This window comes from Pan paniscus, chromosome Y, assembly GCF_029289425.2.
Source record: "Pan paniscus chromosome Y, NHGRI_mPanPan1-v2.0_pri, whole genome shotgun sequence".
NCBI classification, from domain to species: domain Eukaryota; kingdom Metazoa; phylum Chordata; class Mammalia; order Primates; family Hominidae; genus Pan; species Pan paniscus.
In genome coordinates, this window is record NC_073273.2 from 10486674 (window position 1) to 10558762 (window position 72089).

The 72089-nt window shown below is 38.4% G+C and overlaps 1 non-coding gene and 1 pseudogene across 1 annotated transcript; one reads left to right on the top strand and one right to left on the bottom strand.

The window, feature by feature from the left end:
• Positions 1 to 24411: 24411 nt before the first annotated feature.
• LOC129395674 (centriole and centriolar satellite protein OFD1-like) lies at positions 24412 to 37373 on the bottom strand (annotated as a pseudogene).
• Positions 37374 to 63049: 25676 nt separating this feature from the next.
• On the top strand, positions 63050 to 63209 carry LOC129395786 (U1 spliceosomal RNA). The gene has a single exon (XR_008623000.1). It is a non-coding gene; the product is annotated as a U1 spliceosomal RNA (small nuclear RNA).
• Positions 63210 to 72089: the final 8880 nt, after the last annotated feature.

Sequence of the window (72089 nt, forward strand, 5' to 3'; positions counted from 1 at the left end):
TTCTTCCCCTGCAATGTCTCGATAACAATTATAAGACTCTATGTCCCATCTCTAAGCAGAAAATCTCCACTTTCAACAGTCAAAAAGAAGCTGCCCTTGACAAATTACAACCTCATTGCTGATGTTTTTATAAAAGAAGGAAAGGAATGGAATCTTTTTTTTTTTATTTTTTCAGGCAACTGTTCTGCATCCAGCTACATTAATATCTAAATAAGAAGAGAATGTTAAGTTTCAAAGACAATCCGTCTTATTTATGAGGATGTCAATGTTTTGCTAGGACCATAGTAAGGGAAAACAGGGATAATATAAAGACTCAAACTCTATTAAAGACTGTTGCTTCACTGTAACTACCGCATAAACTTTCTTAGGCTTCCCCCACGTACCTGGAAGTTTTTGGGTTGAATGGACTTAGGAGACAAAGACGGAATTTTACATATATATATATATATATATATATATATATATATGTATATATATATATATACAGATATATATACATATACACACACGTAATTAGGAATTACACATATACACACATATACACACATATATACACACACATATGTGTATGTATGTATGTGTATGTAATATATACACATATGTGTGTATGTGTATATATACACACATATATAAACAGAGAATACATATATACTTGTATATACACACATATCTGTGTGTGTATGTTTGTACATATATGCACATGTGTAATATATATGCATACATATGTGTGTGTATGTGCATATGTGTATATACACACAACTATACATATATACACACATATACATATATGTATATGTATACACACAAACATGTATATGTATATATATACACACATATACATATGAATGTGTGTGTGTATATATATATATATATATATATGAATGTAATACAAACACATATAATACCCAGAGTTTATGTATGTATACCTATACACGCTGGTATATGTACATAGATGTATGTATATATACGCATATCATATATGTGTATGTGTATATAGATGTATGTATATATACACATATCATATATGTGTATGTGTATATAGATATATGTATATATACACATCATATATGTGTATGTGTATATATATGTGTATGTACATACACACACAGACAATTTAAAATATTAAGTAGCATGAACACAAGTGTAAAGTTTCAGCAAATTTTAGTATATAAAAACAGACCATTTTGCCCGCAAATTTCTACGTGATCTGAGAGCTATTAATGCACAGATTAAACCAATAGGTGCATTACAGCAAGGTCTGCCATTCCTGGCAGCCATTCCAAGTGACTCACCTCCCATAGTAGTAGATCTTAAAGATTATTTCCTTACCACACCCTTACATGAGAAGGATAAGCGAAGTTTTGCCCCAAAGCATGCTCATCGGTCCTATGCTATTTCAGCATTTTGTAGGACAGTCCTTAAAGGAGCCTCGTAATATATTTCCTACTGCCTACATCATTCATTACATGGATGAAATCCTTTTGGCTGCTCCAATGGAAGAGTGATTATACCGAATATTGAGAGAAGCAAAACAGGGGGACATCTCAAAATAGTTCAACAAAAGGTAGAAACAACCTCCTCATACCAATACTTAGGCACTATTGTTACTGAAACAAATGTTCGACCTCAGAAAGTAGTCCTCTGTAGGGACAGATCACAAACCTTCAATGATTTCCAACAACTATTAGGAGACATAAATTGGCTGTGCCCAATCCTAGGTATTGCTACTCATCAACTCAAACACTCAGATCATCCATGGAGATTCTTCACTAGGAGTAATGGGCTTAGGAGACAAACCCGTTGCTCCAGCAACTTACTAAGGAGGCTGAAGCTGAGTTATACCTTGTAGAGCAGATTCTTCAGCAAACACATGCCTCCCAGCCACAGCCACAAAAGCCTTTGGTTCTCTTTGTTCTTTCTACCTCCCGTTCTCCAAAAGGACTTTTAGGACAGACCATAGAAAAATATATGCAATTGTGATAGAATGGCTTTTTTTGAAATTCAATCAGAGAGTAAAATCTCTGCAAGTTTATCTTTCTTTAACTACTCAATTTATAACAAGGGGTAGGGGTAGATCAAAAATGCTTAAGAGATATGATCCAGACAAAATTACTGTTCTCCTTTTAGAGCCAGTCTAAAAGTATGAGGAAAAATATTGGATTCCCAACAACAGTTGCATCATGGGAATTGTTGACTGTGTGTCAAATTGCTCTTTCAGATTATGTAGGAATAATACATAAACTTTATCCATCAGACAAAATTTTGCAATTTTAAGAACTCAACCTTTCATCTTCCCTGTGATTCCTCATCACAAGCCCATTTCAGGCAGCCAGACCGATTTTACTGATGGCTCTTCCAAAGGTCGCAAAGCTACTTAGAGTACTAAGCATGCTCCTACAATAAAAAAAAAAAAAAAAAAAAAAAAACCCAGAGTTTCAGCTCAATGCTCAGAACTAATGGAACTTAATCAGGTTTTAGAGCTCACTGGTTCACCTCTTATTAACACGCTCTATGATTCAGCCTATGTTGTAAATGTAGCCAGTCATATTGGGACTGCCACTATTAAAAGCACCCTAGAACCAGAGATGTTTAACTTGTTTCTAAGGCTTCAACAAGCTATTTGCTCCCATGCTGCTTTTTATATCTCTCATATCTGCTCTCCCACACAACTCCCTACACCACTATTTCTAGGTAATAATAGAGCCAATAAATTGATTTGTTCTGCATTTCAACAAGCTCAACTTTCTCCTGTATTACTGCATCAAAACTCTGCCTCTACTCGTATGTTTCATTTGCCTAACAGCCAGGCTGCAGCCTGTACAAGCCCGTCCTACTTGCCAGCATGTCACTGGAGTCACACCCATAGAAGGCTGTAACCCATGAGACTTAGCTTCAAATGAAATCTGACAGATGGATGTTACTCACAAAGCTGTCATTGGCAAGCTCGCCTTTGTTCATGTGACTATAGACACTTATTCTCACATGCGGCATGCTACATGCAAACCAGGTCAAACAGCTGGTTATTTACAATGACATTGTCTGTCATCATGTGCTCATATGGGGGTTCCTAGGCAATTAAAAACTGACAATGGACACGCTTATGTTAGTCATGCTTTTTAAAATTTATTACAGCTATGGTCAATCACTCATAAAACAGGAATTCCTTACAACCCCCAAGGACAAGGAATTAAAGAGCAGGCAAATTGAACAGTACAACGCGTGCTGAAAAAAAAAAAAAAACAGAAAGGGGAAACAGGAGACCAGTTACCACCTCAAACAAAATACATTTACTTTTACTTTAATTTTTTTTTCACTTCGTTTAAATTTTTTGTCTCCTGGTACAGATAGTAAGACTATGGCAGAATGACACTGGTAAATGTTATAGGGAAAAAGGAAAGTATACCCAAAGATATAATGAAAATCCCCCTAAGGACGATGGAATGGCTCAGTAGATTTACTGATGTAAGGACAAGGGTATGCTTGTGTTTTTACAGGAGATGGATAAACTGTGTGGGTGCCCTCAATGTGTTTGCGACCATGTAAAGGGAGAGTGGAAAGAGCCATGGATCCCAACTATGGATCCGGCTCCTCCATTACAAGGCATGAGTCAGTTGAAACTGCTGGAGCACCAGGGTCAGGCAAACAACCCTGACCTCACGTTTATGGCCATGCTACCTGTAACATCCTGGGCAGTAGGTTTTCCTTGTGCAGAGACAAAAACATATTGGGCATATATTCCCAATCCCCCAGTATCATGGAGTGTAATATGGAGTGACACTACCCCCGACATCTATCATGATCATGGAGGATGGGCACCAGGACCCCAAACACCCCCTGACAAACAGTAATTGGACTCTCAGAACAATGATTATCAATTATGCTGTGCCATTGGAGGGACTTCCTTTATGCATCACCCAGGGTACATCACTCAACTGCAGTGGCCTTGCAAATTAATCCCAAGGATGGTTAAGTTACCATGGAAAAATTATGTACCTATTAGGCCTTAGCTTTATTAACATTACTGGTGTAGATAATAACCACTCCCAGTCCCATCCCCAAAATTCTATTAATTATACAGAATGGGCTCCCTTTCATAATTCCTACCCCCCTCATTGGACCCAGTGTCTTGGCACCCTAGCTAGAGAACAGTTCATGCTAATGGGAGACATTATTTTCTGGGTCCCTGTGGTCACTTAGATGGGAGAGATGAGACTCCGATCTCATGTCATAAACTTCGCTGACACTGGTTAGCATCTCTTCACTACATTGCACTGGGATTCAATCCCAATCTGCAGCAAGTTTCGCTTGGCGTGGAACAGGCTTTAGCCCAACTTTGCCTCAATGACATTATCAAGGAAAGAAATGTACAATTCAAGAGTCGATAGGGAAGGCAGCACTCCACTATATGAATGGCAGCATTTGTGTTCGAACACTATCTAATTATAGTAGTTGTGCTGAATGCAGTTGCAATGTTACCTTTGTAGAAAATATTACCACTCAATTTACATTTTGTGTTTTTAAACTTATGTTTCTCTAGCAGCAAAATGGACCAACTCCAGTTAAACGATGCCCAATTGACTTGTGATTCTTGTCAACTGTATTATTCCCTTAACCATAGCACAGTACAAACATATAGCATATCCACCCTAGTAATTTTAGGTTACAATCCCAGATTATGGATTCCTGTAAATCTGCCTGAGCCTTGGGTGGCCACCTCTGGTTTCCATTTTGTAAATCTTTTTCTTACTCAGCTTACTTATTGTGCTTGTAGAGCCTTAGGCATGAAAATAATTGTGAAAGTCTCCTTAGGAACACTAATAATTTCTGTTGTGGCATCCTTAGTAGCAATATAGAGCTCCATTCAAACAACTCAATATGTAGAAAATTGGATGTGTACAGCCGACCGGGCATGGATGCTTAAAAATAAACTTAACACTGAGATACACACAAAAGCAGCAATGTTAAAGACTACAGTTCTGTGGATAGGAAAAGAAGAACAAACTTGTAGTTGCAGCAGCAATTGCATTGTCATTTTAAGCATACTCATATTTGTGTAACTAATTCGGAATAAAACCAAAGTGAATATCCATAGAACCTTGTAAAGGTCCATTTACATGGGGCTTTCACATACAATGTTACTTTTGATATTAATGATTAACAAAGTAAAATTCTTTTTTTTTCTTTTTTTTTATTATACATTAAGTTTTAGGGTACATGTGCAATTCTTAACTTGAATAAGCATACTCAAGTATTTCAGTCATCTCTGAAAACTTGCACAGAATTCCAGCAAGGTGTAGAGAGCCTTAACCCTTGGACCTCCTCCAAACATCACCTCAATGTCTTTTTTGTGATTACCGGAGTAATGTTATTATGTCTCTGTTTTATGCTCATTGTCAGTAAAAGCAGCTGGACCACCAAACAGCAATTGAGAGCTGCACAGCCTGCAATCACCTGTACTCAGTTAATGCAAAAACAAAATGGAGATGTTGGAGGCCAAAAGAATAAGGGTTGTGACCAACTCAATAATGACTGGAGGGTCTATGAGCAGAGAGCAAACTGTTCTCATGAAAGAAGCATTTTGATAACCTGACACACCACGTCTGGTGCCAGAAGGAATACTGAGGGCAGTCATTCCCCAAGCGTAGTATTTCTTGTGGTTATATCTAGGAACATCTGAAGTCTGTAGTACAAAGAAAGTAATTATGTGAGCCTGTGATAAATCAAGCAGCTGACCAACAATTACCTTTCCTCCCTATTGATTCTGGCTAATAAATATGAAGGCCTGTAGAAGCTCAGGGCCTTTGCTGAGTAGAAGAAATGAGCCCCCTGACCCCTCTTTTAAAACAAATATTTTTTGTCTTTGTCTTCATTTCTGCATTCAACCCCCTTTGTTTCATCCCATAGTAACTGACTGCCACACTGTCTCTATTAAAAATACAAAAGAAAAAAAAAAGTTGGGCTTGTTGGCAGGCACATGCAATCCAAGCTACTCAGGAAACTGAGGCAGAAGAATCCCTTCAACCTAGTAGACAAAGTTTGCAGTGGGCCAAAATCACGGCTTTGCACCCCAGACTGGGTGACAGCGTGTGACTCCATCTCAAAAAAGGCAAAAAAACAAAAAGAAGAAAAAAAATATGTTCAGGTTAAGAGAATCAAAAAAACAAGGTGTAGGCTGAGAAAAATTTAGGGAACACATCTGAGAAGTGACTTTCAGTTAAAATGTACAAAGAAATAAGATGACCAAATTAATGATAGAGACCTCAGTAGGTACAGCACCAAAAAAGATACGAAGATGGAAAATCTGGCACACAAAATACTGCTTGCTGAGCCCTTGTTACTTCCTCTGAAGGCTGAGGCTCCAAGCCATTTCCTGAGGAGCAACAGTGGCTGCCACAGTGACAGTGGCTCCAAAGATCATCCCCACCTACCCCAGCTCTACCCTTCCTCCAGGTTCCAAGGATTCCCCAGACATAGAGCATGCTCACTGGGAAAGAGCCAGAAGCTGGATATTTTATTTCTCAACTTTTCTTAAAACTCTGGATGCCAACAAGTATCCTTTGGTTGGAAATTTTATTTTTATCCTAACAGTCTTGAGGCACTGACAAGTATTAGGAAAGATGGCTTTCAACCTACAGTTGTCTCCATAAAGAAATAAAAGAATTGGCATGGCCAGACATGGTGGTTCATACCTGTAATCCCAGCACTTTGGGAGGTAGAGCCAGGTGGATGTCCTTAAGTCAGGTGTTTGAGATCATCCTGATCAACATGGTGAAACAAGCTGTCTACCAAAAATACAAAAGTTAGCCAGCAGTGGTGGCTGAGTCCTGTAATCCCAGATCCTCAGGAAGCTAAGAGAGGAGAATTGCATGAATCCAGGAAGTTGAGGTTACTGGAGCCGAGATCACGTCATTGCACTCCAGCTATGGGAACAGAGGAAGACTCCATCTCAAAAAAAAAAAGAAAAAAAAAAAATGATTCCATTACCCTTTTAGGCAGTTATTTTAGAATGCTTGGTACAATGCATTACTATTATGGTATTCTCAAGACAGAAAACACAGTAACAGTAATAAGTAAAAACCAAATAGCAAGTCATTAAAAATTCATGGGATTAATTTCATCTGTCATTCTTTCTGGCTTTTACTATTTAAAATGTGTAATGTTGAAGTAATCAGACGTTTTACCTGTGATATCCAAACGCAAAAAGAAACAACAGTTAGTAAAACACTATTAAATGAATCTCAGTCTTCAAATTTAATTCTGATGCAGTGGAATGTTTTGTGAAAGATGAAAAACTAACAGACCAAACACATGTGATTTCAAATTTTGGCCTACTTTTGTAGGGGCAGATTTAAGAACCAAAACCTTCATAGTTCTAATTTTTGTATTTTTGTCAATGATTCAGCATGGCAAGATATGTAGTGAAACTGAGATCAGAGCTTTTTGTCAATTCCAGCAGAGACTAGTTTGTACTCTACACGTTCTTGTTGCTCCCTTGAAATCCATAAAGAAATCACTTGAGTGAAAGGGACTTTTACACAGTGAAAAATCACGACAATACACCACATTCTCTTATTAGCTACAGTTCACTCTTTTCTTGTAGTCACCATAAGATTAGAAAAAATAGCAAGATAAATGACTATGTGGACTAGAAAAAATTTATTAGTTTTTACCAGGTAAAGCATAGAGTACTTTTTTTTAAAATTGGTTTTCTGTGGCACAACGCATGTATGCTTTTTGGCAGCAATCATAGATTAATGAACAAATGATAACAACAAAACAGTGCTCAACAATACCTTCCATTCAGGGAAGGCAAATTAAAATAAAAGTGAGAACACTAAACAGCTATACTATATCTAAATTTCTTTTTAAATGTAATCAAAACTGCAACAGGAAATCTCATTCATTGCCGATGGAAGGCAAAATGGTACAGCAACTTTAAAATATGGTTGTCTTCTTCTGCCACAGTGTGGCAGTTTTTTCCAAAGGCAATCATGGTCTCATCATATAGGCTAACAATTGCACACTTAGGTATTTAGACAACTGATTTGGAAAGTCACATCTAACTCAAAACCACATGCATTTATGTATAACTGCTCTCTTGACAATGGCAAAATACTTGAAGGAATCAGGATGCCTTTCAACATTAACCAAGCCAGGTAAATTCATAAAATGAAATACTATTCATCAAAAGAAAAGGAGTGATTTATGAAGTCACGCAAAGCCATGGATGAATCAGGCATACATGAAGCTAAGTGATAAAAGCCAGTCTGAGGAGATGACATATTGTATGATTTCATTTCTATTACATAACAGAGAAGAAATGTTTACAGAGATGGTAAACAGACAAGGTAATTTACAGTTGTTTTTAGTGGGCAGGTAGTGAGTTGAAAAGGAGAATGCAGTGATGGAAAGGAGCACAAATGGGCCAGATGAGAAGGGACTCACTCTGCTTGATGAGATCACGCTGGGGGTGTGGAAGAGTCAGGAGTGTGTATACCAGCATGAATAAATAAATAGGCTTCTATTCATGATAGGAGAAGAGTGTCTTCTTTCATGACACATGCAACTATTTTAGGATGATTTCTGAGGAAGCTTTTGTCATAATTGGAAAAACATATGTAAACAAATGTACCATTTCAAACATTTTTGAGTGTATAATTTAGAAGCATTAACTATTTAGCTATGCTCAAATTGTGCAACCATTGCCACCATTTCACCATCTCACCAGCAATGTACAAGGGTTCTAATTTCTCCATGTACTCTCAAACTTTTCCTTAAAAAATAAAATAAAAAATTCCAAAGGAGATAAAGTGGTAATCTTATTCTCATTTAGATATTCATGTATTAAGTGGCTAGTGATTTTGAACATCTTTTCATGTGCTTCTTGGCTGTGGATCTGTAAATGATTTCTTGGCTATATTACTGAATGAACACAAAACATAAGAAAATATAGATCAACTGAACTTCATCAAAACTAAACACTTTTGTGCATTAAAGGACACTGTCAGCATAGTGGAAAGAGAACCAACAGCATGGGACAAAATATTTGCAAGTCATATATATGGTATATGTTCAAATCAACCACTTGGATGTCTCCCAAGGGCACTCTCCATTTTCTTACTCTAAAACTTTTTAAATAAACTTCCATGTTTGTTGGGAAACTTTTCTCAGTCTCCTTTGCTACTTTATTCCCCTCAGTCAAATCCTTTCTTCTGAGGAGGGAAGAGTTTAAGTTACTGCAGACCATGACAGATTTGACACCAGTAACTCAGATAACTTCCACTGGTAACAGGTCGAGGAGCTGCTGGACAGGGTGGCGGGAGTTCATGTCTAGTATGTGGCTGGCCTGACCCCGGGTAGTTCTGGGCTACAAGCATTCTGTGGAAAGAGAGCTCACATTGCTGAGAGAATGCTGAGGAAGAAATTTTCTCTTTTTAGTGAGGCCAATTTCCTTCTCATAATATAAAATTAACTGTTTGTTAATGAATTCCTTAGTGATCTTTAGTACATGCGTATTTGTGGGCAACAACCGCATCTTAGTTCCAAATTATTTTCATCATTCCAAAAGTAAATACCCTACTTATTAAGAAGCTCCTACCCAATCTGTCCTCTTTCTGACACCAGCAACAAGTGATCTGCACTTTTTTCTCTATGGATTTACTTATTCTAAATATTTACATAAATAAAATCATACACTATCTGACTTTTGTCTTCACCTTCTTGAGCCAAAATTGCTTTGAAGTTTCCTCACATTGTAGCATTAGAGTTGTCATCCTCTTCACAGCCGAATATTACGCCATTCTATGGGCATACTACATTTTGCTTCTTACTTTTTGCTGGTGGACATTTATTTGGTGTGTTTCCAGATTTTAGTTATTGTGAATGCTGCTATGAACATATGTATACAAGTTTTTCTTTGAATACCTCTTTGACATTTTTTGTGTATACAGCTTGGAGCGGATGTTGTGGGTCCTATGGTAATTTTATATTTAGCTTTTGCAGAACACCAAACTATTTTCCACAGCAGCTGCAGCATTTTACTTTCACATTTTCCCACTTCCCTTCCTTTGGGCCTTCCAGAGACTACCTCAAAACACCTGCCATTCTCAAACACAAGCTACTGTGGATTTGGTTAGCTCTGGGTTGACATTTAGAAAAGCTGTGGCCTCAGAAGCCAACTTCCTTTGGCTCCTAATCTATGAGGCTGCACAATGAGCATTAAGACGGCCCTGAGCTTAGACCCAGAAAAGTTCTGGGTGCAAGGCTCAGTCCTCCCTTCTGTAAAAAAGAGTGATGACCTAATACACTGGCCAGCTGCCCAGTGCCTTCTGTAACCCTAAACTTAATCACAACATTAACCTTAACTCAGCCTCTACCCCGATCCTAAGCAGGAATCCCTAACACTAACAGCAACTCTAAGCCACAAACTTGACCCCAACATCAACTCTATGCCTAGCCACTCACCAAAACCTAAACCCTAAAACAAATCCCAACTCTAAATTCAAAATCTAACAGCTAAATCTGAATTTGACCCTGACCCTGAAAATAACCCTAATCCAAGTGTAATGCAAACATTACAGAAACCTGAACTTAAGCTCTAAGCCTAAAACCTTAACCCTAAAACCCTAACCCTAAGACAAAAACACTAACACTAAACAAAACAACCATCTCTAACCCTCAAAAGCTAACGTTAAGCCTAACACTAACAACAACCCCTAAATCTAACCCTAAATGCTAACTTCTAAACCTGCTTTTTGAGCATGATCATAACATTCACAATAAGTCTAATACTAACCCCTGACCTGAATGCTAAAACTCTTATTACTACCCTAACCCTACACCTACATGACACCGAAACCTAGCCATTACATAAAACCCAAACCCTAATCCTAACATTAATCTTTAGGTCAACCCTAACCCTATACCTAATCCTAACCCCTGACCCTAAGCCTGACTACTAACATTAAGTCTAACCCTAACGTGTTACTGCAATCTGTACCCTAATGTTCACCCTAACACTAATTCTAACCAATAATTGTAACCTCAACTGTAATCATAATAATAAACATAACCTTAACCCCTTAATCTAAATTTAAATACTCACCATAACTATAACCCTAAAGCTTAATCTACTCTTACCCTAACCCTAAAAATAACATTAAACAATAATTCTAATCTTAATCCTAATTCTAACACTGTGCCCTATCCGTAACACCAACAGACCCACAACCACTAAACTCCAATGCTAATTCTAACCCCTAACACTAATTCTATATCCTAAAGCTAACTCTAACCCTGAATTTTAACCTGTGACGCTGTAATGTAAACGCTGTACGCTAAACACTAAACGCATACCCTGTAATGCTAAACATAAAAGTTACTCTATCTGATAACCTAAATGTAATCCTTACCCTAAATACTAACCCTAACACTTAACCCAAAATCTAACCTTGAAAACATAACCCAAAGCAAACCCCTTATTTTCAAATGAAATCCTAATGTTAGCAATAAAACACTGAAAAACTATACCTAACCACAAACTCAACACATAACCCTAACAGTAACACTAATCCTAACTGTAAAAGCATGAAACCAGAACTTTAACATTAAAACCATCCTAACTCTAAACCCATTAATAAAAATAAGCCTAAACCATAACTCTAAACCTAAAGCTTAAAACCTAACTATAAGCTTAATCCTAAACCATAAAGTCTAACTGTAACCTGTAACTGTATCCATAAACCAAAACCCTAACCCTAAATGCTAAACTAAACCTTAGTCTCTAACTGTAACACTAACGCAAATGCTAATCCCCAACACTAATCCTAAACCTTACCACTAACTGAAAACTCTATTCCTAATCCCTACCCCAAATCCTAACCCAAACTTCAACACTAACACCAACCCCAAATGTACGCCCTAACAGTAAGCCTAACACTAAGCCTAACCTTACCACAAATCCTAACCCTTTTACCCTCAACTTAACCCTACCCCTACATGAACACCAACCCCAAACATAAACATAAATCTTACCTTACACTAAACAGAGAATCCTAAGCCCAAATCCTAACCCTAATTATAACACTAACCCTAAACAATGCCCTAAACACCCTAATTCTAACACTAACACCTCATCAAAAGCCCTACTCTAAGCCTAACACTAACCCTCAGCCTAATCTTTAGCCAAACCCTTTAACCATCATCCTAACCCTAACTCAACCACAACCAGGCACCCAATGTTAAACCACAAACTAACACTAAACCCTAATCCTAAATTTTAACACTAAACCAAACATTTTAATTATAACCCTAACACTAAGCATAACACTTGCCCTACTTTTAACCCTCATCCTGAATCCTAAACCTAACCCTCACCCAAACCCTAATCCAAACCCTTACACTACCACCTAAAGCTAACTCTAATTCTAACTATAAATCCCCAAATCCCAAAAACACTGAAGGTAGCTTTAATTGCATCCCACAACTCTAAAACTCACACTAACACTAACCCTAATACCCTTATCCTGAGAGTGAAACTAACATAATTCTAACATAATCTTAACCTTAGCACTAAACCTAAAAATAACTCTTATCCTAAACACTCAACCTAATCATAACCTGAACTCTAAATCAGAAAACCTAACCCTTAACACTAACCCTAGCCCTAAAGCAAAATCTGTAACCCTAATTAAACCTAAACCCTAAACCTAAACCTAATCTTAGCCCTTAACTCTACAAAAACCTTAATACTAACACTAACAATAAATGTTAACCCCTAACCTTAACACTAAACAAACCCTAACACTAAACCCTAACCCTAACCCTAACCCTAAACTCTAAACTGAACCCTAAGTGTTACCCTAATCATGACCACTAACCTCAATCTCAACACAAACTCAGCCTTAACAGTCATGCTAAACTTAAATCAAAAACCCTAACCATATGCCCAACACTATCACTAACATCTAACCATAAATGCTGATCACTATCATTAACAATAACCCTAAACCCTAACCCAGAACCCTGAACTCTAACCCTACATGTAACCCTAAGCCCTATCCTAATGCTAAACGCTAACCCAAATACTGAAATACTCTAACACTTACCCTCACCCTAAACCTTAATACTAACCCTAACCCTGGCCAGGACCCTAATTCCTAACCTCTAACTGGAAGCCTATCTTTTTACCCTAAACCTAAGCATAACCCAAGCCCAAACCTAACCTCTAACGCTGATTCTGACCCCTAGCCCTAAACTCAACCCTAACCCATAAACCTAATCTTAACTCTAACTCGAACCCTAATCCTACCACAACACTAAATCTTATTTCAAGCCCAGCCCTAACCCTCAATCTAATCCTGAACTTTTTCTGCAATTGTAAACCTTATCCCAATCCTCCGTTTCTATTCTATCCTTAAGGTTACACCATTATGCTTAAAAAACTTTGAATACATCCTGTATGACTCTAACCTCTAGCCCCTTAGACGCAAAAGAGTACAAGGAGTCATATCTCTTTCTAAGCCCAAATTAGTATTGAATTAATCAAATGGTATCACTGGGACAAAAAACTAAACGTAACCATATCTGCTAACTATAGACATTATAATATTTAACCAAATATGTGAAGACATTATAAACCACGATGTTTAAGATCTTTTCTCAGAAAATCAAGGTTTTTTTTTACCATTCTAATGTCATCCCTTTTCAACATATTATGTAAATCAAATGTTGAAATACACCACGTTTGTCTCAACTTTTATAAAAACTACTTAAAGCCAGTCAACCCATTTAATAATTAAAAATCCAATAAACTGTATTTCAATTTTTTCCCATGATAAAACATCTTTATGCAAAACCCATAATAATCATCATCTAAATTGTTGGGAACGAAAGCTTTAAGATGAGGAACACAGCATTGATGCTCAACTGTATTAAACCCTGTACTAGAAGTTCCAGAAGAACAATTACATATATATATATATACACACACACACACACACACACATATATACGCAAACACACACAAAGCTATTCATATGTGGAAGAGAAAAGTAAAACTATTCACAGATCTCATACACAGAAAACCGTAAGGAACCATCTAGAAATTATGAAATCTAGGAAACAAATTAAGAAAAATAACAGGACAGAATATCAACACAAGAAAAACTTTTTGTTTTTTCTTTTTGATGGCGTTTTGCTCTTGTTGCCCAGGCTGTAATGCAATGGCACGATCTCGGGTCACCACAACCTCCGTCTCCTGGGTTTGAGTGATTCTCCTGCCTCAACCTCTTGTGTTCAAGTGATTCCCCTGCCTCAGCCCCCTGAGTAGCTGGGATTCAGACATGTCCCACCATGCCGGGCTAATTTTGTATTTCTAGTGGAGACTGGATTTCTCCATGTCAGTCAGGCTGGTCTTGAACTCCTGACCTCAGATGATATGTCCACTTTGGCTTCCTAAATTGCTGAGATTACAGGCGTGAGCCACTGCACCTGGCCACAAAATCTATTTCTATTCACTAGCAATCAACCCTATAAAAATGAAATTAAGATGACAACTTTATTTCTCAAAAAAAACAAAAACAAACAAACAAAAAAAAAAACAAGAAGCTGGAATATTTCCCACTGCCCTGAAAGACACAGATATCAGGCAGCCGAGGTCTGGGACAGCCTTGGAGTTGAGGCTGTGCTACTATATTGGGACCCGGCTGGAATCACTGCGGGGCTAACCAGAAACTGTTCAAGTTCCTGAGACATCAATGTCAAATTCCTTTAAAATATAATGGATGAAGAAAAGAAAACCTCTAGCGGTTTTGAAAACCCTAATGCCATGATGTCAAATAAATATCTTTTGAGTAATAAATTTTTATAAAAGATCCTGCACAAACATCAGCAATAATGAAACCCTTGTTGAGTGGCCCAGGTCATTTTGCTGAGAAGAAAACCATTGAGGTCAATTTGAGAGACATCCCTTCATGAGCACTGTCAAGAGCATGCACATATTTTACCTACACATTTTACTACACCTACAGCTCCACAGGGATTTTTAAATTCTGATTTCACATAAAACTGCATTAGAATTTCTGACAGCTGTAAACTTTCTAGATTGTATGTAAATACAATTGATTGTATATCAATACAATAGACTGATATAATAAAATAAATTATAATCACCTGGTAACTCTTTTCAGTGTTTAAGACTTGTAGTTGAGTTTGTATTTTTTCACAGACAGCACATTCCCTGTATGCAATGTAACTATAAAATTAATTGCTAAGAAGGTTGTCTTAAGTTTTTCATAACAGAGTTGAAATTTGTTTGCAATGTCAACAAATTAAGGACATTTTCATAACTGAGAAATAAACAAATATGGCAATTCATAGGTGGTTTTGCTTTATCCTATGGAAAGGACTTTTAAAATGAACAATGATGACCTAGAAAATGCTGGAAACTAGAAATAATAAACATGTTTTTCAGTTAAACAATTGGGCTAAGTGTTTTTATGTATTTAGTTGTTTGTTAATAAAATTCCTCAGTTTGTAGCTGCCCATGGCATTGCTGGAGTTATTCAAATAATTGCATTATAGATATGTTCATAACTCAGCCAAAACATTGATTTATTTTTACTGGCCCTAACACAATAAATGTTTTATTGATGCCTGTAATCTCAGCACTTTGAGACGTCAAGGCAGGCACATCTCTTGAGCCCAGAGGTTTCAGAAGAGCCCAGGCAACATGGCAAACCATTCTCTCCAAGAAAATAAAAAAGAAGGAAAAAGAAAAATAATTACCAGGTATTGCAGCTGAAGCTAAGGCAGACAGATTCAAAGGAGCCCAGGAGTGAGAAGCTGCAGGCTGCAATGAGCCATGATGGCACCATTGCAGTCCACACTCGACAAAAAGTGAGACCCTGTCTGAAAGACCAAGTAAGAAAGAAAGAAAGAAAGAAAGAAAGAAAGAAAGAAAGAAAGAAAGAAAGAAAGAAAGAAAGAAAGAAAGAGAGAGAGAGAAAGAGAGAGAGAGAGAAAGAAAGAGAGAGAGAGAGAGACATATGAGTTGAAATTCCTTAAGTCCTTTGATAAACTTCAGTATTGTTTAAATGTGCCTTGTCATCTCATTTTTTTTATTCCTACAATTCAAGGAGTTTATTTAAAGACAATTTGGGAAGGTTAACAGCTACAAATTTTTAAGAAGTAATTGAACTTTACCCAGGTGGTTGATAAGTCAACTATACAACTTAGACTTCTTGTGCATTATGTCTTCTGGCCTATTCAAAGTACTATACTTTCATTAATTATAAAGCAAATTATCCTTTTCAACTTTCAAAACAGAAACCAAAAACAAACAAACAAACAACAATAACAACAACAAAACAGGCTGAATGTTGTGGCTTACACCTGTAATTTCAGTACTTTGGGAGGCCAAGGGGGGTGGATTGCTCAAGCCCAAGTGTTTGAAGCTGCAGTGAGCTATGATTGCACAAGTACATTCCCACCTGGGCCAAAGAATAAGGCCCTGTCTCAAAGAGCAACAACAAAAAGCCAATGATCATAAAGTTTTCCAGACAAACTTTTATCAAGGTGCAAGAATTTGACATGAAAAATTACAAAATACTGCTGAAATAAATTCCAGAAACCCTACATAAACGTAAAGACACTCAATGCTTTTGGATTAGAAGAGGATTTTTCATGTGACAATACTGCACAAAGCACACTGTAAATTCTTTGTGATTTCTATGAAAATACCAAAGTACTTTTGGCAGAAATGGGCAAGGCAATTCTAACATTCATATACTTTTCAGGGGATCCTGAATAGCCAAAATATTCTTGAAAACAAAAACCAACTTAGAGACTCACATTTCTCAATTTCAAATATTACTGCTAAGCAGCAGTCATCAAAACAGCATAATACTGGTATAAGGACACACACAGAGGTCAATGGAACTGAAGGTTAAATCCAACGGTACCTCTATAGACAATTGATTTTTGACATGTAACCAAGATCAGTAAATTCAACAAATGCTGTTATGCAACTGAATACCGCATTCAGACAAAGAAATTGTACTTTTCTCACAACAGAAAATAAAATTAACAGAAAATGTTTCAAAGCCTACATATTAGAGGTAAAAAAGGAAACTTTAGAAGAAAATATGGGGATAGATCTTCATAATGTTGGATTTAGCAGTGGTTTCTTAGATCTGATACCAAAAGCACAGTCAACTAAAGAAAGAATTTTCTCAAAATTAAACATTTTTGTGCATCAAAAGACACTATCAAGAAAGTGAAAAGACATGATACAGAAAGGAAGGCTTGCATTTTATGTGTGTAACAACAGTCTGTTATCGACAATGTATGAAGACTTTGCATACCTCAGTAACAAAAAAAAAGACAAACAATCCAGGTACAAAACAGAGAAGTAGTTGACTACACACTTCACCAAAAAGACATGCATATGGAATACAAGCACATAAAAAGATGACCAGTAAAATATATAAGTTTTACTCCATCAGGTGTTTCCTAAATAAGCTTTTCTCAAAGTCATGTGATTCCGTGTGGGAAAATTAGTCCTGTCCAGCTTGACCTGAGGAGCAGCTAAGGTAACAATATTGCTGGAGAGCAAGTTTGCTTGGATGAGAAAATAAATATCTGGCAGGAAATAATATTCTGAAATGAAAAATTTCTTGCTGGACTAGAGTTTCCAATAGAGCTGACAGTTTGTCCCTCAGCCTCCATGGGCCCAAAATTTATCATCCAGAAGGAAGTAATAAGGGAAGTCATTAAGTTAATGAGGTACATGGATACACAAATGCCCCAAGTCTCATATCAAAGCTCTGACATAATTACATACCCTCGCAGCATTTCAATATTCAAATATTAACAATTCATCTGCTTAAATAGCTAAGCTTACTTTATTTACTTTACACGGTACAGTTAAGGAGGTTTACAAATATTTATATGAATTGTCATGTCGTGTTCTAGGACTTTTTTGTCACTTAAATGTATTGATGGACTACGTTACATGTAAGTACTTAAACCTAACATAACTTGGAATTAATAACACAGAGTTACGGAAGATAGCAAGGTAACAGTCTGCCCAATAAATTCTTATGTAATTTCAATAATTAATAGTGTCATTTGTCTTCAGCACTGAGATGTTTTATTTACTAATTTCCCCAAACATGAACTTTCATTGCATTAACTATTATTTCCTTGATTTATAAATTGGGAGTGATCTCATCAATTACCTAACAAATAATGAATTTCTTTTTATCTTTAGAAACAGCACATTAATATCTTTTCTACAGTTAAATAGCACAAGCTCTGACTTTATTAGCTGGACAAAGCCTTGGGAAATTAGATAAGTGTGGGCACTAGGTGAATAGATGGAGAGATAGCACATAAAATTCCTGAGACACTCCAGACACTGTGTTCCCACAATTAAAATCAGATGAGACTGCAGGCAGTTGAGCGGACTGAGTGGGCACGGGAAACAGGCAGGAGAACTTGGGGTCTGCAGCCATGGTGAGTTCTATGGTTCTTGTTCTAAGGTCAGTGGGAAACCATTGGCAAAATTAAATCAGGAGAGTGACAGGATGAAACTTGTGTTTGTAAGTGAATATTTTGCCATTACCATTACCAGTACCAATCCTGTATTTCCTGATGTTGTAGTTATGTGGTGGTATCCTTGGAGAATGTCTCCACTTTTTGTAAAACCCACTGGGATATTTTGCATAAAGCTTCAAATCTGGCACAGCAGAAACCACTGGAGATTCTGGGAGAGAGGATTAATCTATACTAATAGCTATTGGAAGTTTCCTAGAAGTATGAAATTATTGAGAAATAAACTACTTTTTAATAAAAACAACCATGTCAATACCTTGTCACTAAAGCAGAGACAACAACATCAAACATCATTATAGAGGCCAAATCCAACCCAAATCCAGCTCAGTGGAAGCTCTGAAAGAAAGTGCCCCAGTAAGAGTAGGAATGTTATGTCAGTATTGCAGGTGTTACATCTTTATGATGAGTGTTACATCAGTAATTATGGGTGTTACATCAGTATTATGGTTGTTTCATTTGTATTACAAATGTTGTGTTAGTATTATGGGTGTTAGTATTACCGACGTTACATCAGTATTACAGTTGTTACATCAGTATTACAGTTGCTATATTTGTATTGCAGGATGATATATTGGTATTATGAGTGGTATATTGGTATTATGAGTGTTACAGTTGTATTAGAGGTGTCAGGACAGCATTACACATGTTACATAAGTGTTATGGATGTTTCATTTGTATTGTGGGTTGTATATTGGTATTATGAGAGTGACGCTTGTATTATGGGTCTTAGATCAGTATTATGGTTGTTATATTTGTGTTTCAGATGGTATACTGGTATTATGAGTGTTTTATTGCTGTTAATGAGTGTTACAGTGGTAATATGGGTGTTAGATGAGTATTTCAGGTGTTACATTAGGATTACGAATGACACATCTGTATTATGGTTGATATATTTGTTTACAGATGTTATATTTCTATTACAGATGTTATATGACGAATGATACATTTGTGGCATGAGGCCACAGTGTGGACCTGGCATTGTGGCCACTACATCTTGTGTGTGGGGAAGGACGTTGGGGTGCACTAAAGCCATGGGATATTTTTATGTTTAATTTTCCACAAGAAGCCCTTCTCCTGGGTCCCTGATCCTCAGCAGTCAGAGGGAAGTTTTTACTTACCACTCCCTGCAGCTGTCCCACAGCAAGGCGTTGTTGCTCTGGTCTGTGCTGAGAAGAACGCTGCTCTCCCCCTCAAGCAGCATGCGCTGAAAACACCTGCACTCCCAGGGTCAGAAAAGACAGACTCTTGCGTCCCCTGCTAGCAGCCGGAAGAACTGCAGGACACTCATGGTCAAGGTGAAGCAGCCATGTGCGACGCCCCGCCTGGCTGGCCTGCGGCACCAAATAAAAGCAGAGGTCAGACTGTTCAAAGTCGTCATTTTAGAAATTCAAATGGAAATGTTGCCTATTATCTTGGTTTCTTTTTTTATTATTATTTTAGTTTCAGGTGTATATGTGAACGTTTGTTATATAGGTAAACTCCTGTCATGGACGTTCGTTGTATAGATTATTTCATCACCCAGCTATTAAGTCTAGAACTCAATAGTTATTTTTCCTGCTGGTCTCTCTTTTCCCACCCTCCACCCTCAAGTAGGTCCCATGTCTATTATTCCCTTCTTTGTGTTCAGGAGTTGTCATCATTTAGCTCCCACTTCTAGTGAAAATATGTGGTATTTGGTTTACTTTGCTAAAGATAATATCCTCCAGCTCCATCCATGTTCCCTCAAAGGCATAACTGTATTCTTTCTTATGGCGGCATAGTATTTTTTGTGGGTATGTGCCACATTTTCTTTAATCCAAACCATCACTGATGGGCATTTAGATTAATTCCATGTCTTCTGTTGGGAATAGTCCGCATGAACATTTGCATTCATATGTCTTTACGGTATAATGATTTATATTCCTTTGAGTACATATCTAGTAAAGGGAATGCTGGGTTGAACAGTAGTTCTGCTTTCCAGTCTTTGAGGAATTGCCCTACTGCTTTCCACAACAGTTGAACTAATTTACATTCCTACCAACAGTGCATAATTTTTCCTTGGTTTCTGTAACCTCGCCTGCATCTGTCATAAATTTCTTTATGATAATAGCCATTCTGACAGGTATGAGATGGTATGTCATTGTTTTTTTTTTTTTGATTTGCATTTCTTTAATAATCAATAATACTGAGCTTTTAAAAATAAGTTTATTGGCAGCCTGTATGTCCTTTGAAAGTGTCTGTTCGCACTTCTCCAAAGAAGACATTTATGCAGCCAACATACGAAAAATGCTCGTCATCACTGGCCATTAGAGAAATGCAAACTACCATGCCATGGTGGTTTGCTGCACCCATCAACCCATCACCTGCATTAGGTATTTCTCCTAATGTTTTCTCCGCACTATCCCACCACCCGCCACCACGTGATGTTTTTCTCCCTGTGTCCATGTGTTCTCATTGTTCAACTCCCACTTGAAAATGAGAACATGTGGTGTTTGGTTTTCTTTTTTTCTGATAGATTGCTGAGAATGATGTTTGCCAGCTTCTTTCATGTCCCTGCAAAAGACACAAACTCATCCACTTTTATGGCTGCACACTATCCCGTGGTGTATATGTGTCACCTTTTCTTTATTCAGTCTATTATTGATGCACATTTGGGTTGGTTCCAAGTATTTGCTACTGTGAATAGTGCTGCGGTAAATATACGTGTGCATGTATGTCTTTATAGTAGAATGATTTATAGTCCTTTGGTTATATGCGCAGTAAGGGGATTGCTGGGTCAAACGGTATTTCTTGTTCTAGATCCTCGTCTTCCACAAGGGTTAAATTATTAACAATCCCACCAACACTGTAAAAGCATTTCTATTTCTCCACATCTTCTGCAGCATCTGCAGTTTTCTGGTATTTTAATGATCGCCATTCTAACTGGTTTGAGAGGGTATCTCACTGTGGTTTGGATTTGTATTTCTCTAATAACGAGTGATAAATTAATAAGCATTTTTTCATATGTTTGTTGGCGGCATCAAAGTCTTCTTTTGAGGAGGGTCTGTTCGTATCCTTTGCCCACTGTTTGATGAGGTTGTTTGTTTATTTCTTGTAAACTTGTTTAAGTTCCCTGTAGATTCCTGATATTAGCCTTGTCTCAGATAGATAGATTGCAAGATTTTTCACCCATTCTGTAGGTTGTCTGTTCACATTGTCGATAGTTTATTTTGCTGTGCAGAAGCTCTTTAGTTTAATTAGATCCCATTTGTCAATTTTGGCTTTTATTGCCATCGCTCTTGGTGTTTAAACATGAAGACTTTGCACATGCCTATGTCCTGAATGGTATTGCCTAGGTTTTCTTCTAGGTATTTTATGGTTTTAATCCTTATGTTTAACTCTTTAATCCATCTTGAGTTCATTTCTGCATAAGGTATAAGGAAGTGGTCCAGTTTCAGTTTTCTGAATAGCTAGCCAGTTTTTTCAACGTCATTCATTAAAGGGAAAATATTTCCCCCACTGCTTGCTTGTTTCAGGTTTGTCAAAGATCAGATGGTAGTAGATGTGTTGTATTATTTCTGAGGCCACTGTGCTGTTCCATTGGTCTATATATCTCTTTTGGTACAAGTACCGTGCTGTTTTGGTTACCATAGCCTTGTAACATCGTTTGAAGTCAGGTAGTGTGATGCCTCCAGCTTTGTTCTTCTTGCTTAAGATTGTCTTGGCTGTGCAGGCTCTTTTTTGGTTCCATATGAATTTTAAGGTTTTTTTCCAATTCTGTGAAGAAAGTGATTGGTAGCTTGATGGGGATAGCATTGAATCTATAAATTACTTTGGGTAGTATGGCCATTTTTACAATATTGATCTTCCTATCCATGAGCATGGAAGGTTTTTTCATTTCTTTATGCCCTCTATTATTTCCTTGAGCATTGGTTTGAAGTTCTCCTTGAATAGTTTCTTCACATCCCCTGTAAGTTGTATTCCTAGGTATTTTATTCACTTAGTAGCAACTGTGAATGGGAGTTTACCCATAATTTCACTGTCTCTCTGTTATTGTGCGTAGGAATGCTTGTGATTTTTGCACATTGATTTTGAATCCTGAGGCTTATCTGAAGTTGCTTACCAGCTCAAGGTGATTTTGTGCTGAGATGGCGGGTTTTTTAAGTATATAATAATGACCTCTGCAAACACAGACAATTTGACTTCCTCTCTTCCAATTTGAATACCCTTTATTTCTTCCTCTTGCTTGATTGCCTTGGCCAGAAGTTTCAATACAATTTTGAATAAGAGTGAAAACAGAGTGTATCCTTGCATCGTATAGGTTTCCAATGGGAATGCTTCCAATTTTTGCCCATTCGCTATGATATTGGCGGTGGCTTTGCCATAAGTAGGTCTTATTATTTTGAGATACGTTCCATCCTTACCTAGTTGACTGAGAGATTTTACATAAAGGGGTGTTGAATTTTGATGAAGGCCTTTTCTGCATCTATGAAGATAATCATGTGGTTTTTGTCATTTGTTCTGTTTATGTGATGTGTTACATTTATTGATATGCATATGTTGAACTAGCCTTGTATCCCAGGGATAAAGCTGACATAATCGTGGTGGATAAGCTTTATGATGTGCTGCTGGATTCAGTTTGCCAGTATTTTATTGAGGATTTTCACAGTAATGTTCATGAGGGATATTGGCCTGAAATTTTCTTTTTTGTTGAGCCTCTGCCAGGTTTTAGCATCAGAATAATGCTGGCCTCATAAAATTATTTAAGGAGGATTTCCTTTTTTTATCGTTTGTAATAATATCAGAAGGAATGGTACCAGTTCCTCTTTGTATCTCTGGTAGAATTCGGCTATGAATCTGTCTGGTACTGGATTTTCTTGGCTGGTAGGCTATCAGTTACTGCCTCAGTTTCAGAACTTGTTAATGGTCTATTCATGAATGTAACATCTTCCTGGTGTAGACATGGGAGGGTGTATATGTCAAAGCATTTATCCATTTCTTTTAGATTATCTAGTTTATTTGCAGAGAGCTGTTTATAGTATTATCTGATGGTAGTTTCTATTTCTGTGGGATCAGTGGTGATATTCCCTATATCACTTTTTGTTGCATCGATTTTATTTTTCTCTCTTTTCTTCTTTATTATTTTGGCTAGTGGTCTATCTATTTTGTTGATATTCTCAGAAAACCAGCATGTGGATTTATTGATTTTTGAAAGTTTTTTTTGAACTATCTCCTTTAGTTCTTCTCTGAAGTTAGTTATTTCTTGTCTTCTGCTAGCTTTTGAATTGGTTTGCTGGTACTTCACTATTTCTTTTCATTTTGATGTTAGCGTGTCTATTTTAGATCTTTCCTGCTTTATCTTGTGGGCATTTAGTGCTCTCAATTTTTCTCTACACACTGCTTTAAATGTGTCCCAGAGATGGTGATACATTGTGTCTTCATTATCATTGGTATCAAAGAACATCTTTATTTCTGCCTTATTTTGTTATTTACTCATCAGTGATTTAGGAACAGGTTGTTCAATTTCTATGTTGTTGTGTGGTTTTCAGTGAGTTTCTTAATCCGGGTTCTAATTTGATGGCCCTATGGTCTGGAAGGCTCTTTGTTATAATTTGCATTCTTTGGCATTTGTTGAGGAGTGTTTTACTTCCAATTATGTCGTCAATTTTTGAATACATGTTATGTGACACCGAGAAGAATGTATATTCTGTTGATTGGGGGTGGATAGTTCTGCAGATGTCTATTAGGTTTACTTAGTCCACAGCTGATTTCAAGTCCTGCAAATCCTTGTTAATTTTCTGTCTCATTGATTGCTGCCTGTTCTTTTCTGTGGAAGCTTCATCCCCAGGGGGCACCTTCAGATTCCAGCCAGTGCTCTCCTGTATGAGGTGTCTCCCAGTCAGGATACACAGAGGCCATGGATCCACTTGAGAAGGCAGTCTGACCATTAGCAGAGCTCAAACGCTGTGATAGGACGTCTGCTGCTCTCTTCACAGCCATCAGGCAGTTATGTTGAAGTCTGTGATGCTGCATCCATGGCTGCCCCTTCCCCCAGATGTTCTGTCCCAGGGAGACAGGGGTTTTATTTATAAGCCCCTGACTGGGGATTCTGTCATTTTTTCAGAAATGTCTTGCACAGAGAGGAGAAATCTGGCAGCCTAGCCACATCAGCCTTGCTGAGCTGCAGTTGGCTCCAACCAATTCAAACTTCCCTGTGGTTTTATTTACACTACAAAGGTAAAATGGCCTACTCAAGGCTCAGCAATGGCGGATGACCCTCCCCCTAGACAAGCTCGAGTATTTCAGGTCGATCTCAGACTGCTGCTGTGCTGGCAGAGAGAATTTCAAGCCAGTGAACCTTAGTTTGTTTGCCTCTGTAAGGGGTGTCACTCCCCAAGCCAGACCACTTGGCTCCTTGGCCTCATCACCTCTCTCCAGGGGAGTGAACAGTTCTGTCTCCTTAACATTCCAGGCACAATTAAGGTATGAATACAAACAAACAAACAAACAAAAAATTCTTTCAGCTAGTTCAGTGTTTGCTCTAACAGCGGCCCAGTTTTGTGCTTGAAACCCATGGCCTTCATGGGGTAGGCACCAAAGGGAATATCCTAGTCTGTAGGTTGTGAAGACCATGGGAGAAGCGCATATCTGGATTAGGGCCCTTGGTTTCTCAGGCTTCCCCGGTGAGGTGATGCCCCACCCTGCTTCATCTCACACTCCATGGACTGCACCCACTGCCCAACCATTCCCAGTGAGATGAACAGTGTACCTCAGGTGGAAATGCAGGAATCACTCACCTTCTGCATTGATCTCTCTGGGAGCTGCAATCTGGAGCTGTTTTTATTCAGCAATCTTGCCAGCAATTCCCCCTCATTTTTTTTTTTTTAATGGTGAAGGAGCCATTAACTGGAAATGTAAAACTATGCAAATTCTAGAAGAAAGCACAGACATAAATGTATGTGATCTTGGATTTGGTCATAAATTTTAACAAATGACAACAAAGCCGATCAGCAATGGTAAAAAAAATTAATAATTTAAGGTTTCTCATATTAAAAGCTTATACTCTGAGTAAAATCTTGTTCAGGAAATAGAAAGATAAGCAACAGACTGAAAATAAATATCTGCAAAATACAGATCGGGGTAAAAACTTGCACTGAAAACACCCAAATCTTGAAACTCAACAATAAAACAGACTACCCAATTGACAATGTGTAAAAAGCTGAGCTCTCCAATGAAAATACAAAGATGGCAAGCAAACAAAAAGATGCTCAAACTCATATATCTTTAAGTGACTGAAAATTACAACGAGTTAGCATGGCCCATCTATATTTGTTGGAATGGCTAAACCATTTTTAAAACATGACAACTGATTTGCTGCAGGAAAAACAACAATTCATTCATTGCTTGTGGAATGCATGATGGCACAGAAAGAAAAAGAACTCTTTCAAACTCTCATATTAACCTGAAAGCCTGTTTCTGTCCTCTACCATACACACAAGGTGCTATCCGATCTACCTTTTGGTGACAGACTCGAGATCCAATATAATCTGTGCATCTGTAAGAAGCAGCTGGGATCCAGACAGAAGGCAGATGGTCCCCACAGTCAAAGTCATCTAAGAACTTTTTAATAAAGAGGGACTTATTCAGTGTATCTACAAAAGATGGTGGAGTTCCCTGGGATAGTAACAGGACCATACTCTTTGTACTCCTTGGGAATGGAGAATTAGGGGAGAGATAAATTCTCAGCACTGGAGAGACAGAGATGGTTCAGAGCACTTGAAAGATGTCATCACAGGCACTATGACCTCTCTGGGACTTGAGATGAAGCAGCCAGTCTAGGGCCACTGTATGTGGAGGCTGGTGTCCCCACTAGCCAAACCCAATCAGCAGGCAGAGAGCAAAAAAAATGCCTTGATACCACCTAGAGGCAGGTTAGCAGAGTTTAATCCAGAAATCATAATTTTATAAATCTTTCCAATTTAAGTCTCCTTTACAAGTATAAAACATAGTTTTATACTGACTTAGTATGAATCACTAATACATGCAAGCCATGCACAGTGGCTCATGTCTGTAATCCTGGCTATTTGTGAGGCCCAGACTAGTGGAACATTTTGGTCAAAAGATTGAGACCAGCCTGGCCAACATGGTGAAACCCTGTCCCTATTAAGCATATAAAAATTAGCTGTGTTTGGCGGGGGGGGGTAAATTCCTGTAGTCTTACCTACTTGAGAGGCAGAGGCAGGAGAATTGCTTGAACACAGGAGGTGGACATATGGTTTAAGAGATGCATGTTTTTATTTTTATTCTCTTCCAGTTTTTCTTCCTTAAGTAGTAAATAGTCACTTATCTCTTGAACACTTTCATTCACAATATATTTGTTTTGTTATTGCCAAAGACTGTGCTTTGACAGACATTAACTCAATCTGAAAGTTAACAAGGAAAATTTGCATTTGAATGATGACTTTACAGTGCTGCAAAAGTAAAAGCTGGCAGGCTCCTATTAGCATAGGGTCACAATTTAACTGAGGTCACTGAACCGATGTCTGAATCTCTGCAATAAGACGCAAACTACAGTAACCAAAATTGTCTTCTGCCCTGCAGTTGGGGCAGAGGAAGTTTTATGGACAACATCCCATGAAGCAAGTCCTTCTAAGTAAGATTATAACCCCATTTTGCATAGGCATTGAAGAACTTAAAACAGTCACTCATCATAGCAATATAGATTTGTTTTAAATATGAAAACGTAAGGTAAAAATGGCCAGGCATGGTGGCTCCCTCCTGTAACTCCAGCACTTTGGGAGGCCAACATGAGAGGATAGCTTGAGCTCAGAATTTCCAGACTACCTTGGGCAACAAGGAAAAACCCGGTCTCTACTAAAAGTACAGCCGGACACTGGCTCAAGCCTGTAATCCCAGCACACTGGGAGATCTTCATGGGCAGATCACTTGAGGTAAAAAATTTGAAACCACTCTAGCCAACATGGTGAAACCCAATCTCTACTAAAACTATAAATATTAGCCAGGCATGGTAGCAGGTGTCTGTAATCCCCGCTATCCAGGAGGTTGAAACAGGAAAAATCACTTGAAAACAAAGGGAGTGGTAGCAGTTAGCCCAGTTTGCATCATTACACTCAAGCCTGGGCAACAGAATGAGACTCCATCTTAAAAAATTAAAAAGTAAAAAAGTAAAAAACAAAAACAAAAACAAAACATATAATTTTCTTGGTGTGGGGGGGTATGGCTATAATCCGAGCTTCTCGGGAGGTGGAGACACAAGAATTGCTTTACCCTGGGAGGTGATGATTGTAGTGAGCCGATATAACACTAGTGCACTCCACACTGAATGACATAATGAGGCTCAGTCTCAAAAAAAAAAAAAAAGTAACATTTTGTGTAGAGCTTTTCTTTTCTTAGTATACTGTATGTCATATTTGAATAAGAAGGCATACAAAGTTCTCACAAAAGTTCAACTTGCAAAAATGTTTTAAGTGCCTAAAATTCCAGCTTCATCTTCAGACAGCAAGCATAAAAATAAACAGAAAATTAAACAAGCAATGGCAGGTGATAAATGCATTGCATTTAGTTTTAATATGTGAGATAACACTATAATGTCAAAAATTTTAGCTGCTGCTGATGAAAGGAAAGAACAGGTTAATGTAGAAACAGAACAATAATAATATTGGCCACCTGCTATGAACTAGGCTCATACGTTAACTCACTGAATTCCCTCAACAACCCTATAATGTGGAAAACATCCTAGAGTTTACAGCTGAGGAATCTGCAATCAAAGGACCTGCCCAAAGGCACACAAGAAATTAGGCCACAGATAGGATTCAAGGAGGACTCTAAGACCCAAAGCACTGTCTACACTTTCATATATGATGTTGGTTGAAATTAAGAACTGTTGAGTTAACTTTAGTCATCCCCCTCTTTGCCGTAGAAATGGCAGTTTAAACATCTCGAGAGAAAGACTTTGGATAAATTATACACGACTAAAATTTTATAAATTCATTAAAATCTATTTCAAAAAATATGCTAAAAAATTCTTGGAGTTCTTACATAAAACTTACAGATTGATTGAGTTCCTCCTTTTTTGGATTACTAACTGTGAGCTCCTCTTGCAAGTAAACAGCTTTTCCTGAAAGAAATAGCCCTTTAAACATCATAATGTTTTCCTTGTGAATACAAAAGCTATTTCATATTTATGGCCAGTATGTCAGACCTAATGACCATTATTTTATAATATGAAATAGCCTGTGTAGGGAACAATATTTTCACAGGCAAGTAAGAAATAAGCCCTGTTAGCTAACAGGTGATGTGAAGCTATAACTGTCATCTATGTGGTGAAATTCCACCATCTACACCTGCTAACCAGAGAGGTTTTAAGTTCCTTGAAGAAGAAGATCTGTCTGTTACTATATTGTAAAAGACAATGTTGTTATTGTAATGTAGGTATTACTTTGTCATTTTCATTTTATCTAACTTGAATCTATGTAGATATAATATCAAGGCAAAATTTGTTACATAGATGATGGTACTAATTTATAAAAGAAGGGTTAGTCTCCACAAGATAGTAGTAAAAGGGGAAGCCACACACTGGGTGTCTGGACAACATCAAATAACTACTTTGGTATACTCCCAAGAATCTATTTGAATATTCCACCAAAACTTCACTTCTCATTACAGGCAATTTCCTAAAAATATATTGAAATATAAAATATCTGAAGATTGAGACATTACTCATCTTCCAGTCTCAAGGGCAATATACACAAGAATTCAGGAGGTTATATGTAAAGTAAAAATATTATAAATAAAAAAATATATTAGACGGCAACAAAATAAGAAGCTATGTCATAGGAAACAGAGAAGTTAAAATTTTTCCATAAGTGAAAAAGAACATATCTCATGGCTAAAAGTAATAGGCACCAGAGGCAATAAGTTGCTGCTAGCTTCTTGATAATTGCAGATTTATCAAAATATGTTGAAATAAAGTTTAATAAAATATCCAGAAAAAAATCTCTGGGCGTTCTGTTTATATAAAATATTAAAAATAATGGTTTCTCAAAAGGAGGGAAGACAATTCATTTTTTAAATTTTACATAGTTAATATTACACCAAAAGTGTACTATAGACAAGCATAAGCTATTTTTTAATATAAAACAGACTCAACTAGGGAAGCTAATACCTTATATCAAAACTGAAAACTACGGCTTCTTGCCCCACCCAAACAATACCTTTATTCTTCCTTTCCTCTTCAATCACTCGACTAGTTCTAATGATGTGGTCATCCGTTAGTTGAAGTTGATATCTGAGTATCAGAACGAGTAAATATAAGTTTTACAGTTGTCTTTCCAGAAAGATGCTTATCAATGCAGGACCTTATCTATGGTACAGATACAGCTGAGGGTGCTGAATATGACATTGTGGGACTTCAAAGTCCCTCAGTGCTAAAGCCAGGGATATGACTTTCAAACATAAAATGTCCAACAAAACCCTGCCTTGGTGTTATAAAGCACAATCATACAAAATGCAGGGTTGTGTTTTCATAAGGTTACTGAAAGCATTCCTTTCCAGTTGGTCTCAACTGGCCCAAAGAACAGGGAAGACAGTTAAATTTACACAGCACACAACAGACTCAATCCCAAATGATAATTAGACAGTCACTTTCAACCCACCTGTACTATCTGCACAGCCCAAACAAACGTAAGGATTTTGGGCCCAGGGACAAAGCCCAGTCCGGGGAACCAGGTGCTAAAAGCATTACATCTGAATTAGCAATATCCAAAGGCACATTTTCACATTTTTACTTTTGTTTCTCAGCTTTTACAAGTTGACTTTTGATTCCAAAAGGATGAAGAAACATTCCCGTTGTGAACAGTCCTCAAACTCCAAGCTTGCCAAAGTCATATGAGAACTCCCAAAGCCAGAAATACACCATGCAGGCCATGGAAGCTGTCACAATGGTACCAAACAGTTCACTAGCTCCATAGCTATATAAAATTAACATACTTTAATAAATGTATTACTAAAAATTACTAAATGTAAAACTAAAAATTACTAAAAACTACTAATAAATGTATTATTAAAAAAATTACAGAAACTTCATGTCAGCTATTTTAATATAGAAACCGACCAAAAAATTGGATAAAATACTTCATTTTCATCACGAAAAATAAAGTTTCTCGTGGTTAGAAGTAATATGTACCAGAGGCAATAAGCTTCTGCCAACTTCTCGACAACTATAGATTTATGAAAATATATTGAGAATATATTGGGAATTCAGAATCTATAAATAACTGCTCTATATTTTAAAAATAGAATTTGTTTATAGAATAACCTCAAGAAACCTTTGCAAGTTCTGTGTAATGGAATATTGATGATAAATTATGAGGAAGGCAATTAAAAACAGGCTAAATAAATAAATGCCCAGAGCACGTGAGTTGAGTCATTTCTTCCGGACACATTAACAGCAAATATTAACTGAGGATTTTGTATGTGTCAGATGCTTTCAAACCCACTGAAAAGTTACCACATGGGCATAATGTCTTACAACTGACGTATTACTCACTTATACACAAGGTGAGAGTAAAGCAAAGCCAAATTAACGACAGTTGTCCATATTTTGCTTTCCCTATCAATCTTTGTCCCACATAGTTAATTTTAGCTCTTTTCTTGTGATCATGACTTTGCAGAATCATGAAGGAATACAAGACACACGTTCACTGACAAACAATCTGACCACTAAGTATAATTTATGCATTGTTAGATATCCCCATCTTTGTGGCGGTATGAGTGTGGTAGAGAAAAAGGAAACTAAAAGTTATTATAATTCAAACTACAGCTTATTAATTATGCAACCTGAGCAAGTCGCAACGTGCCCTGAAATTTAAAGCAAATCACAGCCCTTGATAAATATTCAAGAAGCCATGAGTAAGAAGAACAGAGGATGTGCTTTTCTACACCTTATCTTTTAAAAGCTACCCTAACTCAAATGCAAGAATATATTGGCTGTTGATAAACATATGTATTTTTAACACTAAAGTTTGCATAAAAGATTAATCATAGACTACTTCCTCGGCTTTTGTTATATTTCTACAAATGTAATTTAAACATATTACTTCTTCAAATGTGCCAAACAATTACTTTAGAAGTACGTTTTTTAGGTTTCAGTCATAGGTTTCCTCAAGACACTTTGTATTCTGCTCCCATCTCCTAAGTCCTCAGTCATGCTTTTATGTTTTTCTTCCTGGAGTTCCTGGGTTCTGAAATTAGCAAAAAACATAAAGTAAATAAACTATAATAGCTGAGTTAACAAATTTAGGAAAAAACATCACGTGACACCTTTTTAGTTCAACAGACTAAAACTGCTACATGACCAGCCTGGACAACATAGCAAGACCCTGTCTCTTAAAACCAAAAAACACCAACAAAAAATCCCTATGAAACAAACCAAAAAAAACGATTGATTGAATATTGATCAAGTACCAAAAGAGAGGGCAACAGATAGATGGGTCATTCAGGGCTTCCAAATACTTAAGAATAGAATGATCTTCATAGTGAGACTTCAAATCACCCATTACACCAACTCCCCAGCCAGGGAGGTGGATTCACAGGAGATGAGATCCAGCCATCCTGAGAAGTACTGCAAAACACTAACTAGTCTAAGAGCAGTTAAAAGCTCCAGGTATTAGCTCCCTCTTCTGGTAATCTGGAACGCCATGGAGAGGTAAACTACATTGATTGTGTATATATGCTGAGAGAAGGGAAAAGGAGTAGAGAAAATGGAGGTTAAAAAAAGTGACACACACTCCTTGCCCAAATGTTTCTCTTTTTTTCGTCTCTCTCTCTCTCTCGTTTAATTTACCTTTTCATTACTGCCAAAAAGAGAGTAAGATACACAGTGGGCTGAAATAAAAAATCAAACCTATAGAAGTGAGAAAACAACGTTAAATAAGATGGGGACAAATTCTTTAATGAGCTAAAAGCCCTAAAATATCTATGGGTGTCAATTAACAGAATATTCCCAATGGAAAGGAAAACTTCCTGTGCAAACTATACACAGGTGAGCTTTCTGTCAAACCCAGGTAATATATGAAGGATGAAACATTTCTGAGCACACAGAAAAAGTGAATAGCATTGAGAAATAGTTTCATCCAGTACAAGTCAAACCACAATACTTCCTTTTTTGAGCACAGAGCAGGTAAAAGCTTCAGGCCTGGATATTTGGAATTCGGTTACAATACATAAACACACAAAAATATCAGAACTGAAGGTCTGAAGTTAACTTTAAAATGTATGATCTGTTCAAGTGCCATACAGCTTCTCCAAATTTTCTATTTGGTGTTACTGTAGCCTAGTGATAGCATTTCATGTTAACGTTTAATATTTCAAAAGCACAGACCTAATATTTGTTTCTGTTAATGTGCAACTTCTAATGCTGGGTGAGATCACCTTTATAAAAAAGAATTCTACTTGTCAGTAAACATTACAATATTTAGACATATATTTAGTAATTCTTTTTAATCTCATCATTCCGAAGATTCAAGATAAACGTGCATATGCATAATTCAAAAGCTTCAACTCTCTGCTTCAGCTTTGCCTTTTTTCCTCTTAACAAATCTATATCTCTTAGTAAAACAAGGCTTTGAGCATAAATTTTCTTGTTTCAATCTGTAAAAAAAGCATTAATTTTGGCCGATTGTTGTGGCTCATGCTTGTAATCCTGGCCGATTGTTGTGGCTCATGCTTGTAATCCCAGCATTTTGGGAGACTGAGGCAGAGGCAGATAGGTCACGAGGTCAGGAGATGAAGATCACACCGGCCAAGGTGGTAAAACCCCATCTCTACTGCAAATACAAAAGTTACCTGGGCGTGGTGGCAGGCACCTGTAATTCCAGCTACTCAGGAGGTTGAGGCAGGAAATTGCTTGAAATTGACAGGCAGAATTTGCAATGAGCCGAGATCACACCACTGTACTCCAGCCTGGGTGACAGAGCAAGACTATTTCTCAAAAAAACAAACAAACAAACAAACAAAAAAAAAAGGTATTAAGTTTTAGCAAGAAAGTTAATGGAAGCAGAACAAATTGAAATAAATATACTTCTAACTAAATTCCAAAAAACAAAGTACAGAAATTAAAAATACAATTTCCCCTTCAAGTGATTCCTACTCAGCTGGACATGGTGATTCACTGCTGTAATCCTAGCCCTTTGTGAGGCCAAAACAGGCTGATCACCTGAGGTCAAAAGCTTGAGACCAGCCTTTCCCTATATGGTGAAACCACATCTCTACAAAAATTACAAAAAATAACTGGGTAAGGTGGTCGGCACCTTTAATCCCAGCTAACTGGAAAGCGGAGGTAGGAGAATCACTTCAACCTGGGAGGCAGAGGTTTCAGTGAGTTGAGGTAGTACCATTGCACTCCAGCCTGGGCAAAAGATTAAAACTGCATCTCAAAAAAAAATCCAATTCAATGTATTCCTCAACTAGCTATTCCAGTGGCACATGTATTTACATTTACTCTCCCAATTTCTGTTAAAGTACATTTCCATATATTGTTAACATCCCCGTGTAATTTATGCTACTTAATTAACATATCTCAGTCCCTTAGGTAATTTTAGGTAATTTTTGTTTTGAGACTCGGTTCTGCTCTGTTGCTCAGGCTTGAGTGCAGTGTTGTGATTTTGGATAAATGCAACCTCTGCCTCCCAGACTCAAGTCATCATCCTACCTCAGTCTTCTGAGTAGCTGAGACTACAAACACACATCACCAAGTTCCCCTAATTTTTCTGTAGAGATGGGGTGGTGCCATGCTGCCCAGACTGGTGTTGAACCTCTGAGCTCAAATGAGATCCCCATCTCAGCCTCTCAAAGTGCTAAAACTATAAGCACGAGCCACCAGACCTAGCCCCCTTAACTAAAATTTGGGAAGTTCTTCAGGAAAATAAATAAACAAAATGTACATTCAGAAATAAAACTCCAAAGGAATAAAATCCCCATGGATTTTAGTGGTGGTGCTGCCTGAATGTTTCTGAGTCATTTAAATGTTCATGAATCATTGTGATTCAGAGTTAGTAAGCTCACATGAACTTATAAATGAATGAGCCAACATTACACTTATGTCTTCACAGAGTAAGAATTTACTCTCTATCATATATCAAGCAGCATACTAGGAACTTGATATAAAAATGTAGACCGATGTAGTCCTCATCTCTGAAGACCTCACAGTATAGTCAGGGAGAAACAATCACGCTAAGATAGGATAATTTTACAACTGAGGTAAATAAAGACTGCAGACAGGAATAAGGCCTAAATGAGTTGCTCAGTGGGAGTCAGGGAAGGCATCTCAGGGGTGACACCAAAGCTGGGCCTTGAATGACACTATGGTTTTATCAGACAGAGACAGGATTGATATTCCAGGTGGGGAAATACAGGCATGGTGGTTTTTATGAGAATGACAATCTTCCTCAAAGTCTTCAGATATTCACGGTTGCATAAACAGAAACTTAGTCAGTCACCTATCTTGAAGATGAAGTTATTAGTCTAAACACAATCTAATCATCTCTAAGATCTGTGCATCCACATTCAATTTTATAACTGAAGCAAGCTGCATTTCCAGAAATGCTGTGGAAAATTTTAGAGTGAGTGCCCTTAGCATTAAACAACTATGTCTCATTGAGAAGCTCCAAGCAAGAGTGGGCACTAGGGGGAAGACTTCCTACTTTTAACATCTGGCAGCAGCAGTTTTAGATGTATGTTTGAAATACTGCTGTGAATCCTGTGTGGTCTAAGACATACACATGGAAAAGGAATACAATTTCTTAAAGGAGTAGATCCAACCCAACTTGCCAACACAAACTCCCTGTCACTCCTCATCCCCTTCATCTCCTTTCAAGTTACTTTCCTGGTGATGAGATCAAATGGCCACATGGATGACCCTTGGGGCCCTGGTGACTCCTTCACTCCAGGGATCTTTACTCTTGCTCATTTCCATGGCTCCATCCAATGGCAGCACAGTACCTTTGACTTCCACTCTCTACCTGAAACCTCATTCTGCAATTCTACACTCCTGGACCATCTTTATTCTTCCACTTGCCAGTCTCTCCAGATCTAGTTCTTTATCACTGAAACTACCACTCAACCCTCCCTTTCCCCCTAGGTTACCAGCCACCTGCCCTCTCCTCTGCTTACCATCACTACACAGGAGATCCAGGGAATCTTCATGAGATAGGCTGCCTTTCTCAAGGACATTGAATTATGTTCTGCAAATCTCCACTTCCCAAGCATCTCCATCTTTCCACCCTCACTGAAAGGGACAGCAAGAGAGACCCTTAAAATTCCTCCCCAGAGGTAGAACAGAAAACTTGCCTACAAACATGTGGTTTTGTCTCTCTCACTTCCAGGGTTACTCCAAACACAGCTGGGCCTTCAGTACAGGTAATCAGTCTGCTCTGCTTTAAAGAGCTGTTCATACATTACCCACATGAGCTACTCTGCACCTCCAAGCTGCTCCTGAAACCTTTCATCTGTCTCCTTAATTGGCCTGAGAAGATGAAGTTTTTTAGAGTGCGTTTCTCATAATTCCAACTTGGCTGATCACCTCTGCAAATCTTGCATTTCCAGAAGACTCAAAGGATGCAAATCTGCATCCTTTTCAAGGCCCATCATTCTTTTATTTTCAATCTTGGCCACAGTCCCTACTGCTCTTCTGGGACCTTGTTCCATCAATTGTAACATCTCATTCCTTGAGTCAATCCAGTAATAGCTGTAGGAAATAGCTACCCAGTAAAATATTTGTAAATACCACCTCTTGGTGCTTTTGATGTCTCTCAAGGATACTCTTTTTCCAAAGAATAAAGTTTTCAGATTCTGCTTGACAAGCTTTCTCAAAATCATTTCAGAACATAGCTAATTCCTTCTCACACTCTATTATAACTTTCATAAAAAACTTCAATTGTGAATTGATTACAAATATAAAAGTTCCAATCATTATAATATAAGTGCAGTAACAGATTCTCCCTCCACAGCTAGTCTCCACATTAATGTTCTGTCCAAATGTGTTATATTTATTTAATCTATCATTTTATACCATTTGCTGTATTTGTAGGACTGAATCAAAAGGAATAAACAAATCTCATCAGAAAAAAATTGATATGCAAAACAGTGAAGTACCCTATTTTTTATTAAAAATTCCAGGTATTTTTTAGTATATCTAAGATTAAATCTTTAGATGGCAAACAAAAACATGCCTTATTAACTGTAACAAGATAAAGATTACCTTTTGACACATTTCTGCCAGAAGTTGCTTTTCTATTTCTCTCTTATCTTCATTTAGCTTTATTTCTAAAGACTCAAACTTTATATGCTTAGGATAAGCATCTGCCAATTGATCACCAATAAGCTGAAGGTTGTCAGCTATTAAAAAGTAACAGGTCAAATTAGGACACAGAAGCATGGTCAGGTGTGTAAGAGGCCAGACTTCTAGCTCAAAAGTAGAGTATAGTTAGGGGAAAATATGAGTGTCTGCAATTTACTTTGAAATACAAAAAAAAAAAAAAAGCAAGATAAATGAATAGATGGACAGACAAAAATGATGAAGTATGTATAATACAAATGTAATTGTGAAATCTAGGTAGTAGGTATGTAAATGTTGACTACAATTGTTTCAACTTTTCTATATGTTGAAAATGCTCAGGCATTTACCACCATCTACCACGCTGAGCTAATTTATTTATTTATTATTAGTATTAGTATTAGTATTTGTGTAGACAGGGTCTTCCTATGCTGCCTGCCCAAGCTGATCTCAAACTCATGGCCTCAGGTGATCCTCCTACCTGGGCCTCCCAAGGTGCTGGAATCACAGGAATGAGCCTCTTTGTCTGGTTATAGCTTTTAAGAGTAAATCTGAAAAAAGTCCTTCCCATGCATGATGTGAAACCTGGAAGCAATAAGGAGAAATATTTATCAATCTCACTACATAAAAATTAAAAGATGGTGTCACAGTGTGAGAACTATGAGAACTGCTACCACAGTTTCTTTTCTTTTCTTTCTTTCTTCCTTCTTTCCTGCCTTCCTTTCTTCCTTCACATTATTACAATGAAGCTTGGCAAATTAATACACAGTCCCAATGGCTGGCGAAAGTATATACTCAAATGATTAAGTTCTGAATGAATGGATGAATGAATAAATGTCTCTGTGGGGATTATAGAAATGCATGTAACAGACAAAATCCCAAGGGGGTAACAACACAAAAGGACCATTACTAATTCACAGATTATTTTAAAAGACCTAAGGGATAACTAAGGATAAAAAGGCAAGTTGCCAGCTTATGTTCATGCTACAAAGCCCATTATCAAGTCTAACAAATGGTGTGAAACCCACAGTAGTTACAAACTTTATAAATCTTTTGTATGAAGGCCAAAATTAAGGCAATTAATCAGGTCTGCGTAAACATTTAAGAACAAAAGTTATATTACACTTTACCAAACACATATTCTATTCATTAATGACATATTAATACATTTAATACTCTATCAATTGTATTTGAGAGGCATACCTAGTATACAAAGACACCTGACCTAAAAGGCAGGTTTTTGAATGTTTTTTTTTTAGAAATTTTGCCAACAGCGGATATGTTTACAAACAGTATCTCTTAGTGTGTCTGCAGGACTCTTGATACTGTCTGAAGTTTTCTTATTTGACTATATAAAGTTATTACAAAAATGAAAATATGGGAATAATGACCTGCAGAACAGGTGAACTATTGTTTACAAACTAAGATGTGGTGAGCAAGGAAAAACATGTAATTTAAATGCAATGAAATGTCTTACACTTCTCCCTCAAAATTTGCTCCATTCTTTTATAAGGAAAACTACATAGAAAAACCTTGCTATACTTTACAAATACATAGACTCCCACATTTTTGGTTTTCTTTATCAAATCCTGAGACCTATTAAAATCATTTCTTCCCTTTATAATGCTATTCAGTTATAATTAACAAACCAAAGTAGATTACAGAAACTAAGTAATCTTACCAGTGATTTCTAGAAACCTGAAGTACGGTGATTTTTATTGAGCGCAATCCATCCTGCATAGTAAATACCTTAAGAAAATTGAAAGTTCCTACTTAGACACATGCTTATAGCAGTGTTTAAATGACACATTATAATATATTTATGAATATGAGATTAAGAAACATCCTTCAAAAAAATAAGATTACAAAGCAAAATTGAAGCTCTTTCTTACACTGTTAGATACATTACAAAAACATAGTGAGGTCAAAATAATAAAATATCTTTCTTGATCATGTAATTAACCTCTAAGTATTTTACATCAAATGTCATTCAATTACATTTTTTTGAAAGTAGTGTTTAAAATTTAAATAAACTGAATTTTCACTGTCTTTACAATCATGATTAAAATGCACTTAAAATACTCTCAAACAGACATTTTGGGCAGCTATTTATATCTGTTTCTACTACAGTATGTATCAATAATTATGTCTACTCTGAGAACACTGATATGTTTTCAAATGGATTTCCTTCAAAGAAAACATTTAGCATTGGCATCTTCTATTAGGAGAAACCATTAAGTTGTTTGAGCAGGATGAATTCCTGTTATAAGAATTATACAACTGGTAATTACACAATAAGTAGAATATGGAGTGATTATGAAATTAGAGAAAGATATATCAAAAATGAATTCCAGACAAGGCACAATGACTCACAGTTGTAATTACAGCGCTTGGGCATGCTAAGCGGGCAGATGACATGAGCTCAGAATTCAAAACAACACTGCCCACCATAAGAAACCCAGTATATATATAAAAAAAAAAAATAGCAGAATGTGGTGATGTGTGCCTGTACTCCCAGCCGCTTGAAAGGCTGCAGTAGTATAATTGCTTGAACCCAGCAGACAGTTATTGCAGTAAGCTGAGACTATACCGCTGCCCTTCAGACTTGGTGACAGAGTGAGACACTACTACTAAAAAATAAATAGGTAAATAAATACACTTATAAAACCAATAAGTAAAGTTTGGTTGCTTATGAGGAAACTCAACATGCTTAAAATTTTCATTCAAATACTGTACTAAGCCCAGGCATTGTGGCTCACATTTGTAATCCCTGCACTTTTGGAGGCTGAGGCAAATGGATCACTTGAGATCAGGAGTTCAAGACAAACCTGGCCAGCATGGTGAAACCCCACCTCTACTAGAAATACAAAAATTAGCTGGGTACCTGGGTGAGCACCTGTAATTACAGCTACTTGAGCGGCTGAGGTGGGAGAATTGCTTGAACCCAGGAGGCAAAGTTTGCACCCCGAGATCATGCCACTACACTCCAGCCTGAGCAACAGAGTGATACTCCATCTCAAAGAAAATAATTACAATACCAAGCTTCTTGTGTCCTTAAAATTTGGAATATGAAATCTTTAGGTAACTATGACAACATAAAGAAAATAAAGACATACACACACCACCGAGAGTGAAATTTAATGTAAACGATAGACTGGGAATAATGACATGTCAAGGTAGGTTTATCAATTGCAGAAAATGTACCACCTTGATGAAAGATGTTGACAGTGGGAAAGACTGTGCATGTGTAGGAGCACTGGGTGTATAGGAATTCTTTGTACTTCTCCATCTACCTGGCTGTGAACTAAAAACTGCTCTAAAAAACAAAGTCTACAAACACCACCCCCCAACAACACACACACATATTCACAGGGAAACTTTGCTGCATCTACCTTCAAAGTAATAAACTGGGATGACTGTTCAACAATAATGGTGGAGAAATATAGTTCAAATAATTAGAAATGTACTAAAAAATAAAACGAGAGTGTCTTTATTATTAGGAAACTTTACAGATTTTTAAGAATTACATCACTTAAGTTACTTGATTCACCTCTCCACAGTCTGGCTCCTCATCTGTAACACTCTAAACATCTGTCATGTGTTTATCGCAGTGCCAAGCTCAGAGCAAACATTCAGCAGATTGGCAAAGTCTTATTAAATAACATGGAAAATAGATAAATCAGTTTTAGCTCTTAAAGCTGTAGAGATTGTAGATCACAATTTTACAAAAGACTAAATGGGATACCAAGAAATTAATTCCAAATTTAGCACCCACTTGTTATATAGCAAATGTATTATGTGCAGGTACAATGTAAATTCAAAGAGGAATGAGAAACAGACTAGTTTAAAAGCAGTTAGCTATAATGCAGCATGTTAGAGTCTGCCAAGTAAAAACTGTTAATAAAAAGTTCAAAACAGAAAAGGAAATTCATTACATTTTCTTTTGCTAAACCAATTTCTGGAAAGAAAACAGAAAGTGAAGACTCATAGCCACATCTTTGTTAGTGATCGGCCACTGAAGAGTTAGAGGCTGCTAGTAAGAGGGAGTTCCCTTGCACTGAAATGAACGGAGGTTGCAATGCTCCATTCAATTCAGGGTGCATCTACTCATAGATTAGCTGGTTTTGAATTTGTGTCCTGCAATGGAGGAAGGAAGAAACAAAGGAAAAAAATAAGAACAGAATGGAGGAAGAAATAAAGGGAGGGAGGGAGAAAGGGAGGAAAGGAGAAAGGAAGAAAGGAAGGAAGAAAGAAAAGAAAGCAGGAAGGAAGGAAGGAAGGAAGGAAAGAAGGAAGGAAGGAGGGAAGTCAGACAAGTTAAAAAAAAACTTCAGTAGGATTTTCTCAGTAGAGATATACACAGATGTGTTATATTCATTGGAAAACTTCCTTTTATTTCCATAATGTTGCTAGATCCATGGCCAGAAGTTAGGAACCTTCCCCTGCAGAAGTCTCATGCCCTGAGACAAGAAGGCCAGTGTGTTCTAGAAAAATGTTTATTTCCTCAGCTTCCTAGTGAAACTGATGATTAGCCAGACCCATTTGCAGACTCTTCACTTCACTCCCTAGAAGCCCATTTCAGTAGCTTACGCTTGGGATATGAAGTATAAGAAAAAATTCTGCCATTTCTTCGCACCTCTGTGGACTGTTGGAAAATATAACCAAAATATTCAGCAAGGGACTGCTCGTGTGTTACAAAAATTTCCAAAGATAAATCTGTTACCACTAAAGATGAGGATTTCAAGAAACTTTTAAGGAAACAGAGAAATGCTCACACCATATAATTTAAATTTAAAAAGGACATATATACAAGATATATCTAAATATTTTGAATGTAAAATATGCTTTTGAAATACATATTGCAATGAAAACACGTTGAGTTAATGTTATTCCTAGCTGTTAATCCAAACATAAAGCATACCTACAGATATTTGCTGCTCAAATTAAATAGTCAGGCATATCAATATAGTTTAAAGATGAAGCTGTTCATTCCCAGACTATTAAAACAGCACATTAGTGTTTTCTATATGGTGTTAATGTTCCTCATCCTAATTTATTACAAACCCACTTGTCAGTTTAGCAACCTGTAAGCCAGATTTATAAAACAGGCCTAATCTTACTAAAACATGTTCATTATATAAATGCTTTCTGCTCCTATCTTATTGTGGGTTCAATTAATTATTTGAACATTCTCCTTAAAGTCGATTCAAATGCAACATTTTCTCAATGGATTCAAAGAGGCTGTAATATTTCAGGGTAGAGTTTTGAAACCCAAACATTGGATGAATTTAAATGTGAACTACTTGTTACAGGTTACACTTTTAAAAGTTATGGAACAGATAAACCTAAATCCGATACTTGAGTGTGCCCAGTACACCCCGATCCTTCAACGTTTGGTGTAGCTTTTCTCGCAGCTCATCTTGACTCAACACGTCAGACATGAGGAGCAAGTTGGACTAGAAGACAAAATGATTACAGGTTACCTGGGGGATAGAGGAAAGGTGAAGGAAGGAAAAAAGATCACTGGTCTCTGGGGACACCCTGAGTGGCCTAGCAGGGAAAGAGGTATTATGGAACATCAACAAGACTTCATTTCTACCTGTCCCCGACGAGGGGCAGTTGTGTATTCCTGAGTCAGTAGGCGCCAGCTTCCTCCCATCATCAGCTTCTTCCCAGGCCGCCTCCTTCGCCCCGCCATGGCCACAGTTGAGTGCACAGGACAGGATGCAGGTCCAAGATGAGGGGGAATCTCCGTCCTCAAAACCCTGCCTGTGTCCCAGGTGAGGAACAAGCGTGCTGAACACTCTCACTCTCACAATCCCAAGTAGGTTTTCTATCAAACATGCAAGCCTCCTCTCTTCGCCGTTCTGAGGCATGGACGAGGACCGTGACCTAGGCACAACTCAAAGGTGGCTGGAGGGCTGGGACTCAAAGACTAGGGATGGAAAGTAATGAGGCAGGACCGCGAGATTACAGCCCTCATATCCCATCCTGCCCCTCCTGGAGACCTACAAAGTACAGTCTTCCTGTTCTGAAGATACATGGTGCATGCACTTGGTTGCCTAGCGCCCGACAGAAGCTCCACCCACATCTCGCCAGAGCATATCCAGGGTATCCAAATAACTGCCCCCCGTGAACTGGGCTGAAGCAGCAGGAGTGCAGGTCTCCTCAGCGGGACTGAGAATGCCTTTCCCTCCTTGACCTCTGGCTGCAGGTAGGGGGATGGAGTGAGTCGAAACAGGTATTTTGAGACCCTGTGGGACACTGCTGGCCCTACATGACAGCACAGGCTGGTGCTGTACCTCCACTCCTCCCTAGGGTAGCCAGATCAGATCTGCCATGCCCCAACAGGCTCATCCATGCACTGAGCACACTTCCACCTGCGAGTGTCTGCTCTCTTGGGGGCTTTGCTTTCACAGTTAACAGGGTCATTCAGCTGACTCAGGGTTTCATAATAGAGCCACTTTTGCCTTTTGGAGCCAGCAGATTCTTTGTTTTGGGAGGCTGTCCTGTGCATTGTAGATTTAGCTGTATCCTCAGTCTTTATGTTGTCAATAGCAACTTCTCCCCCAAGCAAGACAACCATAAATGTCTCCAGACATTGCCAGATGTCCTCTTGGAAGCAAGATGGCTCAGGGTTGAGATCCACAGAGTGAAATGTTTTTTAATAGCCACCGTTGTGTGTTGTGAGGAAAGGTGAGACTGACCTCATAATGCTTATATGTAACTAAAAAGAAAATGAGCCAAACCTCTCAGAAGCAATAATGAAAAAGTTACGGCCAGAGAACTGAACAAGAGCTAAGGTAATATTATAAACTGAGTAAAGAGTTTAAAGGAGAGGTGGTTGAAGATGGAAGTGATCCAGATCATCTCTGAGAAAAAGTGTAACTCCTCAGGGCTTTGATGCATAGGATTTAGGTGGGGGGGCTCAAAGAAGAGCACTGCAGGGAGGTGAAAAGTGAGCAAAGGAATGAAAACAAACAAACAAACAAACAAACAAAAATCCAGGACCTTCTTGGGAGCAGTGAGGAATCTACCCGAGTCCAGAGTTGTAGGTTGGGAAAATAAGCCTGATAAAGTATCCAAGTCCTGTGAGGACAAAATTTGATCAGTGTCAGCTTTGTACACAGCATTGAAGAAGTGTACAATGAGTTTTGATCACTGGCTGTGAAAAACAAACACTTCAAGAGGCAATGTGAGTGACAGGACTTCTTAGGATGTGGAGAACGTGTAGGTTTTTGTGGGAAATAATCGAGGAGGGGGACAACTTAGTTGGATTTTTAAAAATAGGTAGTGGTTGCAGGCAGAATCAGGGAGAACATTCTAGGCATGAGGAGAGAAATAATAGTAGTTCTGAAGTGGATACAGTCAACGTGGATTTGGGGGCATAAAAAGTAAATGACAAAACTCTAGCAGAGGTGATAGATGGCTGAATAGGAACAGCTCTGGTCTACAGCTCCCAGCATGAGTGATGCAGAAGACGGGTGATTTCTGCATTTCCAACTGAGGTACCAGTTTCATCTCACTGGGGAGTGCCAGACAGTAGGTGCAGGACAGTGGGTGCAGAGCACCACGCACGACCCGAGGCATCGCAAGGCATCGCCTCACCCGGGAAGCACAAGGGGTCAGGGAATTCCCTTTCCTAGTCAAAGAAAGGGGTGACAGCCAGCACCTGGAAAATCGGGTCACTCCCACTCTAATACTGCCCTTTTCCAATGTGCTTAAAAAATGGCACACCAGAAGATTATATCCCACACCTGGCTCAGAGGGTCCTATGCCCATGGAGTCTTGCTCATTGCTAGCACAGCAGTCTGAGATCAAACTGCAAGGCGGCAGCAACCCTGGGGGAGGGGCGCCCGCCATTGCGGAGTTAGTTGTTTGATTAGGTAAACAAAGCTGCTGGGAAGCTCCAACTGGGTGGAGCCCACCACAACAGCTCAAGGAGGCCTGCCTGCCTCTGAAGGCTCCACCTCTGGGGGCAGGGCACAGACAAACAAAAAGACAGCAGTAATGTCTGCAGATTTAAATGTCCCTCCCTGAAAGCTTTGAAGAGAGTGGTGGTTCTCCCAGCATGCAGCTCGAGATCTGAGAACAGGCAGACTGCCTCCTCAAGTGGGTCCCTGACCCCCGAGTAGCCTAACTCGGAGGCACCCCCACGTAGGGGTGGACTGACGCCTCACATGGCCTCACATGGTACTCCTCTGAGACAAAATTGCCAGAGGAACGATCAGGCAGCAGCATTTGCAGTTCACCAATATCCTCTGTCATGCAACCAAGGCTGCTGAAACCCAGGCAAACAGGGAGTGGACCTCTAGCAAACTCCAACAGACCTGCAGCTAAGGGTCCTGTCTGTTAGAAGGAAAACTAACAAACAGAAAGGACATCCACACCAAAAACCCATCTGTACATCACCATCATCAAAGAACAATGGTAGATAAAACCACAAAGATGGGAATAAAACAGAGCAGAAAAACTGGAAACCCTAAAAATCAGAGTGCCTCTCCTCCTCCAAAGGAACACAGCTACTCACCAGCAATGGAACAAAGCTGGACAAAGAATAACATTGGCGAGTTGCGAGAAGAAGGCTTCAGATATTCAAACTCCTCCGAGCTACAGGAGGAAATTCGAACCAATGGAAAAGAAGTTAAAAGCTTTGAAAAAAAATTAGACGAATGGATAACTAGAATAACCAATGCAGAGAAGTGCTTAAAGGACCTGATGAAGCTAAAACCAAGGCACGAGAGCTACGTGACGAATGCAGAAGACTCAGTAGCCGATGCGATCAACTGGAAGAAAGGGTATCAGTGATGGAAGACGAAATGAATGAAATGAAGCGAGAAGAGAAGTTTAGAGAAAAAAGAATAACAAGAAATGAACAAAACCTCCAAGAAATATGGGACTTTGTGAGAAGACCAATATTCTGGCCAGGGCAATTAGTTCTGGCCAGGGCAGTTAGGCAGGAGAAGGAAATAAAGGGTATTCAATTAAGAAAAGACGAAGTCAAATTGTCCCTGTTTGCAGATGACATGATTGTATATTTAGAAAACCCCATCGTCTCAGCCCAAAATCTCCTCAAGCAGATAAGCAACTTCACCAAAGTCTCAGGACACAAAATCAATATGCAAAAATCACAAGCATTCTTATACACCAATAACAGACAGCCAAATCATGAGTGAACTCCCATTCACAATTGCTTCAAAGAGAATAAAATACCTAGGAATCCAACTTACAAGGGATGTGAAGGACCTCTTCAAGGAGAACTACAAACCACTGCTCAATAAAATAAAAGAGGATACAAATGGAAGAACATTCCGTGCTCATGAGCAGGAAGAATCAATACCGTGAAAATGGCCACACAGCCCAAGGTAATTTATAGATTTAATGCCATCCCCATCTAACTACCAATGACTTTCTTCACAGAATTGGAAAAAAACTACTTTAAATTTCATACGGAAGCTAAAAAGAGCCCGCATCACCAAGTCAATCCTAAGCCAGAAGAACAAAGCTGGGGGCATCACACTATCTGACTTCAAACTATACTACAAGACTACAGTAATCAAAACAGCATGGTACTGGTACAAAAACAGAGATCTAGACCAATGGAACAGAATAGATCCCTCAGAAGTAATGCCATGTATCAACAACTATCTGATCTTTCACAAACCAGACAAAAGCAATGGGGAAAGGATTCCTTATTTAATAAATGGTGCTGGGAAAAGTGGCTAGCCATATGTAGAAAGCTGAAACTGGATCCCTTCCTTACACTTTACACAAAAATTAATTCAAGATGGATTAAAGACTTAAATGTTAGACCTAAAACCGTAAAAACCCCAGAAGAAAACCTAGGCAAAACCATTCAGGACATAGGCATGGGCAAGGACTTCATGTCTAAAACACCAAAAGCGATGCCAACAAAAGCCAAAATTGACAAATGGGATCTAATTAAACTAAAGAGCTTCTGCACAGCAAAAGAAACTACCATCAGAGTGAACAGCCAACCTACAGAATGGGAGAAAATTTTTGAAACCTACTCATCTGACAGAGGGCTAATATCCAGAATCTACAATAAACTCAAATAAATTTACAAGGAAAAAAACAAACAGTCCCATCAAAAAGTGGGTGAAGGATATGAACAGACACTTCTCAAAAGAAGACATTTATGCAGCCAAAAAACACATGAAAAAACACTCATCATCACTGGCCATCAGAGAAACGCAAATCAAAACCGCCATGAGATACTATCTCACACCAGTTAGAATGGTGATCATTCAAAAGTTAGGAAACAACAGGTGCTGGAGAGGATGTGGAGAAATAGGAACACTTTTACACTGTTGGTGGGACTGCAAACTAGTTCAACCATTGTGTAAGTCAGTGTGGCGATTCCTCAGGGATCTTGAACTAGAAATACCATTTGACCCAGCCATCCCATTACTGGGTATACACCCAAAAGATTATAAACCATGCTGCTATAAAGGCACATGTACACGTATGTTTATCGTGGCACTATTCACAATAGCAAAGACTTGGAACCAACCTAAATGTCCAACAATGATAGACTGGATTAAGAAAATGTGGCACATATACACCATGGAATACTATGCAGCCATAGAAAATGATGAGTTCATGTCCTTTGTAGGGACATGGATGAAACTGGAAACCATCATTATCAGCAAACTATCGCAAGGACAAAAAACCAAACACCGCGTGTTCTCACTCATAGGTGGGAATTGAACAATGAGAACACGTGAACACAGGAATGGGAACATCACACTCTGGGGACTGTTGTGGGGTGCGGGGAGCGGGGAGCGGGAAGGGATAGCATTAGGAGATATACCTAATGCTAAATGACGAGTTAATTGGTGCAGCACACAAACAGGGCACACGTGTACATATGTAACAAACCTCCACATTGTGCACATGTACCCTAAAACTTAAAGTATAATAATAATTAATTTAAAAAAACTCTAGCAGAGGTGGAACAATAGGCATCATAATAAATTATTATAAATTTAGTGGCTTAATACAAGTGTATCATCTTACACTTCTGTAATATAGGAGTCCAATACATGTCTTGTTTGGCTAAGATCGAAGTGTGCACAGAACTGTGCTCCTCTTGGAGGCTCTAGAGGATAATTTGCTTCCTTGTACTTTCTAGCTTCTAGGGGCCTCCTGCATTCCTTAGCTATAGCCCCTTCCTCCATTTTCTAAGCCATCTACATCACATTGCTTTTCCATTCTTCTGTCACTTCCCCCTGACTTTCCTCTTTTGCTTCCATCGTCTACATTTAAGGCCATTGTAATGGCATTGATCAAGCTGGATGATCCTGGGCAATCTTCCTATCTTAAGGTCAGCTGCTGAACAACCTTAATTTCTGTTTGCCATGAGCCCTCACATACTCACAAGTTTTAGAGATTTGGATGAGGGCATCTTAGATGAGGTCATATTCTGTTTTCTCCCCTCAGCTAGACATTTGGAAACTATCCTAGATTCTCCTCTTGTCCTCAGTTTCCCAATTTAATCTATTGTCTGATTCTATGTAGCTACCTCCTCAGGGCCTCTGGGACAAGTGTTCCTTGGAGATTCTTCAAAGGTCTCTATTTAAAGCAATGGAATAATCAAGCAGACCATTCATGCCAATTCAGGTATGTCAGTCATGCCAGTTGCTTTATTTGCATTATATATTGGAATACTAAATAATACTTGTTTTGTTGGTGAAGGGAAGGTGGAGGATGTCACAGAAATTTTGTATAAAAAGTTGAAATTAGGCTGGGCATGGTGGCTCATGACTAATCTCAGCACTTTGGGGACTCTAATCTCAGCACTTTACAATCTCATGACTTTAATCTCAGCAGTGCTGAGGTCTGCTGATCACTTGAGGCCAGGAGTTCAAGACCAGCTTGGGCAATATGGCAAAACCCTATCTCTACTAAAATTACAAAATTTACCCTGGCATAATGGTGCATACCCTTAATCCCAGCTACTCGGGAGGCTGAGGCAGGAAAATCTTCTGAACCTGGGAGGTGGAGTTTGCAGTGAGCCAAGATCATGCCACTGGCTTGGAATCTTTGATCTAGACCTGTGCTGTCTATTACATAGCCACCACCCACATGAGGCTATTCTTGTTTAATTAAAAATCAATTCTATAATTACAGTAGCCATATTTCTAATACTCACTGGCTTTCATATTGGACAGCAGAGAGGTAAAACATTTGCATCCGTGGAGAAAGTTCCACAGATTGGACAGTGCAGAATAGTAATGTGTGTCTCACCTTTGCCCAATACCCTCAAGTGTTTGCTAAGTGATTGCAGCTCTCACCTTCCCTTCCTGGGGCAATGGGGCCATTTTCTCCCAGGGTTTCCAGTTCTTCCACTTCACCTGTCAGGTTTCCTTTGCCAAAATTGAATGAAAAATTACAGCCTTCTTGCATCTTCAGCTGTTTACAAAAGGAAAACAAAATTAGCAACTCACAATAAGCATGGAATGTATATAAAGTAAGCTCTGTCTTGTCTTCTGCCCACCTGCGTAGTTGGTAACAACACCCTCATGCAATTTTTCTTTGTGTTCCCTTCTGTCCGTGCTCCTGCTGAGTTAGCACCATGCTGCTCTAACATTTGTGGCTTTTCATATGGGGATTGGATGCATGTTATCTCCCTTACACACACACTGACACACCCACATGCAGACCACACACACCAAATCACACACACACATTTCCCGCCCCCGCCTTTTTTTGGTGCTGCTGCTGCTTCAATGTTTGTACTAAAGAAAGTAACAACCGCTTCTTTTGGCTCTAAAATTTAGCCCAGCAATAATTCATGATATCATTGTTTACTTTGTTGAATTTTCTACTGCCCATCCTTTCTCACATCACATTCTCTGGAGAATCATTGCCAGTTTTCATGGCTTTTGTATCATTCCTGCTTGTCTTTGTTACCCAATTTTCCTATCTCATCTGTTTTTCATCTCTTTTCTAAAGCAGGAGTAAAGGTTGTCTTTGGAAGACCAGATAGTGAATATTGTTGGCTCTGTGGGATACCCTGTTTGCAGATACTTAACTCTGCCATTGAAGGGTGAGAGCAGCTTAGACGGTAGTGAGAAAGTGGACAAGGCTATAATCCCCCACATCTCAGTGTGCATTTGGCCTTTCCATGTTATTCTATATAATATTAATTAAGCACGTCCTGTGAGTCAGACATTGTGCTGGGTACTTTACCATGAAGTGATACAAAATTACCATATAAAGGAGACGACCAACAGTAGATTAAAGTTTCCCTCTGGTCACGTTGCAAGTATGTAGCAGAGCTAGATGGAACCTAGCTTCGTTTGATTTCAAATCCCTTGTGTTAAAAACACACACAGTGGGGTTACCATTGCATATATCCATCTATGCTCCCACCCATCAGTCATTCATCTGTATTTTAATTATGTGTGCCAGAAGCCATGTCATTGCTCATGTTTTTTCCCCAGTTTTTCATAGGTTCATTTCTTTTGTGAATCTGTTGAAGTTTTTTGTTGTTTTTTTTTTGTTGTTTTGTTGTTGTTTTGTTTTGTTTTGTTCTGTTTTGTTTTCGAGTCAGGATATTTCAGCTTACTGCTGTGTCAGGTAATTCTCTCCTGTCAGCCTCCAAAGTAGCTGAAACTACAGGCACACACCACCATGCCCAGAAAGTTTTAGTATTTCTGTAGACATGTATTTTTTGTAGAGAAGTATTTCTTCTTCCATGCTGTTTGCCTTGGTTGGTCTCAAACTCCCGGGCTGAAGCAGGCTGCCTGCCTCAGCCCTCTAAAGTGCTGGCATTGCAGGCATAAGCCATTACACCTGCCCCAATCTGTTAAATTTCGTTGTAAGATCTCTCAGTAACTCAAAATGTCTTCCTTTATGGAATATTTCTTTCATGTCTTATAGCATACAAAACTTCCTTTCTTATAAAATGTTGTGTCAAGAGGCATATCACAGTCTCTTTTATTTGCAAGGATATATATTTATAGCACACATACTTCGGTAGAAAGAAGAAAAATAGAGCAGAAAGTGCTGCATTGCTTCTCTTTTCTAAGTGACATGAGGGAGACTTGGTTTTAGCTTCCCCCAATGGATATCTTATGGACATTTCTAAGGCAAGCTAATTAATTCCTTGGTCTTCTCACCCCTGTCTATGGTTCTTAACTTACTGTCTACCTCTGTTAAATCTTCTAAGTGTCAGTGCTGGCGCTAACTGCTCCAGACCAAGTTAAGTCTAGATTACTCCACCAGACATTCAGTGTCCTTTGAGCTGAATGTGCCATACTTGCAGATCACGAGAATGTTATCTGTGATTTTATGTTAGAGGTCTTCTAGTTTCTAACAGAAATACATAGTATTCTACAAGAAATATCACAGTTTTATCATTTGTTTATTCCGGAAGTCATGCATCTTCACTAGTACATGGGAAATGGTGACAAGCTTACTGGCATCTTCCAAGTTTAAGTTAGAAAGCAAAACAAAACAAGAATTTTACACTTCCCTTAGTCATCTTTGAATTTCAATATTGACTGCTAAAAATATGTACTATTTTTTACTTCATCAGGAGCCACATATTTAAGACCATGTCTAGGAGCTTCTACTTTGTAATTGTTGGCCACCATGATAATCCAGTTTTTGAAATGGAGTTTTGGCCAGCTGGGAAGGCAGAATCCAAAGTGCATGTAGAAGCTTAAATTTCATAAGAATTTTTATTATATTGTAACAATACAGTGTAGTGTGATTTTAGAAGTGGAGGATCAGGACAGAAGAGGTAAACGAAATCCAACACAATTAAATGAGGCTTCCTCTGGAGTCCCAGAGACTGATAGAAGCCAGCCAAGGAATATCCTGGTAGTTGTTTTTTTATACTTCAATTCAGCACAGACTAGCATGACTTCTGACTTGCCTATGATATTCAGTTCACTATGTCATCTATCATGAATTGCTGCTACTTGAGCACTTAAAAGCCCAGTTCACCTGTAGCAAGTTGCAGCCTTGAAATATCATCTATGAGTTTTCAGGCAGTTTTCATGAATCACATTTTTCATCAAGACCTACTGGGTTTCATCCATTAAAATTCAGACAGTTTCCGTGAATCATGTTTTTGATGAGGACCTACAGGATTTAAAAAGACCCCAGTGACCCCTAGTGGCACTTCCTGGCTGGTCATACATGCATGCTTTCCTCCCCAGTGACCACTTAGCCATGCACAGGAAGCTCAAAAGCAACACCAGAGATGATGACACCTGACTTTCTTGTCAAGAATGTTTCCAGAAACCAGGCTTGGCTCGAGAACATGTTGTCATTCAGAGTAAATAGCCCTATAGATTTTTGTCATGAAAAGAGCCCCATCCTTTCCAATTTATGTTCCTAATACATTCCTGGCACATTTGCACTATTTCTCTCAAGTACCCAAGTCAGCTTTACTGACTTTTGAGGAATTCATATTGTAAGTTGCTTGCAATGTATAATGTTTAATGTGTGATACTTTTCAACTATTCAGGACTTCTCACCAAAATATGATAGACAGGATTATGTGCCAGGTGTTGTTGTGACATTATTTTCTCATATTATGGGGAAAATACTAATTAAAAATTGTTTTGAGTGCTTGTAGCAGTATTGCTTTCTGGGATGCAGCTACATGAATATAGTTTCTGTGCACTCCACTGGCCCGGTGGTGGACAAAGGAGAACAGATAAAAATAATTTGTTGCATACATTGATTTTAATTCTTTCTCCTGCTACCATTCACCTTGTTAAGGCATTTTCACAATTTGCTCCTAATCTTTCAGGATTGATCATCATTGTAAAAGAAACTACTGCTTGATTGAGACACAAAAGCATCCATTTATCTAAAGATTCACTTAGGTTTGTTGTGACAACATGAGTGAAGTAAAGCATGCTTTAGATGTCGGAGACATTTTGGGACAATGGGTCACCCTCCTCCAGCCCAGGATTGGGAACAGCTTCCTCAACAAGGAGGCTGTCTCTGTTTCCTGTGGCTGTTGTAATAAAGTACCAAAAATTTAGTGGCTTTGGACAGCAGAAATTTATTGCCTCATTTCTGAGAGCCACTGTCTAAAATCAAGGTGTCAGTGGTGCCATGCTTCTTATGCGGGTCTTAAGGTAAGAATCTTTTTTGGTTAATCTTCCAGCTTCTGGAAGTTCCCTGGCTTGCAGCAGTGTAACTCCAGCGTTCCTGTGTCATTCCTCTCCCTGCGTGTATCTCCAAAAGATCCTTTTTTCTAAATACATGAGTGGTTTTATTAGGGGCCCACCCTATTATAAAATGACCTCATGTGAAATAACCATGTCTACATGTAACCTCTCCTTCCAAATGAAGACACACTCTGTGGTACTGTTCACTTGGGACATCAACAAAGGAATTTTGGAGAGAATACGCTTCAACCCATAACTGAGGTGTCATTTTAAATCTGTATTTTAAAAGAAAGAATTATATATAATGAGAAAACGATCTCTTGTATGTCTCTTGACAATAGCAAACAAAGCAAAGTCAAACTTTTCTTTTTCTGCACAAGAAAACCGTCTATAGAATTTACAGAATGAAACGTTGGCATTCTTCATTCCATGTGGGTAAGTTAATCTGTTGTTGCTCACACAGTCACTTATGACTATCGTCATCTGCACCAGTTCATAGCTCATGCTGCTCTGGACCTCACAGAAGAGAACATGTGGCTTTTGAACAACATGTTCTTGAAAAGTGGGGGCAACTCCAGCAAGTGGTTTGTGTCAGCATTCATTACTGCAGGACATAACTTTACCTTTTTAGTAAAGATAATTAACTAAAGTTCAGGTTCACGAACTAGAAGAAGATGGAATACAGATGTCAGGCTCTGAGATTGTATGCTTCACAATTTGTATGAATGTAAAAGTTTCCATTCATGGGACTACTTTTGTTTTGTTAGGGGAGAAAATATTTTGTTGAACAGCTAATTTTAAAACTAAGTCTCACACCCACCAAAAAGTTTATCTGAAAAATATCAAGGGTGATGCTACTTTATCTTGTAGTTATTTTTTCACTTAGAATGCTTATGTTCTCTTTCTGGTAAAAGTAAGCTAATTTTAAACCCAGTTAATGCATTCAAATCTTCCATCCCAAATACATGGCCGGTGACTAATTTGAGGAATATTGTATCAATGAACTTGTTGCTTTTTTTTATTTGTAAGAAAAATGTTGCCTTAATTATGTCACATATGAGACTTATTATGCTTCATGGCATAAGGCAAGAAGATGGAATAAGTCACTTCTTTACTGATGTTTATGGTTTACATATAAAAGTAAGGCATGTTCTATAATTTTAAAAATCTGATGATAGAAAAAAAGATTCGATCTTTGTCAGGAAAGTGGCCTTTTGAAGTAACTCCCTTAGGCTGCACAGCTTACCTTTCAGACCACCTTTTCTCATCAGAACTATCTCTGTCAACTCCCTTAGCAAGTAAGTCTTCACAGCCAGTTGAATAGGTATTTAAGAAAACAACTTACAATAGTTATTTGTAGAATATTGTGAAGGGAAATTGTTTTATGTTTTCCCTCTAAGTGTTCATACACTTATGTTTTTCCCTCTAAGTGTCCCTCTAAGTTGATTTTATTAGGGAACCCTAAAGAGAGCAAGGAAGCAGCCTATATAAGAGAAAAGTAAATAAAAATGTAATCTGAAATGTTTCCATCTACTTTCAAATAAGTTGCTGTGCTACTAATAGAGATCATGACCTGGCAGGAATTAAGTTTTCTGTGATCAAATAGTCATTCAAGAAGAATGTTGCCACTTGTTTATTTGGTTTGGTTTTTTATTTGTGATTGTATTGTTGTTGTTATGAAGTCTTGCTCTGTTGTCCAGAATGGAGTGCAATGGCATGATCCTGGCTCACTGCAACATTTTCCTCCGGGGTTCAAGTGACTCTCCTGCCTCAGTCCCTGGAGTAGCTGGGACTACAGGCCCCAACACCATGTGTGATGTGTTTTTGTATTTTTAGTAGAGATGGGGTTTCACCACGTTAGCCAGACTGGTCTCGAACTCCTGACCTCAGGTGACTTACCCGCCTGTGCTTTACAAAGCCCTCAGATTACAGGCATGAGCCACGGTGACTATCCCACGTAGTTGATTTTAATGTAACAATCCAAAAATAAATGTCAGAGTCAAGATGTGGTAGATAGATTTAAAACTAATATATTCTGCAGTTGGAAATGAAATGCGATAGCACATACATTCACATTAATTCTTTTATACATTTAGAGATATTGTAAAAATGTATAGGCGGTGTACATAGCAGTACTCAAGAAGCCAAGGAAACACATGTGTAGTGCTAAGTGTTGCATATATGCTTCTGCCGGTGGCTAGGTATAGTGGTCCGGCTGATTATTTCCTTTCCTTCAGAGAGTATACCGTTGATACTTATACTTGCAAAAAGTTGTAAGGCAGTTTTTAGGAGAGTTGTCAAAGGAAAGCCAGGATTACATTAACATTTGTACTCATCCTTTTAGATGCATCAAAGTTCTCTGGTAGAGCAGTAAAAAAATTGAACAGACCATTGATGCATACACATATCAATGTAGTACTTTAGTCATGGCAGTTGCTTTATTTGTGTTATATATTGGAATTCTTAGTAATGCTTGTTTTGTGGGTAAGGCAAGGTGGAGGAAGTCACAGAACTTTTATAATCAGTTTGGAATTGTCCTGGGCATGGTGGCTCATGCCTCTAATCTCAGCATTTTGGGAGGCTGAGATGATATACCACAGGAGGCTGGGAATCATCTCTTTGTTCCCATACTAAGATCTTACTGTAAAATAGGTAATGTCCACTGAAAAGCAGGTTATAAAACCTTTTCTAATGCTAAGCACTTGAACAATTTTGTTCCATTCTGAATTAACTTTAAGCAAGTAATTCTAAGCTTTTGTCTTGTGTCCTTGTGTGAAATAGCTACCATCATTTTTGCCACACTTATTTGATTTTTACAATAAAGATATTTGTTCAAGATTGTGGTAGTTTAATATTCATTTTTAAAGTGCCGCCAACCACAGCTGTTTTTGTTCTATTTCCCCTATTGGTAGTGTCCAAACTAATATGATGTCTTAACCGGTTATACAGCCCTCATATTAAAACAAACTAAATCCCAGAGCTATGGGTGCAGAAAAAGGTAAGACTCAACTAGAAATCTGGGAGTAATTTCAGTATTTTTTACTATGGTTGTTCCTTCCCTTAATGAGCATATAATCCTGAGTATTATGATGAAATCCAACCAAGAGCAGCAGGGTGAGTGACAGCAGGAAGACATGGCCCAGCTGCACAACAGTGGCACTCCAAAAATAAACTTTCCTCCAGGCTAATGAAGATGAGGTAGGAGCTAGTAATCCACATCCTGTGTGTATATTAGTAAAGTTTAGTGCCAAATTTCATGTATGGCCAATTATTTGAAGGAGCTGGAAGGAAAGTGGAGCGTTAAGTGGGACTTCCGATTTTGCCTGCAGAGAACAGTATTTCAGGCGTGAAGCGGTGAAGAAGAGCACTGGGGCACATGGGTAGAACTGTCAGCTGATAGATAGGAGCTGATCATGAGGAAAAATAAGCTGGCAAAGCTTGGATCTAGTAGGCAATTTCCCCTGAAGGCTCTTTAACATAAAAGGAAAGAAATGAAATCAGTCTTAAAATCAGGCTCCCCTTTGCACATGTGCATTAGCACTAAGTTTGTTATCGGCTTTAGTGCTCCAAAAGTGATCCAGAAGAAATGTGCATATGGAGTTTCATTCTCTTGTTATAGCTGAAATTTCCTAGGATACTTCCTTTGGCATGGATGTAAATACTGCCAATCTCTGTTTTCTTCATGCTGTACTTGTGATCTTTAACTTTTCAGTCACTTCAACACTTCCTGCTTGTCAGTCCAGAGTTCCAGAAAGCGCTGACTGTCCAGACACCACCTTTCACTCGGTAACACACTGGGGCATTTCTCTACTTATAAATTTACTACTCAGCATGACGTGTTTATTGCAATATAAGTTACATGGTGGTGTCTTAATATAGAAGTGAAAACTTAGGTTTGTACAGAAACCTAAATAGTTTTGTTCTAAGATAAGAAACAGTAGGAATGTTTTATCTTCAACTAGGAAACTTTCCCCAAGGATGAAAGTTAACAGAAATATTTATTTAATTGTAATGGAATTGTAATTTTGTATCCTCTACTCAGCACATTGTAATTGTTACATGTTATTAAATGCACATTTTTCTATTCGTCAACTTCTGCAGTTAGCCTTTTTTTTATAAACTGAACTCTCTCTATGGAAAAGTTTTCCATTCTTTGCTTGTATCTAGCTGGATATATGAAAGACTGTATGGAGCAACATCTGTACCACTGGGAACCACACTTCCTTCAAACTGTGGGGCATCATCTATGGTTTTTCTGTCCAGGGTGGCTCTGCAGCTGCTTCTGACTGCTCCTGCTGCCACGCTCACCACCTGCTTTGTTCTCCTGCCATTTTCTATTGTGATTTTTATCAAATGTTTCCAGATGGCAATATTGGGTGGGGCCAGGAAGAGAAATGTTTTGATGTAAGTTTTCAAAACTCTGCTCCCTATATGAGAGCCACCTCCCCTCATCCAGCATGTCTTTTCATACCTCCATCACTCCCCAGTGGCGGGTCTCATCCACATTCGGTCCAAGATTCGGTTAGCTTCCTTAGAATCAGATAGTTACCGACTGCACAGAATGTGAACATCCACAAGAGACCACAATTTGCTTTATCAAGTCTGATCATTGCAGCAAGGATTTTTTGAAACAAACACAAAAATCCTTGAGAGCAAATCACTAAACAATGTTCAGTAATAGAGGAGACACTAAGTAAACACATGGCCTAATAAAGATGTCTTGATTTACCCTCTGACAAAGTACAATCCTTCTTAGTATTTCCTCGGAGAGTGATAAGGTTAGCTTGTGTCTTGTGTGAAAAACGAATGGTTTAACTTCAACTAGTAGACTTTCCACAAGGGTGAAGAAAGTAACACAAATATTAACTATCCCAGTAGTGGAACTGTAATTTTGTATCCTCTACACACACATTATATTTGTTAAATCAGTTATCAAATGCAGATTTGTCTTTTCTCCAAGTTCAGTAGTTAGCCTTTTTCTTAAAGCTGAACTCTGGCTATGGAAAGGCTTTTTATTCATGGAGAGCTTAAATTTAGCAGGATGTGTGACAGACTGTAAGAAGCAACTCTTGTGCCACTGTTGGCCCTCCCTCCTCCTGGGGCTGTGAAACATGATATATGGTGGTAGAAGTTCATTAATGGCATGTAAATGATGGAGTAATTGCTAGTGAGAATAATTCTAATGATATATAGAATGAAAATAAAAAAGGTGAAGTCATTTTGAAAAGAATGAAGAAGTAAATTAAATAAGAATGCATTGAAAATATGATAGATTCTAATCTTTCATATCTAACATTATTGTTTTAGGAGATCATTTTGTTTCACCAAGAATACAATGCTAATTGCATAAAACTCATATACATATAAAAAGTAGTATCTGATTTTTCCAGGAAAAAAATCCAAGTGTAAATTCTATAGTAGTCAAGATTCTTATTTTAATTATAATTTAAGTCTTGGTCATCTCTTTTATTAGCTCTCTAATTTACATATGTAAATCAAAGAAACATTTTCAGAAAACCATTACAGTTTATAAATGTAAGATGCCATTATTGAGAAAATATATTCCTCCATGAGTGGATTTGTCCCATCTCCCATCAACTAATCACACAGCCATATCCATTCATTGAATTTTATTAGTAAGTAATACACTGCTACAAACACTAATTCTCTTCTCCATGTCCATGTTGATTTTGTGTATGTGTGTGAGTTGGTTAGAATGCATCTGCCTTATCTCTAACATTCAACAGCAAGATGAGCTAGAAGTCACATTTATATGAATGATTGACTCAGACAATTAACCGATCATTTTAAGTAACTTGGTAAAATCACAAATAATTTACTATCTAAAACTAAGTGCTATGGCCACACATTCCTGTAATGAAAGTGTTATTTGTATTATTAATATATACCTTTGGGAGAAAATAAATTTTACCCTTTACTCTTCCTTCTCTGACCATCTCTGTGCTTTCTTTTTCTCAGCCTAGCCTGACTACATCTGAGATGCTGGGATAATTTTAGTAGAGTAGGAGCATATATTATACAAACATAAATACCATATTTATTTTAAATGTAAAAGTATCAAACCTAAGAATTCACAAAAATTTTGTTTTGCACAACTTAACTTGAGATTTTAGTTGCTCATACATGACACATGGTTGGTTTATGATATAACCTAAGTTTAATTTTAATTGCCAAGGTTCAGTATATATTTATACATCTTAAGGCATTTAGGCACTGTGTTTTAGGTTTTAGGAATTCTTGCGTTTGAGAAAACTGAGTCAACACATTTGCATCATTTTGTGTACCATTCCCTGTAAGGCCCCCGAAAATACTCAAGAATCAAACATATTAATATTTCTATGAAGAGAAATGGATATTCCCTTTAAGGCTTAATGTTACATGAATGCAGACTGAAACAGCTTCCCTCAATTAAGGCTTTATTACATCAGAAATTGAGTTACATACCAATCTCATTTTAAAAAGTCTTGCTTAATTGAGCTTTTTGAATTTCAGATAAAGTATTTTGAATCTGTCTTAATTATGATTTTGAAAATACAGTACAGAATAACAGCCCAGGTGGGATACAAAACATCATAATGAACCAAAAAAAATACAATACAGGGTGATCTTCTGCCTATTATAGGGCATATGTGACTTAGATTTGGAGAGTAGAAAGCATCTTGCAGTTGAAAAGGGTTGCTTTGTTAAGTTGATTTTTTTTAAGTAGACAGTGGGTACAGACTTAGTTTTGACATAACTTGGCTTTTTAGCAATTATGTGAGATATTCAGTGTGATTTGATAAACCATCAGAGGATAAAAAAAGGCATATATTAGTAACATCTCACTGGCTATAGCATAGAAAATTTCACAATATACCACAGTAAGGAAGTATTCAAAATTATCTGTAGAAAAAGATTGTGGGTGCTCTACATTAGAAAAGCTGGCAATGTAGAACATATGTGTGGACAGATTTATGAGCTCTTAATGAGTTAGAATAGGCAGGGGTTACCAACTGGATATTTGAGAAAGTGGAGTAGGAAAGAGATGTAAACACCTCTGTCCTGGGTGTGATTTGATAAGCTGAGAGAATAGTAATGCAATTTACTGATAGAAAAAAGTGAACCTGTTTGAGCAGATTGCCTTTTAGAAACATACGGGTCACCAAATAAAAAACTGCAATGGATACAAATGTCCAGAATTTGGAATCATCTAAAAGCATACATGTGTTACTACAGAAGTAACAATGAAAAACAGTCATAGAAAGTAATGTACTAGAATGGAAACTTTTTAGAAAAAGTTGATGTTATCATGGCAGACAACATTAAGTTATCCAAAAGCAATCCGTAGCCTCTAAGTAGTTAGTTTAATCAGTATGTAAGAAGAAGAGTTTTTCTTTTTTATTTATTATCACTATTATTTGTGTGTGTGTGTGTGTGTGTGTGTGTGTAAGAAGAATTCTCACTCTCACCCAGGCTGGAGTGCAGGAGCGGAATCTCGGCTCACTGAAACCTCTGCCTCCTGGGTTCAAGCAATTCTCTGCATCAGCCTCCTGAGTAGCTGGGATTACAAGTGCCTGACACCATGACTGGCTAATTTTTGTATTTTTAGAAGAGATGGGGTTTCACAATTGTGGCCAGACTGGTTTTGAGAAAAATGATAATTTTAAAGAACTATGTTTATGCTAAACACAGATCTTCAGCATTCTTCTAGAATTCTTAGTTGTGTCATCTGCAGTAAAATAAGCCTAAGAATTGCACCAAAATTAGTTTCCCAACTCTGCCAGGAGATTCAAAGTGTTATTGTTATAGGATTCTAGAAACAATCATACTATATATCTGGAAACTCTGTACACACACACCTACACACAAACACACCATTTTCACTCAATAGACATTATATTAAGCACAATGAAAACCTGATAATAAAATAAAGTTACTATGAAGCTGTAGAACACAATAATTAAAGGCAAAAGATAATTTTAAATTTAAACAACTGAAATATTAGATTTTAGCAATTAAAATTTTCTAATTGTTCTTTGGTCCACCATCATAGATTTCAAGCAGATAATTAATGTTGTATGAATGACATTGAGTTCCTATCAATGGAAATTAATTTATGCCATTTAAAAAATTGTTTGTAGTCATATATTGTTTACTATGTAACTTCTTGTGTTTGCTCTAAAGTAAGGCTAAATCACATCTTAGCCTCATCTCATCCAAGGAGGTGATTACAGTAAAGGTATCCATGTTGGGTTAATGTGGAAAATAGTTGATGTGGATTAATGTGGGTTTCATGCATAAATTTATTATTCTCCTTATTAAGATAAGCTTGGAATCTTTTTTTCTAATGAACATTTAGTCTATTCAACAGGCAGTGTTCAACTGAGATCAACACTGTTCAAGGCAGCAGATAACAATATAGGCAAAGATAATATTAATCCAAATTTCACATGAAAACTTTTGATGCTATTAATAATGTGGCAAATGGCATGATTTTTACTTTATTATAATTTTTAAGAGAATAAGATAATGAAATGTGTACTGTTTAAGTGTTACAAGAAGCCTCTCCATGTTATTCTTTACCTGAAATTAGATTATAAAAATTACATTTTTCAAAAGAAATTTATATTATAAATGTTCCTATGGCAAAAAGAAAAAAAAACCTGGCCTCTGACTTGGAATATAATATCATTTTATTAAGTAAGATACATGGTAGAGAGAAACAAACTATTTTATTTATCTGTCATGGTAATGACAAAAAAGACAGAAGTCTTTTTTTGTGATTTTTAATATTGACTCCTAAGAACAGTAAAAAGTTGGCAATGTAAATATGTTGCAATTTAGCCAGCTCTGAAAGAAAATGACTGATGATTAGCAAATCAGGCAAATTTTATTGTTGCCATTGAAAATTGCTTTACCCATCGTGTGTGTTCATTTACTACCAGAATTGAAATCAATTTTGTACTGCCAATTAATATCGCTGTTTTATTATCAAGAGATTCTTGCTTTACATTCTAAAATGTTGTCTCTGAAAAATGAGTGAACACCAAGTAAGTTTTGTTTTTTCTTTAAAAAGGTAGTCATAAAATGCTAGTCATATTTAGTAAAAGTAATGAGGCGATTGGGACATGGTGGTGCATTTCTCTAATCCCAACTAGGTAGAATGCTGAGGCAGGAGTATTCCTTGAACCCTGGATGTGAGGCCTCATTGAGTTATGAGCTATCATCTTGTCACTGTAGTCCAGCCTGGGCCATGGAGCATAATCCTAAGTATAGAACAAAAAATAGAACCATGAAAAGTAATATAACATTACAGTTTTTAATTCGCTAGTAGTAATGCATGGATAGTATATTTAGCCAAAACATTTTAAATTGGTAATACACCAAGAGGTCAGATGTTTGGGTCAGATTGCTAGCTAGCTCCTCAACTGGCTAAATCTGTAATAATTGGCAAAGTATTTGACCTAACTGTAATTGATTTTTTATTTGTGGATTTACTAATGCTACCCTCTAAGGAAACTAACTCTGATATTAATTAGATTACCTCAAAAACTTGTTCTGAATGGCACATATTAGACAGTAAAACATTAGCTACTACTACATATTATCAATTATTTTCATCTGCTTATTTTTAAAGCTCATAGTGCACATGATAAAATTCCAGAAGACCGAGAATGGCTGTTAGATACAATAGAATGCTCTAAGAGTCACTATCAAAAATGAGCATATCCGTGCATAAAATGTGTGGTAGCTTTATTTAGCAGTTATTTCATTGTTTACCATAGTGTTTTTTCTTACAATTTTGTAGAAGCCTGTGTCAGAATTAAGAACTTTTTTAGAAGCGAATAATCATGGATGATTGAAATTAACATTTTAAGCTGATACTGAAAATTATTCTAAATTCTATTACATTTCTATTTGTATTTTCTTTCAAAGGCTAATGGAAGTCTTAAAAAGAAAGTGGATACTTCCCTGCCAGGGAAGATACCGTGATCATGAAGGTGGCTTTCCCAGGGAAAGGCCTATATGTTGCACTCTAGATGTGCTGACCCGTGAGATTTCCCCAAATGTGGGACACTCAAATGCATAATTTGTGGAAGTGAAGGACTGTGTTTGTGCTTTCACATGGGAAAAAAAGAGAGAGAAAATAAAATTGAGTCATTTAGTGGATATAGAAAATTGAAAGGAAACCATATACTGGAAACAATTCAATATGCCTACAAAAATTGGTGTCCTCCAGTACAAAACAATACAACATCAAATGGTTATTTCTTAGAAAGATCAAATAGTGCTAGGATGACACTCGCAAATGCTTGAGAACTTTGTCTAGATGAGGTGGCTGGGGGAAGCCCCCAAAAGGCAGCAGAAAAATCTGGGAAAAACAGAGGTAATTTTTAAATGCATAAGGCAATGTTTATGTATTAATATTGCCCTTAAAAATATTTACTTTGTGAAATGAATAGCATTGGTTTGTTTGTTCTTAAAAAGTAGTTTCCTTTTGGAAGCAACTTGTGTGAAATGGCCTATAAATTATGTAGCTAAAATAATTCAGATTTTTTCCCTAAATTATAAATCATTTGAGGAAGTGTAAACATGTTATCGATGTCAGCTTTCTTGTATTTCTTAACAGTTTATTCTAGAGGAGCCAAGATGGCCGAATAGGAACAGCTCCGGTCTACAGCTCCCAGCGTGAGCGACGCAGAAGACCGGTGATTTCTGCACTTCCATCTGAGGTACCGGGTTCATCTCACTAGGGAGTGCCAGACAGTGGGTGCAGGCCAGTGGGTGCGTGCACCGTGCGCGAGCCGAAGCAGGGCGAGGCATTGCCTCACCTGGGAAGCGCAAGGGGTCAGGGAGTTCCCTTTCCGAGTCAAAGAAAGGGGTGACGGAGGCACCTGGAAAATTGGGTCACTCCCACCCGAATATTACGCTTTTCAGACCAGCTTAAAAAACGGCGAACCACGAGATTATATCCCACACCTGGCTCGGAGGGTCCTACGCCCACAGAGTCTCCCTGATTGCTAGCACAGCAGTCTGAAATCAAGCTGCAAGGCGGCAGCGAGGCTGGGGGAGGGGCGCCCGCCATTGCCCAGGCTTGATTAGGTAAACAAAGCAGCCAGGAAACTCCAACTGGGTGGAGCCCACCACAGCTCACGGAGGCCTGCCTGCCTCTGTAGGCTCCACCTCTGGGGGCAGGGCACAGACAAACAAAAAGACAGCAGTAACCTCTGCAGACTTAAGTGTCCCTGTCTGACAGCTTTGAAGAGAGCAGTGGTTCTCCCAGCACGCAGCTGGAGATCTGAGAACCGGGAGACTGCCTCTTCAAGTGGGTCCCTGACACCTGACCCCCGAGCAGCCTAACTGGGAGGTACCCCCCAGCAGGGGCACAATGACACCTCACACGGCAGGGTATTCCAACAGACCTGTAGCTGAGAGTCCGGTCTGTTAGAAGGAAAACAAACAGAAAGGACATCCACACCGAAAACCCATCTGTACATCACCATCATCAAAGACCAAAAGTAGATAAAACCACAAAGATGGGGAAAAAACAGAACAGAAAAACAGGGAACTCTAAAACACAGAGCGCCTCTCCTCCTCCAAAGGAACGCAGTTCCTCACCAGCAACGGAACAAAGCTGGATGGAGAATGACTTTGACGAGCTGAGAGAAGAAGGCTTGAGACGATCAAATTACTCTGAGCTACGGGAGGACATTCAAACCAAAGGCAAAGAAGTTGAAAACTTTGAAAAAAATTTAGAAGAATGTATAACTAGAATAACCAATACAGAGAAGTGCTTAAAGGAGCTGATGGAGCTGAAAACCAAGGCTCGAGAACTACGTGAAGAATGCAGAAACCTCAGGAGCCGATGCGATCAACTGGAAGAAAGGGTATCAGCAATGGAAAATGAAATGAATGAAATGAAGCAAGAAGGGAAGTTTAGAGAAAAAAGAATAAAAAGAAATGAGCAAAGCCTCCAAGAAATATGGGACTATGTGAAAAGACCAAATCTACGTCTGATTGGTGTACCTGAAAGTGATGGGGGGAATGGAACTAAGTTGGAAAACACTCTGCAGGATATTATCCAGGAGAACCTCCCCAATCTAGCAAGGCAGGCCAACGTTCAGATTCAGGAAATACAGAGAACGCCACAAAGATACTCCTTGAGAAGAGGAACTCCAAGACACATAATTGTCAGATTCACCAAAGTTGAAATGAAGGAAAAAATGTTAAGGGCAGCCAGACAGAAAGGTCGGGTTACCCTCAAAGGGAAGCCCATCAGACTAACAGCGGATCTCTCGGCAGAAACCCTACAAGCCAGAAGAGAGTGGGGGCCAATATTCAACATTCTTAAAGAAAAGAATTTTCAACCCAGAATTTCATATCCAGCCAAACTAAGCTTCATAAGTGAAGGAGAAATAAAATACTTTACAGACAAGCAAATGCTGACCGATTTTGTCACCAACAGGCCTGCCCTAAAAGAGCTCCTGAAGGAAGCGCTAAACATGGAAAGGAACAACCGGTACCAGCCGCTGCAAAATCATGCCAAAATGTAAAGACCATCAAGACTAGGAAGAAACTGCATCAACTAACGAGCAAAATCACCAGCTAACATCATAATGACAGGATCAAATTCACACATAACAATATTAACTTTAAATGTAAATGGACTAAATGCTCCAATTAAAAGACACAGACTGGCAAGTTGGATAAAGAGTCAAGACCCATCAGTGTGCTGTATTCAGGAAACCCATCTCACGTGCAGAGACACACACAGGCTCAAAATAAAAGGATGGAGGAAGATCTACCAAGCAAATGGAGAACAAAAAAAGGCAGGGGTTGCAATCCTAGTCTCTGATAAAACAGACTTTAAACCAACAAAGATCAAAAGAGACAAAGAAGGCCATTACATAATGGTAAAGGGATCAATTCAACAAGAAGAGCTAACTATCCTAAATATATATGCACCCAATACAGGAGCGCCCAGATTAATAAAGCAAGTCCTGAGTGACCTACAAACAGACTTAGACTCCCACACATTAATAATGGGAGACTTTAACACCCCACTGTCAACATTAGACAGATCAACGAGACAGAAAGTCAACAAGGATACCCAGGAATTGAACTCAGCTCTGCACCAAGTGGACCTAATAGACATCTACAGAACTCTCCACCCCAAATCAACAGAATATACATTTTTTTCAGCACCACACCACACCTATTCCAAAATTGACCACATAGTTGGAAGTAAAACTCTCCTCAGCAAATGTAAAAGAACAGAAATTATAACAAACTATCTCTCAGACCACAGTGCAATCAAACTAGAACTCAGGATTATGAATCTCACTCAAAGCCGCTCAACTACATGGAAACTGAACAACCTGACCCTGAATGACTACTGGGTACATAACGAAATGACGGCAGAAATAAAGATGTTCTTTGAAACCAACGAGAACGAAGACACAACATACCAGAATCTCTGGGACGCATTCAAAGCAGTGTGTAGAGGGAAATTTATAGCACTAAATGCCCACAAGAGAAAGCAGGAAAGATCCAAAATTGACACCCTAACATCACAATTAAAAGAACTAGAAAAGCAAGAGCAAACACATTCAAAAGCTAGCAGAAGGCAAGAAATAACTAAAATCAGAGCAGAACTGAAGGAAATAGAGACACAAAAAACCCTTCAAAAAATCAATGAATCCAGGAGCTGGTTTTTTGAAAGGATCAACTAAATTGATAGACCACTAGCAAGACTAACAAAGAAGAAAAGAGAGAAGAATCAAATAGACGCAATAAAAAATGATAAAGGGGATATCACCACCGATCCCACAGAAATACAAACTACCATCAGAGAATACTACAAACACCTCTATGCAAATAAACTAGAAAATCTAGAAGAAATGGATAAATTCCTCAACACATACACGCTCCCAAGACTAAACCAGGAAGAAGTTGAATCTCTGAATAGACCAATAACAGGAGCTGAAATTGTGGCAATAATCAATAGTTTACCAACCAAAAAGAGTCCAGGACCAGATGGATTCACAGCTGAATTCTACCAGAGGTACAAGGAGGAACTGGTACCATTCCTACTGAAACTATTCCAATCAGTAGAAAAAGAGGGAATCCTCCCTAACTCATTTTATGAGGCCAGCATCATTCTGATACCAAAGCCTGGCAGAGACACAACCAAAAAAGAGAATTTTAGACCAATATCCTTGATGAACATTGATGCAAAAATCCTCAATAAAATACTGGCAAAACGAATACAGCAGCACATTAAAAGCTTATCCACCATGATCAAGTGGGCTTCATCCCTGGGATGCAAGGCTGGTTCAATATACGCAAATCAATAAATGTAATCCAGCATATAAACAAAGCCAAAGACAAAAACCACATGATTATCTCAATAGATGCAGAAAAAGCCTTTGACAAATTTCAACAACCCTTCATGCCAAAAACTCTCAATAAATTAGGTATTGATGGGACGTATTTCAAAATAATAAGAACTATCTATGACAAACCCACAGCCAATATCATACTGAATGGGCAAAAACTGGAAGCATTCCCTTTGAAAACTGGCACAAGACAGGGATGCCCTCTCTCACCACTCCTATTCAACATAGTGTTGGAAGTTCTGGCCAGGGCAATTAGGCAGGAGAAGGAAATAAAGGGTATTCAATTAGGAAAAGAGGAAGTCAAATTGTCCCTGTTTGCAGATGACATGATTGTATATCTAGAAAACCCCATTGTCTCAGCCCAAAATCTCCTTAAGCTGATAAGCAACTTCAGCAAAGTCTCAGGATACAAAATCAATGCACAAAAATCACAAGCATTCTTATACACCAACAACAGACAAACAGAGAGCCAAATCATGAGTGAACTCCCATTCACAATTGCTTCAAAGAGAATAAAATACCTAGGAATCCAACTTACAAGGGATGTGAAGGACCTCTTCAAGGAGAACTACAAACCACTGCTCAAGGAAATAAAAGAGGATACAAACAAATGGAAGAACATTCCATGCTCATGAGTAGGAATAATCAATATCGTGAAAATGGCCATACTTCCCAAGGTAATTTACGGATTCAATGCCATCCCCATCAAGCTACCAATGACTTTCTTCACAGAATTGGAAAAAACTACTTTAAAGTTCATATGGAACCAAAAAAGAGCCCGCATCGCCAAGTCAATCCTAAGCCAAAAGAACAAAGCTGGAGGCATCACACTACCTGACTTCAAACTATACGACAAGGCTACAGTAACCAAAACAGCATGGTACTGGTACCAAAACAGAGATATAGATCAATGGAACAGAACAGAGCCCTCAGAAATAACGCTGCATATCTACAACTATCTGATCTTTGACAAACCTGAGAAAAACAAGCAATGGGGAAAGGATTTCCTATTTAATAAATGGTGCTGGGAAAACTGGCTAGCCATATGTAGAAAGCTGAAACTGGATCTCTTCCTTACACCTTATACAAAAAGTAATTCAAGATGGATTACAGATTTAAACACTACACCTAAAACCATAAAAGCCCTAGAAGAAAACCTAGGCATTACCATTCAGGACATAGGCATGGGCAAGGACTTCATGTCCAAAACACCAAAAGCAATGGCAACAAAAGCCAAAATTGACAAATGGGATCTCATTAAACTAAAGAGCTTCTGCACAGCAAAAGAAACTACCATCAGAATGAACAGGCGGGGGAGGAGCCAAGATGGCCGAATAGGAACAGCTCCGGTCTACAGCTCCCAGCGTGAGCAACGCAGAAGACGGTGATTTCTGCATTTCCATCTGAGGTACCGGGTTCATCTCACTAGGGAGTGCCAGACAGTGGGTGCGCGCACCGTGCGCGAGCCGAAGCAGGGCGAGGCATTGCCTCACCTGGGAAGCGCAAGGGGTCAGGGAGTTCCCTTTCCGAGTCAAAGAAAGGGGTGACGGACGCACCTGGAAAACTCGGGTCACTCCCACCCGAATATTGCGCGTTTCAGACCGGCTTAAAAAACGGCGCACCACGAGACTATATCCCACACCTGGCTCGGAGGGTCCTACGCCCACGGAGTCTCGCTGATTGCTAGCACAGCAGTCTGAGATCAACCTGCAAGGCGGCAGCGAGGCTGGGGGAGGGGCGCCCGCCATTGCCCAGGCTTGCTTAGGTAAACAAAGCAGCCGGGAAGCTCGAACTGGGTGGAGCCCACCACAGCTCAAGGAGGCCTGCCTGCCTCTGTAGGCTCCACCTCTGGGGGCAGGGCACAGACAAACAAAAAGACAGCAGTAACCTCTGCAGACTTAAATGTCCCTGTCTGACAGCTTTGAAGAGAGCAGTGGTTCTCCCAGCATGCAGCTGGAGATCTGAGAACGGCCAGACTGCCTCCTCAAATGGGTCCCTAACCCCTGACCCCCGAGCAGCCGAACTGGGAGGCACCCCCCAGCAGGGGCACACTGACACCTCACAGGGCAGGGTATTCCAACAGACCTGCAGCTGAGGGTCCTGTCTGTTAGAAGGAAAACTAACAAACAGAAAGGACATCCACACCGAAAACCCATCTGTACATCACCATCATCAAAGACCAAAAGTAGATAAAACCACAAAGATGGGGAAAAAACAGAACAGAAAAACAGGAAACTCTAAAATGCAGAGCGCCTCTCCTCCTCCAAAGGAACGCAGTTCCTCACCAGCAACGGAACAAAGCTGGATGGAGAATGATTTTGACGAGCTGAGAGAAGAAGGCTTGAGACGATCAAATTACTCTGAGCTACGGGAGGACATTCAAACCAAAGGCAAAGAAGTTGAAAACTTTGAAAAAAATTTAGAAGAATGTATAACTAGAATAACCAATACAGAGAAGTGCTTAAAGGAGCTGATGGAGCTGAAAACCAAGGCTCGAGAACTACGTGAAGAATGCAGAAGCCTCAGGAGCCGATGCGATCAACTGGAAGAAAGGGTATCAGCAATGGAAGAAGAAATGAATGAAACTAAGCGAGAAGGGAAGTCTAGAGAAAAAAGAATAAAAAGAAATGAGCAAAGCCTCCAAGAAATATGGGACTATGTGAAAAGACCAAATCTACGTCTGATTGGTGTACCTGAAAGTGATGCGGAGAATGAAACCAAGTTGGAAAACACTCTGCAGGATATTATCCAGGAGAACTTCCCCAATCTAGCAAGGCAGGCCAACGTTCAGATTCAGGAAATACAGAGAACGCCACAAAGATACTCCTCGAGAAGAGCAACTCCAAGACACATAATTGTCAGATTCACCAAAGTTGAAATGAAGGAAAAAATGTTAAGGGCAGCCAGACAGAAAGGTCGGGTTACCCTCAAAGGGAAGCCCATCAGACTAACAGCGGATCTCTCGGCAGAAACCCTACAAGCCAGAAGAGAGTGGGGGCCAATATTCAACATTCTTAAAGAAAAGAATTTTCAACCCAGAATTTCATATCCAGCCAAACTAAGCTTCATAAGTGAAGGAGAAATAAAATACTTTACAGACAAGCAAATGCTGACCGATTTTGTCACCAACAGGCCTGCCCTAAAAGAGCTCCTGAAGGAAGCGCTAAACATGGAAAGGAACAACCGGTACCAGCCGCTGCAAAATCATGCCAAAATGTAAAGACCATCAAGACTAGGAAGAAACTGCATCAACTAACGAGCAAAATCACCAGCTAACATCATAATGACAGGATCAAATTCACACATAACAATATTAACTTTAAATGTAAATGGACTAAATGCTCCAATTAAAAGACACAGACTGGCAAATTGGATAAAGAGTCAAGACCCATCAGTGTGCTGTATTCAGGAAACCCATCTCACGTGCAGAGACACACATAGGCTCAAAATAAAAGGATGGAGGAAGATCTACCAAGCAAATGGAGAACAAAAAAAGGCAGGGGTTGCAATCCTAGTCTCTGATAAAACAGACTTTAAACCAACAAAGATCAAAAGAGACAAAGAAGGCCATTACATAACGGTAAAGGGATCAATTCAACAAGAGGAGCCAACTATCCTAAATATTTATGCACCCAATACAGGAGCGCCCAGATTAATAAAGCAAGTCCTGAGTGACCTACAAACAGACTTAGACTCCCACACATTAATAATGGGAGACTTTAACACCCCACTGTCAACATTAGACAGATTAACGAGACAGAAAGTCAACAAGGATACCCAGGAATTGAACTCAGCTCTGCACCAAGCGGACCTAATAGACATCTACAGAACTCTCCACCCCAAATCAACAGAATATACATTTTTTTCAGCACCACACCACACCTATTCCAAAATTGACCACATAGTTGGAAGTAAAGCTCTCCTCAGCAAATGTAAAAGAACAGAAATTATAACAAACTATCTCTCAGACCACAGTGAAATCAAACTAGAACTCAGGATTATGAATCTCACTCAAAGCCGCTCAACTACATGGAAACTGAACAACCTGCTCCTGAATGACTACTGGGTACATAACGAAATGAAGGCAGAAATAAAGATGTTCTTTGAAACCAACGAGAACAAAGACACAACATACCAGAATCTCTGGGACGCATTCAAAGCAGTGTGTAGAGGGAAATTTATAGCACTAAATGCCCACAAGAGAAAGCAGGAAAGATCCAAAATTGACACCCTAACATCACAATTAAAAGAACTAGAAAAGCAAGAGCAAACACATTCAAAAGCTAGCAGAAGGCAAGAAATAACTAAAATCAGAGCAGAACTGAAGGAAATAGAGACACAAAAAACCCTTCAAAAAATTAATGAATCCAGGAGCTGGTTTTTTGAAAGGATCAACAAAATTGATAGACCGCTAGCAAGACTAACAAAGAAAAAAAGAGAGAAGAATCAAATAGACGCCATAAAAAATGATAAAGGGGATATCACCACCGATCCCACAGAAATACAAACTACCATCAGAGAATACTACAAACACCTCTACGCAAATAAACTAGAAAATCTAGAAGAAATGGATACATTCCTCGACACATACACTCTCCCAAGACT